The sequence below is a fragment of the Bubalus kerabau genome, chromosome 3 (genome assembly GCF_029407905.1).
Source record: "Bubalus kerabau isolate K-KA32 ecotype Philippines breed swamp buffalo chromosome 3, PCC_UOA_SB_1v2, whole genome shotgun sequence".
Lineage (NCBI taxonomy): Eukaryota > Metazoa > Chordata > Mammalia > Artiodactyla > Bovidae > Bubalus > Bubalus kerabau.
In genome coordinates, this window is record NC_073626.1 from 10344762 (window position 1) to 10416850 (window position 72089).

Below are 72089 nucleotides of genomic sequence, written 5' to 3' on the forward strand. Positions count from 1 at the left end.
AAAACAGAACTAACAGGATATACATATATATCGGTATATACAGGCATATACAAGCATATTCAGGCATACCACATTTTATTATGCTTTACTTTACTGCAGTTCGCAGATAGTGTATTTTTTTTTAACCAAACTGAAGGCAGCCTTACATAGTCAGATGACAGTTGGCAATAAAGTATTTTTTAATTAAGGTATGTACATTTTTAGATATAATGCTATTGACAGTTAACAGACTACAGTGCAATGTGAATGTAACTTTTGTATGCATGGGGAAACCAAAAAATCTGTGTAACTTGATTTATTGCAATACTTGCTCCGGTGCAGTGGTCTGGAACAAAACCCACAATATCTCCAAGGTATGCCTGTGTGCATATGGAGAGAGACAGACAGATAGACAAAGACACAGAGAGACAGACAGAAAGGAAGAGAGAGATGATGAGATGGAGACAGAGAGAAGCAGCTGACGTGTCTGAAATCTGTAGGACAGGCCAGCAGGCCAGGTGGGATTTGAGGCTGCAGCCTTGAGGCAGAATTTCTTCTCCGGAAAGCCTGTTTTCACTCTTACGGCTGTCAGCTGATTAGATGAGCCCGCTCACATTATCAAGGGAAATCTCCTTTCCCTAAAGTCAACTGAGAGTAGATGTGAGCCTACAGAACGCCGCACAGCAACACCCAGAGGAGTTTTTGATTGGGTAACTGAAACTAAGGACAGCCTAACCAAGGTGACATATGAGACTAACCAGTGGGCGTGGAGGCAGTAGGAAAGGGGGTCATTCAGGGGGTTGGCGGTGGCTGCTGTTCACCGCCCCACAGAGGAGTGTGTTACTGTTTTAAATAGAAGCCCTGGTGTCCTCTCTAAACGAAGCTTCTATAAAAGCTCCTCACCCCTGTGTAGTTGTAGCTACAACTTTTTCTCCTGGTTCTGGACATGCAACCTCACAAGGGTTGCTGGTGAGGAAAGCAGAAAGAAATGGGGCCGCCCCATAGGGGCTCTAGGAGCAGTGAAAGATGGAATGTCAAAACATCTGGTCTTCATGACAAAACTCAGTCCCCAAATTCATACTCATCCCAGGCCATTTGCCAAAAATGGCCACCATCACCCTAAGAGGAAAAGCAAATAACTATCATCATAACAACAACTCCTATTCATTGAGAACCTGCTGAACAATGTGTCATGAAACTTTTCAATAATAGCATGTAAAAAGTGGGACTTCCTTGTGGTTTAGTGGCTAAGACTCTGAGCTTCCAATGCAGGGGGCCCGGGTTCAATCCCTGATCAGGTAACTAGATCCCACATGCCACAACTGAGGCCACACGCCACAACTAAGATCCGGAGCAGCCAAATAAATAAATAAGAAATATAAAACATGTAAAAGGTAAGAGCAAGTATCCCCCTTCTACAGATGAAAAAACTGAGGTTTGGAAAGATCAAGTAGCTTGTCTAAAAGGATCCAAGTAGTAAGTGGGAGAGCTAGGGTTTAAAACCGGCTCTGTTGGGTTCAGAGTCCATGATCTTGGCACAAAGTTATGGAAAGCAAATAGAAGTGCTAACCAGAGGTTGGTGGCAGGATTTGGGTTACCCTAGCTTTGATAGTCTGGTAAAGGATGCCTAAGACTAAAAGATCAGAGGTTTTAACCAGAGTGGAAAAGTAGTTTTCACTGTTGTTGCTTCATCTCCGGTAATTAAAACTCAGACACTATGGGTAATGCTAATTTTACAGAAGATCCATGAATCTATGGTTTTGCTTTGGTCCTGCTCAATTCTTACATTTCCTTCCAGTTCCATGAGTCTAAAGCTGAAGTTTCTAACAGAATGCTAACTACGGTTGATACTCTAACACACATAAGTTTCTATTAACAGTGAGGTAAGTATCTAAAAATTTATCAGCATGCTTTGCTGCTATATTATTCTGAATGACATCTTCCTTGCCCCCAAAGCAATAATACTTGGATTGCAAACTATTTCCCTAACCAAATATATACTCCTTCCCACAGAGAACCGCTACCATGGAAATCTATGCAATAGATTTATTTTGTGGCATTGCATATCAAATCTGACCATGTAATTTTGACATTTGGTAAAACTGCATCTTTGTCTATTCCTTATAAGAAGACTCTGCTTAATAGGAGTTTTCCCAAATGTTCCTACCATTCATATTTTATGCTGACATCAAAAAATGAGGGGGGGGTAGTTATTTTAGGTCTTGCTTTTAGATTTATACCTTTTAGACACCTGAACAAGTAGTTTTCACAAAGTTAAAAAAAAACCTGCAAATCGAGTTGTAATGAAAATGACTTGCAACTCCTCTATATCCACTGTCATGAAGTCAGTACTAATGACCGATCCCCCCTTTACATACCCCCAGCCTCATGTGTTCCACAACCTTCTCCCTAATGCCAAACTCCTTTGGAAAGATAACTCTGAATGGATTTATGGGAAACAAGATGGGCTTATTTCAGTCCAAGAAATTGGAACCGCATATAATAAAATAATGCCAAATTATGTTTGGAACTAGGATATGCTTGGTTCTGATTCTTTGTGACAAGAGTTCCAGATTACAACCAAAGCATACAATGTGGAATAAATCTTTTCTTATTTTTGGACATTATAAATATCCCTAGAATTGTGTTATTTGCAAGAGAAATTCTTAACTTTACTCAATCTTCACTATATTACTGTTCCTGAAAGGGCAGGATTTTCTCTAAGAGGGTATCTTGCACATCATCCAAAGGTGTTTACTTATTAAGGTTGCAAAAAGGGCTTTTTATGAAATGATCTCTGGGTTGATTCTATGAAACTCACGTAGTATCTCATAGAGAGACTCTAGTGAATTCCTTTTAAATATCTACTGAACTCAATGTTAACAGCTCACTACTGACAAAATAATCTGTCATTTTACTCTCTGCCCAAATGAAAATTGTTTCAAGGTTAGTCCTGTTTTAACCTCATATATAAAAATAAGAGAGAGGGGATACCTACTTTCTGGTCTATAGATGAACTCAATGCCTCAAAAAGCATATTTCCATTAATGATTTTTAAAAATATGTATAAATAAAGCTATTGATATGTTCAGTTTCTATATCCCAATTCATTTGCTAGTATTCTGTGTCATTATTTGGAGCTTAGACAAAAGGCCAAATAGAAATGATATCCTCCCTTTCTTCCTGCCAAAATACTGGCAGAGAAGTTTTTGACCTATACGTGTAGTAGGAACAATAAGAGATAGAGATAAGCATTACAATGGTCCAACACTCCAGAAGCTTAAATATCATATAAGATGACATGCATTTGCTTAACGATTATTAACAATGCAGGCCAAAAAAAAAAAAGGGCAAGTACTCTAGTTGATCACATGTCTATCCATCTATCAGTCTCTTGATCCTTCTATCAATTCATCTTATTTTTTTTTATGGATTTCAATGCAAGTTTCAGACTTATCCCTAAACACATCAGCATGTAGAACATCAGGCTAGAGTTCAATACCACAAAAAATGTTCAACATGATCAAATTTGGGGGTGAGAAAAACACCCAAGAAAAACACTCAGAGGCTGGGGACAGTCAGGGGAGCCATTGCCAAATTTCCAGAGAGATGATGAGGGAAGGGCTTGAACCAGGGCAGGGATGGAAGGAGCAGAGAGGAGACAGCAGAATTGGCAGCTTTTGACAACAGGTTAGACGTGGCGGGGGTAGGGGGATGATACAGAAATGGAAGGAATTTCCTCCCCAGTTTCTACCTTGAGCCATAGTTAGGAACTGGCTTTAGGTGTCTGAAATATACCTGAGGCGGGGAAAGTTGTAGGTTGAATTTCAGATGTAATTTGTTTTGTTTTGGTTTGTTGCCATGTCTTTTGACTTGTGGAATCTTAGTTCCCCGACCAAGGATGGAACCCAGGCCCCCTGACCACTGGACTGCCAGGGAAAGCCCAGGCAGTAATTTTTAAATACCTGTGTGCGCTCAGTCACTCAGTTTTTTCAACTCTTTGCCACCCCATGAACTGTAGCCCGCCAGGCTCCTCTGTCCATGGGATTTTCCAGGCAAGAATACTGGAGTAGGTTGCCATTTCCTTTGCCAAAATACTAAGAGACGCCCAGATAAATTTGCTGGTGGACAGGTTAGAGGTCTCAGAGAGACAGATTGGAGAGGCAGTAGTGTCTGTGGGGTGTGACAAGAAGACTATGCAGCCAGGGCCAAGAACAGACCTTAAAGTAACATGCGGATTGAAAGGGCAGGCAGGGGAGGGATGCCCATAAAAGAAGCAGAGAAGTGGCTGGAGAGGAACGAGGAGAACCAGGGAGAATGAGGTCTTGAAAATAAGGGAAGGAGACAGTTTCAAGGAGATGAACTTGCCAACGGCATAGAAGCTGAAAAGTCGAGAAAGATGAGGGCATTGCAGAGTCTATTGGATTAGCGGTTCATAGTGATCTTGTAGAAAAGAGTTTTCATGAAATGGGAAATGAAAGCCAAACGGGTGGAGAATGGAATCAAAGTACATGAAGACTCACTGTTCTGGATATTTGGCCACGAGAGGAAGGAAAGCTAAGGCACACACATTTACAGGACAGGATGGAGGTCACAGGAAGGTCGACCTTACACAGTGCACCCTGGACCACACGTAACTATGAATGCCACTAGTATTTAGCTGGAGGCTTCCCTGGTGACTCAGTGGTAAAGAATTCGCCTGCCAATGCAGGAGACATGGGTTCCATTCCTGGGTCAGGAAGATACCCTAGAGAAAGAAATGGCAACCCACTCTAGTATTCCTGCCTGGAAAAATCCCATAGACAGAGGAGCCTGGCGGGCTACAGTCCCCGGAGTCGCAGAAGAGTTGGACACGACTGAGCGACTAAACAATAACAACAAAAGTATTTAGTTGACGCTTAAAATATGTGACCTTGTGTTGACAACTTTTTTTGTGCAGACGCATTACCATCTGGGTGAGTCAGAGACTTGCGTGAACAAGCAGACCATGCGCTGTAGTCTACTAAAAGGTAAAAGCTTGAACACGCCAGGATTATTTACTCCAGCCCCTTATCTGTGGTTGAAGGCTCTGAGACCAGAAGACAGTGGGTCACGGAAGGTCATGCACTCAGTAGAGAACCACCCAGGCCCTTCACATGGTGTTTTGCAGTAAGAAGAAAGGTTTTGTTTTCCAGCACAGTTGTGTGAAAATTCCAGTCTAGGAATCATCTCAAAGGGACAGCCCTGATCACATGGATTTCTTTCACGTGGACATCTCGAGCTGGGTACAACAAAGCCAATTTCCACCGGTGCCCCCAGGTTGGAATTGATTTGTTGGTATAAGATTTCCAGGCAATGTGATTTTTTAATTCCTATCACCTCTTAGCTTTGCTCTCATCTGCCCATGGGAGTATTTCACATTGCTAGGGGGAGACAACTTTTGATTTTCCTGGCCTGTCAGTAGCGGACAGAGAGGAGAGCTGCCGAAAGAACACTTGCCTTCAGAACCTCACATACTTCCAGCAAGAGTGTTCCATGGGAGCATTTCGGATTTCAAGTGATAAATGGATATGGGCCAAACCTTTTCACCTTTTCAATTTTCTACTCCTTCTTCTCTAACTCCCTCTTCAACTTCCTTTAATTAGCTCAGCTTTAAGCCTTTCAGAATCATCTAATGTCAGGCAAATGTAGCTGCCCTGCGCAGAGAAAGAAAAGTATGAGGTAACCCACTTTCAGGGGAACTGATTTATGACATGCAGAGAAACTCTTGTTAGCTTCCCAAAAGTTATCTTTTCTCTTGTTATTTGGAAAGCACAGTAATTTTCCACTTATTCTCTACTGATGTAAAACAGATTTGTTTGACTCTTAGAGGAAGCTCTATTTTGCACTCCTGTGCGTGTGTGTGTGTGTGTGTCTCTCTCTCTTCCTGGTAGACTGCTACACTCTTTTGGCCATACACAGCTGCATTGGACTTGGTTACTGAACTGTACAACACTTGCAAAAACGTCCTTTTTTAGAAGAAGCCTCCACAAGCTAAACTAATAGCATCTGCCTCTCCCAAATGCCTTAATTGTATTGGCGAAAGAGCATCCCTTATGTTTTAAAGCCTACTTTCGCGGGATTGTTGGAGCAGCACCATTAAAAGGATAATGACAATGTTACCCTCAAATAGTTTTTCTTCAAATAATTGCTTTCCCCCACTGAGTGCTGGCATGGTGCTAGTGAAATTCTGACAGGGTCAGCAGGTTCTTTGATGCTGCCCACCAGAAGACGGTCTCTTTCTGACCCCCTTTCTTTTCTTTTTCATCCACACTTACCCCAGTTTTATTTCACTATTGCAACTTGTTTTTGTGCTTGCATCTCAGCCCATTCTTCTTTTTTTTTTTTCATGGTAAACATGTAGCTTTCTCAATGAGCCAGCACTTACGGCTGGTTTATGTTGTCTTTGCGGAAAGCGTTTTATTCTGGGAGGCAAACAAACTGATTTTGAGAGCATCAGTGTCCCAGAAACGGATGGGTTGGCCACGAAATCATAGATCTGCATATTCTGATGCTTATCTTGGTTGAACCTGAGAAGCGTGGGGCTGATCTGTTGTGAGCAGGGAGCATCCCGCCCTTGCTGGCAGCGAGCTGGAGTCAGGACAGGCCTGCCCTACCTGGGCTGTTCTTCTGGGGCCGGAAGAGGAGGGGAGTCTGGCTTGTGGATGGGCGTGGGTGAGGCTGGCACAAGACTGCCGAGAGGAAGCAATAGGGAACTGAAGCCTATGTCTCTGAAAAAGGAAGGCTCTAGAACCAAGGCTAAAATGTTAAGCCACAGATGTATGGCAGGAACTGAGGAGAGGCAGGACAGAGAAAGGTGGGGATTCAGTGGAGACAAATGCATGCAGGTGGAGGGGGCATTTTATACTTGCCCTTTGCCCTTACTCTGGGCAAGGAGGAACTTGTTACAAGAAGCAATTTAGGGACTTCCCTGGTGGTCCAGTTAAGAATCCACCTGCCAATGCAGGGGACAGAGGTTCAGTTCCTGCCGGGGGAATTAAGACCCCCATGTGCCTTGGAGCAACTAAGCCTGTGAGCTACAGCTAAGACCCGACGCAGTCAAATAGATATAATATATATACATTATCTGTTTGTATATTTATATATATATTGCATTTTTAGGTTAAATATATAGAGAATCAATTTATACAGGAGAAAAATTGGACCACAGATTCATCGCTTTATTTTATGTCCAACTCAAATGGAGGCAGCCCATCAGCTAATGCAGAATATACTTAACATCTGTAGGACTGCAGTGACTCCATATCCCTACACACACGGAATGCAAGGCATCGACTTACAATGTTGATGTTGGACTTCAGCTGGTGTCATTGCATAGACAGACCACCTCATCGGACGGATCCAGTTATTGAACTAACGGTTTATATCCTATAATGTGAAATTCCTCACTCCTTCCCTCTGTTTATAATGGTATTTGCAATACACAATCAAGCCTGTGAGCACTTGGTTTCTCCCTAAGTGAGGCAGGGACGAGGGATGAAGGAAAATTGAAATACTTTTCTGCTATGTTACCTTTTCAACCCGTTTGTTTACAATTTATCAGCCACTTACTGGTTTCAAAGAAAATTCACCACCATGTATTGCTTAGAAAGATGGTGCCAGGGAGTTTGAGAGAGAATCACTAATAAATTGATGGTGAAGTGTTTTGTTAATATGGAGTGCTATTGAGATGCATAATGAGGAGTGGCCCCTTCAAGGTCACACAGTGAAGAAGCAGCTAGAACTCTGGATGCCTCACTCTTCATCTAACAGATGCTAGTGCACAAAGCCTGAATGGAGGATATTTTTAACCCCAGTTAGGTAATACCCAGGAGGAGTGGCTACTTATTTCTACTGATAGCCTGGGCAAGGTCAACAAAATAAACAAGAAATTGAGTAGTGCTTCTCAAGCCTTAATGGACAAACAGATCACCTGGAATCTTATTAAAATGAATAAGCTGTGATGCAGGAAGTCAAAGGTGGGGCCTGAGATTCCACATTTTCAAAAAGTGCCCAGGTGATGCTGATGTCGCTTGAAAAAAAACCCTGCTCCAGTCTGGAGCATTTGGAGAGGTACCTCGGTTCTTTTAGGAATTCAACATGTTGGAAAAGACCATCTCTGAAGGATGATAAAAGGTTTTCTTACGTGTTCAAGATATAAAACTTAAAGCATACAGGTAGGGGTAACTTGAAGGCCACTGCACATGTAGAATTGGAGTCCAGGAAGAGAGCAGGTCAGTGGATAATGTTCTGAGAACCATCCATGTCAATTGATGCCATAATAATTCCATGGATAGATAGACTGATAGATAAACTGATGAAATATATGGAAGGACCTCAAACTTCCCAGTTCATAGCACACTGTCATCATTGGCTCATGAAAAGCCCTGTTTTCACTTGATCTTTTAACTAATTCATTCATTCATTCCCTTTATCCCCATCCTCCCCACCAAAAGCAGTGTTCTAATGTGTCTGATGTGACCTTCATCTTGATAAGTCTTCTCACATAATGTATCTCCTTTTGTGTGCATTTTTAAAATTGAGGTATAACTGCATACAGTAGAGTGAAATGACCTTAATTATACAGCTTGTGGAAGTGACACACACGTACACACCTGCATAACCAGCACCCAGATCAAGACAGAATGTTTTCTCCAGCTCTGTACATGTATTTTTCATTTTCACAAGTGACATTGTCTAACAAATATCATTGTGTTTCGTACCTCATTCCACAACACAACAGTTTCAAGGTTGATGTATGCTTCTGTTTACATATTTGCTTCCAACTATTTCGGAGCATCCTCTTTGTGCATCTGCACATTTTATTTAACATTCCCCAGTGAAGGACGTCCAGATTTACCACAATACATAGAAATTCCTAGTTTAACTAAAAGTTGCCAAATTGCCTCCCAGAATGGTTCCACCAATCTGCACGTACAAATACATTTTTCTAGAGTCAAATGTACATTTCTTGTGAATGTTCATTCTGTTTAACAATGAGCAGGGGCTCTAGGGCGCGCTGGCTCCCGTAGCTCTGGCTCACGGACGCTAGACCACAGGCTCGGGAGTTGCGGCCCACAGGCTCAGCTGCTCCGTGGCATGTGGGATCCGCTCAGACCAGGGATCGAACCCATGTCGCCTCCATTGGCAGGAGGATTCCTTATCACTGAGCCACCAGGGAAGCCTTTTTATTTTTATTTTTTTTGGCTTTGACATGCAGTTTGTGGGATATTAGGTCCCCGAACAGGGATTGAACCTGCATCCTCAGCAGTGAAACCAGAGTCCTAACCATGAGACTCCCAAGGAATTCCCAGCCAGGTTTTATTAAAGTTACATTTACATTTTGCCTATGACTGGCAATAGATTCATTCACTGATGAACTATTTATGGAGCACCCATGATATGCCAGCTACTCTTTCAGCAAAATAAAGCTGTGATAGAGATAAATTCCAACCTACATGGACTTTATGTTATAGTAATTAAAAGGAAAGTGGGTGAAATCACTTAAGAAGAGAATATAGAGCAAGAAAGAAGGAAAACCAAGAGTAGAATTCCAAGAAACATCAAAAGATTAAAGGGTAAAGAGAAGAGAAACCCTAGAGGAAGATCAAAAAAATTCTGAGAGGTTGCAAGGGAACCAAGGAAAAGTAATGACACAGAAACCGAGAGAGAAGAGTTTCAAGAAATGTCCAGTCTTCAAGAAGAAATATAATTAGGTGATTAGTCACCAAGAAGTCTTTGGCACAAATCACTGGTGGAGAATTGGAGAACATGGAATAGTGCGCACCTAAAAGAATGCTCAAACTACCACACAATTGCACTCATCTCACATGCTAGTAAAGTAATGTTCAAAATTCTCCAAGCCAGGCTTCAGCAATATGTGAACCATGAACTTTCAGATGTTTAAGCTGGTTTTAGAATAGGCAGAGGAACCAGAGATCAAATTGCCAGCATCCACTGGATCATCAAAAAAGCAAGAGAGTTCCAGAAAAACATCTACTTCTGCTTTATTGACTATCCCAAAGCCTTTGACTGTGTGGATCACAATAAATTGTAGGAAATTCTGAAAGAGATGGGAATACCAGACCACCTGACCTGCCTCTTGAGAAACCTATATGCAGGTCAGGAAGCAACAGTTAGAACTGGACATGGAGCAACAGACTGGTTCCAAATAGGAAAAGGAGTATGTCAAGGCTGTATATTGTCACCCTACTTATTTGACTTATATGCAGAGTACATCATGAGAAACGCTGGGCTGGAAGAAGCACAAGCTGGAATCAAGATTGCCAGAAGAAATATCAATAACCTCAGATATGCAGATGACACCACCCTTATGGCAGAAAGTGAAGAGGAACTCAAAAGCCTCTTGATGAAAGTCAAAGTGGAGAGCAAAAAAGTTGGCTTAAGCTCAACATTCAGAAAATGAAGATCATGGCATCTGGTCCCATCACTTCATGGCAAATAGATGGGGAAACAGTGAAAACAGTGTCAGACTTTATTTTTCTGGGCTCCAAAATCACTGCAGATGGTGACTGCAGCCATGAAATTAAAAGACGCTTACTCCTTGGAAGAAAGTTATGACCAACCTAGATAGCATATTGAAAAGCAGAGACATTACTTTGCCAACAAAGGCCCGTCTAGTCAAGGCTATGGTTTTTCCTGTGGTCATGTATGGATGTGAGAGTTGGACTGTCAAGAAAGCTGAGTGCCAAAGAGTTGATGTTTTTGAACTGTGGTGCTGGAGAAGACTCTTGAGAGTCCCTTGGACTACAAGGAGATCCAACCAGTCCATTCTAAAGGAGATCAGTCCTGGTTGTTCATTGGAAGGACTGATGCTGAGGCTGAAACTCCAATACTTTGGCCACCTCATGAGAAGAGTTGACTCATTGGAAAAGACTCTGATGCTGGGAGGGATTGGGGGCAGGAGGAGAAGGGGATGACAGAGGATGAGATGGCTGGATGGCATCACCAACTCGATGGACATGAGTTTGAGTGAACTCTGGGAGCTGGTGATGGACAGAGAGGCCTGTGTGCTGCGATTCATGGGGTCGCAAAGAGTCGGACACGACTGAGCGACTGAACTGATTGAACTGACTGAGTGGTACTCAGTCATGACCCCTCAGACACGTCACCGTGACCCTCACCCAAGCCCATGACCTCCACTATTCTGAATTCTTCCCTTGGTGTGCATTCTTTATTAAGAAACTCTTTCCCTCAGTAAACACATCCGTCTTTTCTATCCATCTGAACAAGAGCACAAGTTTTGAATTCTGGTGTACATGCTGCTTATTAATATTTTGCTGGCTATTTCAAAGAGTAAGATTCTCATCCTATTTGAGAATTGTGCAAATTGGTGTTCATTTTTGAAAATCAATCTGTAGAATTAAAGAAGATGGAAGAATGAGGAATAAATGGAAACTTTTTTCTAGTCTGAGAATTGAAAAGAGAGCCTCTGGTTATTATTGGTTTGATGTAGGACATAACTATGATTTTGTCTCATTGCTCTTATTCATCCCCATAATCATTATATATCATGTACGTTTGATTTTTTTTTTTTTTTCTGTAACATATCCCATGTGTTCAGTCCTCTGTATTCTCACGGGTCTCCCGCATGACTTGGGTGTGTTCCTCATCGTCTCAGGCCTGAATCACACAAAAGCTTCAGGACAGTCTGCCTCCCCTCCCCCATCTTGAGCTTCACAACCAGGTGGGACACTCCCACTCCCAGAATCATCAGTGCGCTTTCCCACGCATCAGGGTGAATCCCACAGTCCTGAAACTTGGATTTCCCACTGCATCACAACTTTAATTCTCTGCTCCTGCCGCCCTAGACTGCCTTGACCTTCCGCAAATGTACTCTGCTCTTTCCATCCCTCATTCTTTGTTCCCACCATTTGACATGTTTGGAATTCCCACCCCATCCCAAAAGCCCATCAAGCCCCATATCCTTAACCTCCCACTGCTCTGTCCAAACTCCCAGAATGGCAGCTCTCAGACTTGCTGGTTTCAGGACACTTTTACACATTTAAAAAATACGAAGGACCTCAAAGAGTTTTTACTGCTGGATTATCAATTTACTGTTACATAAATTAAACTGAGAATGCAATAGTTTCTAAAAAGCCATTACATATTATCATAAAAAATATATTTTATGAAAAATAACTATTTTCCCAAGTGAAAAAAAAGTGAGAATGGTGTTGATGCTTTAAATGTTTGTAAATCTCTTCAATGTCAGGCTTTACTGGAAAGAAGACAACTAGTTTCTCATATTTGCTTTCCCGTTCAATTTTTTTATGATATGTTGTTTTGGGTGAAGTATGTGAAGAAAATCCAGCCTCACAGAGATTAAGGGAGGGGAATTTTAGTAGCCTTTTCAGATAGTTATAGACATTCTTTTTTCGTACTAATCAAAAATGGAAAAGTCACAGTTTCTTAAAAGTTAACTTACAGTGTAGAGTCTGAAACCTTACCAGTAAAGTTCTTTTTACTCTTTTATATTAAAATATATTTGTTTATCTTGCAGTTTGAATGGATCTTTTATCTACTTATAATTAATAGTATCAAACATTGACCATTTGGAAAATATTGGTTCTGGGAGTTATGCAGAACTTCCAAATATTGACACATTTTATTAAAGAATATAAGATTTTAAAAATCCCATGCAGTCACATCATCACTGATCTCATCAGAAAAGCCTCAAGTATTTAGAAGCTGTCAAACTCATGATGGTGAATACAAGGTTTCCAGAATTCTACTTTTTACTTGAAAGCTCAGCTGTTCTAATTGGTAACAAAACTGTCCTTTGCTTTCCTTGACACCATACATCCACGCTGTTCATTTGTAAGAAAATGTCCAGCAAATATCCAAGTCTGAAAACCATAGTCATTGCTCTAGGGCTTCCCAGGTAGCTCAGTGGTAAAGAACCCATCTGCCGATGCAGGAGACACAGGGGATGTAGGTTAGATCCCGGGGTCGGGAAGATCCCCTGGAGGAGGAAATGGCAACCCACTCCAGTATTCCTGCCTGGAGAATCCCTTGGACAGAGGAGCCTGGCAGGCTACAGTCCAGGAGGGTCACAGAATCAGATACGACTGAGCAACTGCCTATGCATTGCCGTAGGCAGGAAAATCGCCCTCCATGCACCAAAGTTACATTCACTTGCCAATCTCTGGAACCTGTGATCATTACCTTCTACAAGCAAAAGATGTGAATAAGTTAAGGGTCCTTGGGAAGAGGGGCTCATCCTGGGTTATCTGGGGAGAGGGAGAGACGAGAGAGAAGAAGGCACAAAGAGGAGAATGCAGAGTGAAGATGGTGGCAGGGTTTGGAGTGATCCTGCCACCAGCCAAGAAATTTCAAGACATTGATCAAGGCATGTCACCAGAAGCTAGAAGAAATAGGGAACAGATTCTCCTCCAAAGCTTCCAGAAAGTACATGACCCTGCCAACATATCTTTGGACTTCTGGCCTCCAGAACTGTGAAAGAATACATTTCTGGGGCTTCCCCGCTGGCAGAGTGGATAAGAATCAGACTGCCAATGCAGGGGACACAAGTTTGATCCCTGGTCCGGGAAGATCCCACATGCCCTGCAGCCACTAAGCCCATGCCCACAACTACTGAGCCCAAGCTCTGCTCTAGAGCCCGGGAGCTGCAACTCCTGAGCCCACATGCCCAGAGCCTGTGCTCCACAACAAGAGAAGCCACTGCAATGAAGACTGCGCACTGCAATGGAGAGTAACCCCCTCTCGCCGCAACTAGAGAAAGCCCACACGCAGCAACAAAGACCCAACACAGCCAAAACAAAGTAAATAAAAAGAATGCATTTCTGTCATTTTTAAGCTGCCAAGGCTACAGTACTTTGTTTTGGCAACCCTAGCACACTATTATGGTCATTCTTGCAAGTAAAAATTGGTGTTCCATGAACAAGACTGCTAGTTCAGATGGCAACTTAAACAATCATACAACCGCCTTTCCTCCAGACGGTCATGATGCTTCATCATGGACAAGTGTGCTTTCCTCGCGCTTCTCATTTCGCCACTCTGAATAATAAAAAGAATTGGGATTTAACAAAACTAGCATTTTGTAATGCTTCATCAAGGATGATCTTAGCTGAAGCTGGCATTTTTTTAATACTACAAGTGTGTGGCAGTGGAGAATACCCTGATTGCAGGTATAGTGGGCGTCTCTGCCTTAGTTCATGCCAAGGCACCGGAGTTTTACCTGCTGTCATTTTTGCCTGATCAGTGCAAAATCAACACAGGGGAAAAAAAAAAAAAAAGGAAAAGACAAATAACATTTTAGTATCATTATGAAAATTGTTTTTGACTGCCAGCATGCCCTGAAAGTGGCCCCTCCTGGTCTGTGGGCAATATTTGCAAACTGCTGAAGCAAATATAGCAAGAGACTAACTATGAAAATAGGTGGTAGGAGCAGTCACATTTCTTTTTCCTAAAAAAAAAAAAAAAACAAAAAAAAAAAACAAAAAAAAATACACCTTATAATAAAAGGTTGGGGGGAGTTTTGTGTGTGTGTAAAAAAAAAAATACAATAGTTAACTCACTTTCCATAGACAAAACTGAAGGGTGAGGCGACTACCTCGGCCTGCTGTGCTCTGGCTCAGGCTCCCTGTCTGGCCTCATCACATCCTCCGACCCTCCGGCCACCTGATGACCTGCAAACCCTGGCCGACCCGGGAGTCAGCTGTACACCGCAGTCTTTCCCGTCCTCACACATGTCTTCACATGCGACTCCCTTAGCCAGAATGCAGTTTTCTCCCCTTCCATGCCTCCTCCTGCTCCAGGAAAAATTTAATTTAGCCTCTGAGTGTTGGCTCCAGTCCTTCCTCCTCTTGGAGCTTCCCTCCCCAGGGAAGAATGGCTTCAGGGCTTCTTTTTTCTCCCAAAGTCACATTAAACAGCAGAGCAGCTGGGCACCTGCCCAAGACACTCACAAACGTGGTCGGTTAAAACATCACTGGAGGAAATCAGATGAATAATGCCAGTTAACTCGGGTTTCCATAGGCAACCCTTTACAGAACAGGTGAAATATACGTCAGTCATGACTGCTGAAGCCCCAGGGATCCAAAGTGGAATCCCTCTGGCTCCGCTCTGGCCTGCCTCTCCTCAGAGTGCTTGCCCTGGACTTGAGACATCACCCTACACAAACACAGGCCATTTCTGAGACACTTGCCAGAAGTAATAGGTGGAACTTGCAAAGACTCTGAAACAAAATAAGGCAAGGTATGACAGCATTTACTGGGAATAGGTGGATCATATCATCATAGAAAGCTTCAACACTTTAATATGCCTTCCCCAAAGCTGCCTGGTTTCAAAAACTGTAGTGCTAAAAAGGTTAACTCTTCTGGCACATTCAGAGTCTGTCTTAAATCCCATATTTTGAACAAGAACAAAAAAGTAAATGGTTTTTATTTCTAGAGACTCCTCCTCTCCACATCCATACTGATTACTGGTTGAACATACATTAAAGAAATGTCAGTGTGAAGAATGTCAAATTATTAGCATGTCTGGGACACCCACGTGTTTTCAGCCAATCCATCCTTCTGGTTCCCTCTTACTTTACCCATTCATCCATCATTGCATGATGTCATTACAACTGAATCATCTGGACTTCTATTTTCCCTTTTGATAACAAGTTTCTTGAAGGCAGGGACTATCTTCATTATACCAGGGTTTCACCCAATGGCTGGTACCTGAGATATGCTCAATAATGGTTTGTTAATTAGGTGAATACATGATGTTGGGAGAGGCTTGGCACACGTAAAACTTCAGATCTCTATTATACAGATGCCAAATATAGAACCTGCACTGATCACAGAAGCAGAAACCCAAGGAGAACACCCAGGTCCTTTGGTGATCCACTTAATCAATCAAGTATTTGTTGAATGACAAATACCAGCAACTTGCCAGCCTCAGAGCTGAATGCTTGGAACAAAGCAAGGTTCCTGCCCTTCTGGAGTGAATAATGCCAACTCTATAGACAGCCAAGAAACAATTCAAGAAAGAGTAAGTGTGTGGAGTTCCATAAAACAAAAGCTGGCAGACAGAGGCCCCTCAGGGGACGCAGAGTTTGAATGTAGGATGCTGCAGAAATCTGCTCCTTCCTCCATTGTGCGACACGAATGCAGACAATGAAATAGGAAATCCGAGGCCCAGATTTCCAAGTAAGCTAATAGACCATACATTATGTGACCAAAAACAGGAAAAAAATAATAAGATCAAGTTAACAAGAGAGGAGAGAATTCTAATATTTGTGTATCCAAATGCCTACTCAAGAAAAAACACACTTTAAAAAATCTTTCTTCTGGGCCAATGGATTGTTTTCCACATTTGAAGGTAAATGTACTGTTTCCCACACCCAGGAGAGATTCACAATAATAACAGCCAACCTTCATCAAGTCATTTTAAGTGTCATTAAAGTCACCCTGCTCAATCCTCCTAATACCTCTAAGGATTACAGTCCTTAGACCTGGCAACTGGGGTCCCTGTTCTGGACCCCAAACTCTAGGCACCCACTTCCCACTCTCCTCCAGCCATGCCCTTCCTGTGGGGCTAGAGGCCAAAGCAAGGGGCCACCCAGAGCCCTTACCCCCATCTGTCTCCCACATGGTGGCCAGAGGCAGTGCACACAGGATGCCCAGTTAAATTGGAATTTCAGATAAACAGGAAATCCTTTCTAATAGTGGCTGGTACTTAGTATCTGCAGGTCTCAGAATAGTGGATTTGCACAGACCTGATTAGCTGAGCCAGAGGCCCTTATCACCGCTCATCCCTGACCACAGGTGGAAGCCATCACCTGCTCCTCCGAGCATCCATTGCAATTAGCTGTACTTTTCTATCCCACAGCACAGGACTGACCCTCCTGTCCACGTCTCACCTGCTCTGCTAGACAACAGCTCTTCACTGACAGACCCTGCCCTAGGAGGGTGCCTGGCATCACACATTGGTCCCCTGAGGTGTCTGAGCCTTGCCTGCTGAAGCCTCCATCTTCCTCATGTGCTGGGGTTCATGGCAAGCCAGGGTGAGGTCCGTGCATGGGATCCCATGCCCGCTGCTGCAGGAGCCCCTCTCCTCAGTGTCAGGGAGTCACTGGGAGCCTGGGGGACCTCCTCCCTCTGTCTCTGTCCCAAGAAGGATGGCTTTCCAAAGAATTGCTGAGCAAAGTGGACACCACAGAGCTGTCTGCCTTCCCCTCGTTCTGAAGGATCTTTAACTCTCATCCAGAAACATCTGTCCTGTGCAGATCTATCTCATTTTTCTTCCTGAAATGGGATAAAAAACCAAACTATTTAAATCAACAAGAATCCTAAGAATTCAGAAGTTGGAGTGCAAGTTACAAGTCAATAAGAAAAAGACAAAAGATCTCTAGTAGGTCAGGCCATGCTTTGTATCACTCACAGGACATACAAAGAGGTCAAAGGGCATTTAAAAGAGGTTCAAACTCATTACTCGAACAAATAGCAATTATTTTGCCTTTAAAATAGCTGAAAAAAATTATTTCATTGTTTAAGACGTGACTTCGGCAAGAGGACATTGAAAGGAGCACTCCCATGTGCTGCCAGAGGAGATGTAAACTTGAAAAACATCTCGGGAGAGAAGTTTGTCCATTGGTATCCAGAGTTTTGAAAGTATTCATATTTTCTGACCCAACTCCATTTATAAAAAAAACTTCCCGTGAGAACATATCAGATAAGCACTTGAGAGCTTTCACAGCTGTGCCATTTAAAAAGGAGAAAAAAGAAAAAAGTGTGAAATAAATAAGTGCCTAACAATAAGGAGAGGACTGCATACAGCCTAGAATATGTTTTTAATGAAAAATTACTGTCATCATTAGAAAACAAGTTCTCAAGCGTGTTCCTGACATCAGAAAGTATTGCGTTAATTGGAATAGGCCAGATTACGCTGCAGTAACAACTTCAAATTCTCAGTAGCTAAACACAAGGGGAAATGTTCTTCTTGCTCACACTTCACATCCAAATGGGAATAGGCAGGTAGGGGTGGGGGCAGGATTTGTTCTCAGCACGGTCCACCAACCCTCTCTGCAAGGAAGGAGACCCTACTTGGTCCTACACGGGCCATATATGTTCAGTCCAGAAGCCACACCCTCATGTTTGCTGACATCCCATCTTCCTGCAAAGTAGGTGGGAAAAAAAAAATGTAATCCTACTATGTGCCCAGGAAAAGTGAGCCAGCTATGAGGCAGTACTGAAAGTTTCTATTATTACACTAAGGATATAATAGTAAGAAAAATGGAATACAAAACTGCATATTTAACACAATCTAATTTTAGAGAAATATTTATGATACTTTCATATTTGTATGTATAAATAAATAAAATTCTTATAATAAAACAGGGACTTGGGTTGTGAAATTATAGATGGTTCTGATTTTCTTCTTTAAACATGTTTGCATTTTTCAGATTTTCTATAAAGAACACACTAACTACAAGGAGAAAAAAAGTTTTATGCTTCGGTATTACTCAGGCTGTCCTGTATTTTCTTGTCTTTAGAAAACAAATTTTTCTTTTCCCTCATCTAGCAAATTCCTTCAAAGGCTCGGCTCCATCTGTAAAATGGAAATAATATGACTTGCTCCTCTTCTATGAGAAGTGAGCAAAACAAAAAGTATAAAAGTTAATTTAAAGGCATTTGCATTGGAGGAGAAAATATGTTCATAAGACACAAAACATTATGATGCTTCCTGAGAACTGGAAATTCAATTGTGTACATAAGAGATTAAATACTCTCTCTCTGCCATTTAGTCAAAAGATATGCCTAATTCACTTGCCTTCAGTTCAGTTCAGTTCAGTTGTTCAGTCGTGTCCAACTCTTTGCAACCCCATGAATTGCAGCACGCCAGGGCTCCCTGTCCATCACCAACTCCCGGAGTTCACTCAGACTCATGTCCATCGAGTCGGTGATGCCATCCTGCCATCTCATCCTCTGTTGTCCCCTTCTCCTCCTGCCCCCAATCCCTCCCAGCATCAGGGTCTTTTCCAATGAGTCAACTCTTCTCATGAGGTGGCCAAAGTATTGGAGTTTCAGCCTCAGCATCAGTCCTTCCAATGAACACCCAGGACTGGTCTCCTTTACAATGGACTGGTTGGATTTCCTTGCAGTCCAGGGGACTCGCAAGAGTCTTCTCCAGTACCACAGTTCAAAAGCATCAATTCTTCGGCGCTCAGCTTTCTTCACAGTCCAACTCTTACATCCATACATGACCACTGGAAAAACCATAGCCTTGACTAGACGGGTCTTTGTTGGCAAAGTAATGTCTCTGCTTTTTAATATGCTGTCTAGGTTGGTCATAACTTTCCTTCCAAGGAGTAAGTGTCTTTTAATTTCATGCCTACAGTCACCATCTGCAGTGATTTTGGAGCCCCCCAAAATAAAGTCTGACACTGTTTCCACTGTTTCCCCATCTATTTCCCATGAAGTGATGGGACCAGATGCCATGATCTTCGTTTTCTGAATGTTGAGCTTTAAGCCAACTTTTTCACTCTCCTCTTTCACTTTCATCAAGAGGCTCTTTAGTTCCTCTTCACTTTCTGCCAAAAGGGTGGTGTCATCTACATATCTGAGGTTATTGATATTTCTCCTGGCAATCTTGATTCCAGATTAATAAGATCACTTGTCTTATTCCCTAAGAAAACATAAACCTTACAAAATAGTTCAGACCTAGGGTGAAAAAATAGGTTAGAATATCCATTCTCATGAGTGAATTCAAATGCATGGATTTTATTACGCAGTTACCAGGTTCATTGTTAATTATCCATACACCTTCACGGCTAACATGGGTTCCAAGAGTGTTTCCTCTCTCTGTATCTTCGTTGTTCACATAATCTATCAGACAAACCAACCCAAAATTACTTAACACCCTATTTCAAGTAACAATTTCCAGGGTTCTTAGAAAACAGTGACCCTCTCCTTCTGGCTCCTCTCTTTGTACCCGCATTTCAACCAAGCCTAGCGCCAGCATAGCTCAGCACCAATTGATAAAGACTGCCCATCTGACCTTATCCCTTAGGGGGAAAAGTCAGTTGTGAGTGTCAATCTGGTCCCTTCCTCACAAGCATCTAATGCAGTGTCTTTGGGCTCCTGCCGGCCACTGTCCATCAACTGACAGACTAAACCCAACCAGAGAGACACACAGATCAGAAATAAGGGCAGAGTAGAGCATGACCCTCAGGAACCAAACTGAGATTCCATTATTAAAGGAAAAAAAAACCCACATGTTCTATCTATTCAAAGAGAAGAGATGTCATTTTACAAGCCTGTCAGCTCATTTTCCAATGAAGACTGAAAGGAAAATGTGGCTGAAGGAAGTCCCAGAGCATCAGGGGCAGATGGGACGCTTGCTCGTGCTGGAGCCTTTTTCATCTTGAATCTGCCCCACTAGCCAAAGGTCTCCTTCGATGTGAGGAAAAGTCAATTAGTGGCACACACTGTTGTAACACAGTTTTAACTAATGCTGATATGACAGGAACTGGGAAGAAAACAGAAGAGAGGGATGATCAGAAAGCAGGAGAAGTTTTCATTAGCCGTGCTTTGGGATGTCACTTCTTCTGGAACAAAGAATGACCCCTTGACAGGTAACTGATCCAATGCCACATTCACTGCACAACTGCAATACTTGCTTTATCCAGGTGCTTCCCAACTTGAAGGGCAAAAGTGCTCAGGTGACAGGAACATTCTCTGAGCTTCGTCACACACCATCTCTGCAGACCCAGAGACATAGAGCTCAGGTGGAGCCTTGCTGGGTGATACATGGGCACAGCAATTTTACTGACACGTTCACTTTGGGCTCAGGTTGCATAAAACTGTGTGTTTTTGACACAAGAATCACAATCCTACATTAAAGATGATTACCAACTCCTTTTGACTTCCTAGTCGTAAATACGAGAAACAATCACCACGCTTGGCTCTGGGACTGATGGATAGCATAAATCACATTGCGTTTTCAGTCTACTGGTGTCTGCCACAGCTCCAGGAGACCAGAGCACCTGGCATCTTTGGAAGAGATAAAAAACAAGACTGTTTATAAAGATATTTTGGACTGGGGGCTGGAGGAAATGATCTGAGCCACGGAAGTCTTTCAACATTCCCTTTTTCACTGGGGTGTGGGCAGGGGGCTGTTACTGGTCTTCCTCCACCATCCTCTGATCCACCCTGCCCAACCAAACACCAGCACCACTCATCACAGCCTCCCTCGATAGGGACACAGATAGCACTGCTTATAATATCAACACCTCTCTGCTTTAGCCTAGCTTGAATTATTCCTCTCCAAAGAAGCAGGGAAAGTTGTGAAAGGAGGACAGATTTATATTGCCTCCTGGCCCTGTGCTGGTTTGGGGAACTCGTGGAGAAGAAAGTCCAAGTTCACGACGCTAATCAAGTAGATGTATTCGAGCTACCTCAGAGCCCTACGTGGACCGTTATTCAGCACGCCAAGCCTCTCTCTCCTACCACGTTGCTCCCTTTGTTTCTGATCTACATCACACCAAGAACTCACTCCTGGGCCTCTGCAACTGTAGACTTCCTCCTAATATTTAATAATCCAGACGAGGTTTCTTCACTCTGTTTGCTAGCATGCCATGATGAAACATCACTGACTGGGTGGTTTACACAACAGAAAGTATTGTCTTATTATTTTATTTCCAGCTCTGGAGGCTGGAAGTCCAAAGTGACGATGTCGGCAGAGTTGGTTCCTCCTGAATCCTTTCTCCTTGGCTTGCAGACAACTGTCTTCTTCCTGTGTCACCCCTGGGGTGTGTCATCTCTGACCTCATCTCTTCTTATAAGGGCTCCAGTTGTACTGGATAAGGATCTATGCACATGACTTCATTTTATCTTAATCACCTCTTTAAAGACCCTGTTTCCAAGAAAACTCACACCCTGAGGAACCGGAGAGGTAAGACCTCAACATATAAATTTAGGGGCAGACACAATGCAGCACATAACACTCGTTTTCCCCCCAACATCACCAAGGCCAGCATTTACATGTGTGTACGCAAGAGAGTTCCAGAAAAACATCTACTTCTGCTTTGTTGACTATGTCAAACCTTTTGACTGTGTGGATCACAACAAACTGTGAAAATTCAGAAAGAGATGGGAATACCAAACCACCTGACCTGCCTCCTAAGAAATCTGTATGCAGGTCAAGAAACAACAACTAGAACTGGACATGGAACAACAGCCTGGTTCCAAATTGGGAAAGGAGTACGTCGAGGCTGTATACTGTCACCCTGCTTATTTAACTTATATGCAGAGTACATCAGGTGAAATGCCGGGCTGGATAAAGCACAAGCTGGAATCAAGATTGCCAGGAGAAATATCAATAACCTCAGATATGCAGATGACACCACCTTTATGGCAGAAAGTGAAGAGGAACTAAAGAGCCTCTTGATGAAAGTGAAAGAGGAGAGTGAAAAAGTTGGCTTAAAGCTCAACATTCAGAAAACGAAGATCATGGCATCCGGTCCCATCACTTCATGGCAAATAGATGGAGAAACAAATGTTTCAAACAGATGTTGAAACTGAAAGTCCAATACTGTGGCCACCTGATGTGAAGAACTGACTCATTTGAAAAGGCCCTGATGTTGGGAAAGACTGAGGGTGAGAGGAGAAGGGGACAACAGAGGATGAGATGGTTGGATGGCATCACTCACGCGATGGACATGAGTTTGAGTAAACTCCAGGATTTGATGATGGACAGGGAAGCCTGGCGTGCTGCAGTCCATGGGGTCGCAAAGAGTCAGAGATGACTGAGGAACTGAACTGAACTGAGCTTCCCAGATGGCTCAGTGGTAAAGAATCCGCCTGCCAATGTAGAAGACAGAGGAGATGTGGGTTCCATCCCTGGGTCAGGAAGATCCCCTGGAGTAGGAAATGGCAACCCACTCCAGTATTCTTGCCTGGAGAATTCCATGGTCTGAGGAGCCTGGCGAGCTACAGTCCATGGCATCGGAAAGAGTCGGACATGACTGAGCACACACACACACACACACACACTCTACATTTTTCTGTATCTTGCTCACAAATTCCTATTCCAACAGTATGTGGGAGCTGGAGGAGTAAGGGAAGAACTCAGTTTCTTGTGGCTCAGAGCAGTCTCCCTGGAGCAAACCAGTCTCTTCCAGTAACTGTGCAGCTCTCCGGTATCTCCCCTTCCTCATGGACTCACCCGCCCCCTTTCCCAGGCCCGGGGGGAAGCCTGGGGTCCCGTCCATGGGGCGATGGAAGAGGGGGCCTGGGGTCCCGCTCTCCCCTGGTTGGGCCACCGTTATCGCTGCTGCTGCTGCTAAAGTGCCCCAGGCCAGTGGGACTCGAAGTCTGTTCTCCCAGCTGGGGTACCACCTGGCGACTGCCCCCAGGGCCCTCGGCCTTGCCCCTCTGCCGACCAGGCCTGGCTCAGCTCTCCCTGCACCGAGGTCCAGCCCCAGCTCCCGTCAGGAGCTCAGCTCCGTCGGTCGTTTCCCCAGCCCTCTCCTGCCCATGGTGCAGCACTCAGCCAGCTCACCGAGCCAGTCCTTCCGCCATCGTCCACACCTCCTGCCAAAAGGCCCCGTGACTGCAGCCCGGGTCCGGGGTCTAGGCCCCCTGGAGTAACTCCCCACCGCCCTTTTCTTCTCTGCCCGGTGGCACCACCCAAGGGGCTCTTTCGAGCTCTGAACGTGGAGTGGGAGTCCAGACCCTCTTCACCGACTCCCCTCAGCTTCTCTGAGATGTGTTTACTATCTGCCCCTCCTTACCTGACATAGACCCCTTCACCAAGAGGCAAGAACTCAAAGGAAGAAACAAGAACACCCCTGATATTACTCCCTTTCTGGCTCCCTCTCTCCTCAGCTCGCCCTCCCCCCTTCCCCTCCCACCAACCCCCCTACTGCCAAACTGCAAGGACTTTCCATTTCCAGCTGAATGGGAACTTTCCTTAGGTCACAATCTCTCTTCTCAACATCATGGTTCAAAATAATCACTCTCTATCTCAGACCTCCAAGGTTCACTCTTGACATACAGATGGAAGCTTTTTAGAATTTGGAAAACACTCCTCTCTCACTCAGCAAAGCATGGATTTAAGACTCTGACTTTTCACATAACAGTTCTAACACGAAACCCAAAGTGGAGCAGAGCCTCTTTATTCTGGGTGGTCTGCCCCCACCTTCCCCTGAATTGACAGATTCACCCCCCAAGGACATGCCAATAGCCGGAAAGGAAAATACATTGATAATGTTGGGAGTATGGTTTCTGTGGCATTAGCAGCTCTGAAACAAATATTCTAGTGCATGCGTGCATGCTAAGTCACTTCAGTCATGTCCGACTCTGTGACCCCCATGAGCTGTAGCCCACCAGGTGCGTGTGTCCATGGGATTCTCCAGGCAAGAATACTGGAGTGGGTTGCCGTGCCCTCCTCAAATATTCTAGTCTAAACCCCAGACTAAGCTGATGTGTTCAGGGCATCTATTGATCTGGCGAGCACAGGCATTATTTTCTTTAGCAGAGAGGCAACTAGGGAGGTAATGCAAAGATCCGTAGGATTTGTTTGTTAAGAATTCACCAGCTGGGGCTTTCTCTGGTCCATAGCCAGAAAACTTTGGCATCCAAAGAGCCAAAGCAACAACGGTTACAGCAGTTGCCTTCCCAGGAGCATGAAGGTGACCGCTATCCTTCCTGTTTATTCTCATCTCTTTTGGGACCACTGAGGGCCATGGAAACTGGCAGAAGAAAAGCCTCGGAAAACTTCCAGTACAAACACAGGGAATATGGCCATTATTTGTAACTATACATGGACTGACTGGCTTGATCTCCTTGCTGTCCAAGGAGATCAAGCCAGTCAATCCTAAAGGAAATCATCCCTGAATATTTTTTGGAAGGACTGATGCTGAAACTTGAAGCTCCAATACTTTGGCCACTGATGGGAAGAACCCACTCACTGGAAAAGACCCGGATGATGGGAAAGATTGAGGGCAGGAGGAGAAGGGGGCAACTGAGAATGAGATGGTTGGATGGCATCACTGACTCAGTGGACATGAGTTTGAGCGAGCTCCAAGAGATGGTGGAGGACAGGAAAGCCTGGTGTGCTGCAGTCTATGGGGTCACAAAGAGTCAGACGTGACTTAGCGAATGAACAACAGTAACAATAAATGGATTATCACGTTTAAAAATCGTGAATCACTATATTGTACATCTGCAACATATACATTATAAAACAACTATAAAATTAAAATATATTAAGAATATTTTTCAATAAAATAGAAAAGGTATAATAAGAACACGTTTAGGGGGAAAAAAAAAAAACCTGAGAGAATTTTTGGTCATCAGAACTCACCAAAGAAAATCTTAAAGGAAGTTCTTAAAATTGAAATGAGATGACAAACGAGTGAAAACTTGGATCTACTTGAAGTGATGCAGAGTTCTGGAAGTGGTAAACATTTCAATAAATATAAAAAAATAAATATAATATTTTTAAGGCTAGCCAAATACTTAAAGAATGAAATTAAATACAAAATAACAATGTTATGGGATTTATAATATTTAGATGTACAGTATATAACAAAATAGCAAAAAAAAGAAACTCAATAGGGGGCAATGAATGTATAAGGTTGTAGAAGTTACATTATAAATAAAGTGTTAAACAATATTAAAAAAAAGACTAACAGTACAGAAGGATCCGATTGACCGGATCCTTGACCATGACATTAAGACACAAAATCTGACTTAGAGGCAATACGAGATGGTGGGCAACGTGGGAACTAGAGTTAAACTGCTTGGCTTTCTTTGTCATACCAAGCAAGTTACTGAATCTCTATCAGTTTCCTGGTCCGGTGCTGCCGCGAAGCTTACAGGAGGTGAAGTAAGTAAAACGCTAGAACAGCCCTGACACATGATGGATTCTCAGTAAATGCTCTTTGTGGGAAACTATCAGATTGTGAGAAAGTGGTTATTATGAACAATATTAATAGCTGGAATTTATTGAGTGCTTATAATATGCCAGGCAATGTTATAAATTCCACACATGTGTAACAGGGGCTAAAACATTATTATTCTAAGAATATTTTTAAATGTCTTTTTCCATCCCTTCCAACGTCTGTCCACTCCCACTTCCACTAGTAAAATTCTCATTTGGTTCACTTGGCACTTCCCCATATCCTCAGCTTGTGGGCTTTAATCCACAGACTGGGGGAAATACTGGAAGCCTGAAAGGCAAGGAGATTTATATTTGAAATGAAGAGAAACTCTGGCAAAAAAAAAAAAAAAAAAAAGACTAGCTCTCAGAAAACATGGCAGGGAAAACAGGAGAAATTTTCGTTGGCAGTTGAGAGTGGAATAAAGAGAGATTTTCAAGTACAGCTACTCTCTGTTGAAAGTGAGAAGTGGACAAGTTGAAGGCAGAGATTTTTTTTTAAGTTTAGCTATTTCTTAGGCGTATACTACCCTCTTGGAATTTTCTTGAGAAACTGCAGTAAACACTTGAATTGCTTTTGATTAAGCTTCTCTGCTAACTTGTTTTTATAATGTGATTCTATGCAAAGACAGGGCCACTTGAGAAGCCATCTTTACGCATGTTATACACACAGTTTTCATTTTATCCTCAAGCAGCTCTGAGTCGGATACTATCATCATGCCTTATATGAAGAGAAAACCAAAGTGTAAAGAGCTAATTCACACACAGTCACACTAGAGCTTGAATTTGAACCTACGTAGTTTGACCTCACAGTCTGCACACTGACCGCTGTGCTACACTAACTAATCCGTTATCCCTTTTAGCATTCATTAATTCATGCTTCCTCAATTGTTCTCCTGAGCTTGTTGTCAAAGAAAACTAACTCCAGGTTTCTTCCCAGTACATGTTTCCTTTCAGTTAAAAACAAAAGTCAGTATGTGGTCATGTGTGTGCATGTGCCTTTGATTTAATTATATATTCAGATTGTTTAAAATTCAAAAGGTACAAATGAGATAACACAAAGTCTCCCTTCTAACCTTGTTCCCCCGGTCATCCAGTTCCCCTTTCCAGAGGCAAACAATACTGTCAGGTTCTACTGTGTATTTTCAGATAAAAGCATTACAAGCAAATACATTTCTCTCTCTCTTTTTAAAATGATACCACAACATATGCAGTGTTGGGTTCTTTGTTTCTGTTTATCAATATATCTTGGAGATAATTCCATATTGGCCTAGAAAGAGTGTCCTCATTTTTCTTTACAGGTGGGTTGCCATTTCCTTCTCCAATGCATGAAAGTGAAAATTGAAAGTGAAGTCACTCAGTCGTGTCTGACTCTTAGCGACCCCGTGGACTGCAGCCCACCAGGCTCCTCCATCCATGGGATTTTCCAGGCAAGAGTACTGGAGTGGGGTGCCATTGCCTTCTCCGGATAATAATCTGTTAGGATGCACCATCATTTGTTTAACAAGTCTCACTGTTGGCCATTAGAATGTTTCTAAATGTGTACTATTGTAAATGACGTGATAATGAATACCCCTGGACATAATGCCATTTTGTATGATAGTACAGCCATAGTACAAATTCCCAGAAACAGAATCATTGGATCAAAACACATGTGCATATGTATTTTTAACAGATATTCCCCAATTGCCCTACACAGATCATTTTTAACGAAGTACATGCCTACTAGCAATGTGTGAGGTTGCTTATAGTCCCTTGCCCTCTCCAACACAGTGGATTATTAAACTTTTTAGTCTTTGCCCATCTGATAGATGAAAATGGAAAATCCGTTTCTTCTCTTGTCTCAGGTTACTTGAGTTTAAACTATAACTTTCTGCCCACAAACCACTCCATTCGTTCATTTAAATATAACAGTATAAGGTATTTACTGCATATTGATAGAAGGCTCTATTCTAGTCATCCCTTTGCCCTACAAACCAGAATCTTTCTCCAAAATCATATGTGGCTTAAGATCCTTCCAAATGGCTGGGATCTGAGTAACTCCTGACATCTTAAACATAGAAGAGTAGAATGATTATTGGGGTTTTGGAGGAGCAAATAAATTATATTCCTGCCCCAATTCTCTTCCCTCCCCATCCCACCCAGCTTCAAGCTGGGACCAATCAAGAGACAGTCCCTGTAGTCTGGCAGATGGAGATGAAAATATCTGCTTTATGTCTGATAAAGCCGATTGGAGTCTAAAGCTTAGACTCTGAAACAGATGGGTTTTCTAATATCTTCCCTGAACCAAAAATAATAATAATAATTAAACCCATACATCCAGTGACAGGCAGGCCAAGACAAGGGCAGGCTCTCGTGCAGTAATGGCCACTTATTCCAAGGCCTGGAAGAGAGTGGGTTTCTGAGGACAGCCTATAGAAGGCTGGGCTATGTGGGCCACCCAACCAGAGCAGCCACACATGTTACCTGTAGACACAGAAGTGTCCCTCCCCTTCTCTCTCCTCCTGAGATAAGAAACTTCTCACACCCATGCAAATGCAAGGAGAGGGGGATAAGAATTCTCCACCAACTATTTAAACTTCAGAGATGAATTATAAAGAAAATGGAGTCTTTCTGGGGGAAAAGGTTTTTGAAGGTGAGATTAAGGCATTCATTACTTCATTCAACACACGTTGAGAATTCACCATGCATCAGGATCTGCACTAGAATCTGGGACTATGAAGGTGAATGCAACTCAGATCCTACTTTCTATAGAACTGATATTGTACAAGAGAGAGAACCACATAAATAAATCCTCCATATACAAACGCTGGTGAAAGGACCAGACAAGGTTTCGCAGAGAAGGTGCCTTGAGCTGTGCCAGGAAGGATGAGTATCGAGTCTTGTATGGAGTGGTATTCTGCATCAAGTGTCTGTGGGTCAGCACAAAGGAAGGATGTATCGGGGCAAAAAGGCAGTAGAAAAAAGCAGAGAATGGAATCAGGTTGTGTTTGGGGCCTGGAAAATATTTCTGTGTGGATGGAGATCTGGGCAAGGTGGGAAGACAGACGTAGAGCACGTATGAACAGGCTGAGAAGGTACCCTGGGTCAGACTGAGATCTTTTTGCCAGACACACTCAGGAGCTCATGCTCAATTCTTAGGCCATGGGAAGGCTTTAGTGCTTTTTGAGCAAAATGGACATGATCCAGTTTGTTTCAGAAAGATCACTCTGGCCGAAGATGAGGATAGATTGGGAGGAGAGAGCAAGAGAGCACAAGAGACTGAGGGCAAGAGGGCCAGTTAGGAGTTAACAAACTCTTGACAGAGGTTAAGGAACAAAATTAGCACGTGGGTGATAGAGACAGTTTAAAGAGATCCAGCAGACATTTCACAGGTAGAATGATCAAGACATGGTAATTGACCAGACACGGGAGGTGGGTGGGAAGGAGTCCAGGATAAATAGGTGTCCTATTGAATGGTGACACCATAACTGAGACTGGAAGCCAAAGAGGAACAGGTCTGGAGGGAGAAGGAAATGAGTTTAGTTTGGGATACATGTTGCTAGAGTTGCCTGAAAGACACCTAGAATGAGTCCAGCAAGTGCCCTGGAAATAGAAGCCTGAGCTCAGGAGAGAAGGCAAGTCTGCCAGGTCTATCGGTACAAGGGCTATAGGGGAAGCTGTGAAAATACTTAATAAGAGCAGTCAGCAGAGAAAACAGTGAGCCATACGAGAGAAAAGGGATGGTATAGGAGGTCCAAACAGGCAACGGGCATCTGAAACAGAGAAGAGGCCAACGAAGGACATGTCAGTGGGGAGTGAGGGGGTCGGGAGATGTGGAAAAGGGAGACCCTTTTACTGAGTCGTGGAGGGGGTCACATTCCTCCTCCTCCTAGAGGCTCAAGGCCACACTGAATCTTTAGAAGGGGCAGTTTTCTCATCCATGCTTGTCCTATAACATTTACTATTCTCAGGCTGCCTGGAAAACGGGAAGAGAAAGAGAAGGATGAGGGTGACGGTTCAGCAGCGAGGACCAGCTTCCTCCTCCTGCAGCCCTCTCTGCAGGAAGCATCTCCTCCTCTGCCCTAGAACGAAGGACCAAAGACCAGGGTGTGTATGCAGGAACCCCTTCCGACAAAAGCCTGCAGCGGCTCTGTGTTTACAAATGTCAGAAGGAAATCGAATATCCTTGTTTACGATTTCTCACCAGCTAAGCCCGTTCGATCTCACAGTGATCCCTGCCAGCCTCCTTCCTGCCCACACCATCTGCTCCAGTCAACAACCTGGCCCCTCTATGCTCACCTTTCTCCAGCCATCAGATCTGGGCACAAGCTCATCCACCTGCCTGGAATATCCCTGTTCTTTCTATAAAATTTTCGCTGATTTCTTCAAAACCATGTTCAATCCTACCCAGTCTGTGAAGCTTCCCTTCCTATTCTGAGTGTGACCTCAACATATATCCTTTGGCTAGAAACTTGGCCTGTTAATTTTGTTGTTGTTGTTACAGAAATCATTTCATTTGTCATAATTATTTAGGAGAAATAAACAGACTTTTCTGGACAACCAAAGCTCTGCCTCTCAGTGTCAATATTTTATCCATTCATTCAACTGAACCAATATTTATTGAGCTCCCACCTTTTATGTGCCAAGCCCTGTGTTCTATGACAGAGATTTTAAATAAAGAAAAGTAAACAAAGAAAAAGTAATCATTTCACAAGCTAAGAAACAAACCTGGGCCTTGCTTAGGTGGGGGAAAATTTATATCCTAACTACCCCCACTGCCTTGTTTGGTAGATCTTGCTGAAGCTGATGATCCTCTTGCCTGCCTTTTTACACAGAAAGGAATGAATAAAATCTGAAGTATTTCTGTTGTTTCTGGTGCATCACATTGGGCATCCTGTTTTAAAAGAATAGTGTTTCTTTTTTCATTAGAAAAACAATGTGTTCCTTGTGAAAGTTGAAAAAGATTTTTCCAATCACCCATGGTCAAACCTCCAAAAAGCAACTGCTGCTAACATTTTTGTATATCTCTTTCTAGGCTACTGTCCAACCCATTTTTCGGGAGTTTTGCCTTAATAACAATGCAGTACATGGAACATAAAAGTTCACAGCTTGGGGACTTCTCTGGCCCTCAAGTAGTTAAGACTTTGCCTTTCAATGCAAGGGGTGAAGGTTCAATCCCTGGTCGGGAAGCTAAGATCTCACATGACTCTCAGCCAAAAAAACCAAAACATAAAACAGAAACAATATTGTAACAAATTCGAAAAAGACTTTAAAAAGTTCATAGCTTGCTGTCTTGCAAGTTCACATTACGGTGTAGACAGTAAGATCCTTTCTTGAGCAGTGCCTTGCGGCAGAGTAAACTGAGACCCCTTCCTCTCCTTTTAGCCTTCTTCATCCTTCCCACACAGTCCGGCCCCCAGGTGAGAAATCTCAGCCCTCACGGTTTCCCAACTTCTCTGCACCCTCCCACCTCTGTGTAAAGGACAGAGCTCACTCCACCCTCTGCTATGACCGCAGAAGCTTTAAAAAGTGGAGAAGTGGTAGACACTTAACAAATGCCCAAAGCCGTGAAATATCTAGGACCCAAGAATGAAACATGAGACATAGTCCTCACTTCCATAGAGGAGAGTTCCAAGTCCCAGAGAGCAGGGTTTGACACCAGGAAGTCCTAGACACTGAGACAGGGAGAAATAAAAGGGAGAAGTTACGGAAGGTGGGAAAAGATGTCCAAAGAAGATGGGGAGCATCCACGTGGGGTGCCCTTTGACTAGTGGCGGTGTCCACTGTCCTCCAGAGTCATTGGTGGAAAGTGACGAGAGCCTTCTGGAGACAAGGCTGTACTAGCTGAGAGGGACCATCTCTGAAGGCCATCACTCTAGTGGTGACGACAATATATGCCTTGAAGACCCACAAGTTCCCATTTTTTCTACTTCCAGACCATCTTTGAAGACAAATTTTGCAAGACATAAAAGCCACCTTTCATGTGGGTTATATCTGCAATACAGTGACATTTCCCAGGACTAGCACCGACGAGGAAGCAAAAGCATATCCGTGCTTCCTGTTCAGGACACTGTCTCACCTTCATGCACCCCGAGGAAGACACGGACTGCTTACAGAATTGTGAAGGATAATTGCTCCTACATGAAACAGCCCCAGAATGGTACACAATTAAACTTGCATTGCTCTTCCTTAACCATCAAGGCAGTGACTCCTAGCCTTGTCTGCACACTGGAATCACCTAAGAAGTTTCCAAAACTATCAATGCCTGTGTACCCACCTCTGAAGAATGTCATTTATCCATTGTAGGTGTGGCCTGGGTTTGGAAATTACTGAAGATGCCCAGGTGATGCTGATGTGTGTCAGACAAGCTTGAGAACTACAGCTTTAACATCAGCTTCTAGAAAATTACTTCTCCTTGTTGGTGGTCTATAGCCATGGCTTGGGGCAGCCCATCTCCACAACTCAATTCCTGCATGTTCTGGAAATGCTATCTAGAATATATCCAAGATAAGGAGAAATGAATTTGGAACAAATAACATGCATGAACTGTAGAATTGTAACCTTTCCAGTATCCGTGTTTCTACTCAGAGAAGCTCAGGAGAGCTGAGCTGGCTGAAGAAGTGGCCACCAGATAAGCAAAGTTTTATGGCATCCCTTTATGAGTGATGGATTATGTGTTTACATATGCATATAAGTGTTAGTCCCTTAATCATGTCTGGCTCTTAGGGACCCCGTCTACTGTAGCCTGCCAGGCTCCTCTGTGCCTCAGATTCTACAGGCAATACTCAAGTGGGTGGCCATTCCCTTCTCCAGGAGATCTTTCCGACCCAGGATCGACCCAGACTCCACCCAGATCTCCTGCATTTCAGGCAGATTCTTAACCATCTGAGCCCCCAGGGAAGCCCATATATGTATATGCTTATAGCTATTTAGCCTAAAATTGATGAGTTCAAACTACAGTGCCTTCCCTGAATGTTTAGGCAATTTGAGGGCAGGTATCATATGGCTATTGTATCATCATGTGGCATTTTGAAGAGAAACTTTACACCCAAGAAGTTCCCAGTAAATGTTCAGAGTGGTCTTTAACACTCAGTTGCTGCTGACTCTCCCAGAGCTCACTAACGAGCCAAGGAAGAGCCACAGCTCTTAAGTAACAAGGCACTCCTTTCTGAAGTGGTGTCTGGGGTCCTTCTTGGGGGAATCAAGTAAGATCTCTATCCAGTTAAAATATTCCAGATGAACACTATTACTTGTTCCTTAGGGATGGCACTATTAGAAAAGCTAAAGGCAATGAGTTCACCTCACAACTGCCCTTTAAAGGTAAAAACAATTATTTTGATCATTCTGAACAGAACGCTTGCACAAGTTCTCTAAGCAATCTTGAGAGACCTGGACTATGGAGAGAGCCAGTCCTCAGAGCTCCTGGCTGATGCAATCTGAGGACATTCCCCAGAAGACATACTCCTCACTTCTAAGTTCAAGAAAATTAATTAAAAGTTCCAAAAAACAACCCTGTACATGACACTAATTGACTTCAGAGATGAAAGACAGCTCTAGCCCATGATAGCGCAGCTCAACATCCACTAAAGACCACGGAGCCCACGAGAGTCTGGATGCCACCAGTGGAGAATAGATATGTTCTGCTGGTGCCATGGCCACACGTGCAGGGCAATCCAAAGCATTCTTGCACTCTGCCTTGTCTTTCTTTTTTCAGCTTTTTAATTTTTGTTGCACCGGGTCTTCATTGCTGCGTGCAGGCTTTCTCTAGTTGCAGTGAGTGGGATCTGCTCTTTGTGCTCGGACTTCTGATTGAGGTGGCTTCTCTTGTTGCAGAGGACGGGCTTGAGGTGCACAGGCTCAGTAGTTGTGCTGCACAGGCTTTAGCTGATCCATGGCAGGTGGGATCTTCTGGGACCAGGGACTGAACCCGTGTCCCCTGCATTGGCAGGTGGACTCCTATCCACTGTACCACCAGGGAAGTCCTAACCTTTAAACACTTTTCTCCTCTTATAGCAGAGCACTTCCTAGAGACATCCTGGTGATATATTAACAGAGCGCAGGATCCAATCTCAGCTGTATTTCACTTCAGGGTGCTACAGGGGATCCCCCAAAACTTTTTAGAAAGAAATAACTCAAAATGAATATTTGGGATTCACTTTGACCTTAAATAAAATACATCATTTGACACATCTGGGGAGACATATCAATTGGTGAAAGAAGGAATGCTGTTTTGATTTTTTTGTTTGTTTGTTTTAATGAAACAAACAAGGTATTGCAAGACTTCAAAAGAATCACAGATTCTGTGGTGTCATGATAAACATGGCCCCTGGGACCGCTTTCTGTAGAAAGATCATTCTGAGAAGGCTTTTTGGAGAAGGAAGGAATCTTCTGGCCACTTTCCTTTCTGAACCCTCTCCTATTTTCTTTCTTTCTTTTCTATCACCACACGGCTTGCAGGATCTTAGTTCCCCAATCAGAGATTGAACTTGGACCCTAGGCAGTGAAAGCTGAGAGTCCTAACCACTGGATCACCAGGGAATTCCCTCTCTTCTATTTTTCTAAGGACTTTCTGTGTCTTTAGTAACTGCTCTGTCCTCTGAAGATTCTTGATTGTGGGGTTCAAGTGGTACCACTCTCTTCAGGTGCCCCCCTAATTTTCTGGATGCTTCTTCACTGTCTAGCTCATGGGCACTTTAATCTCAAGAGCTGGGCTCCTTGGGCCCTGTCCTTGGCCCTTTTTTCTTATGCTCTCTCTGGGTGACCTAAAGCACTCCCATGATGTCAACAGTTACCTGAAAAGTGATGACTCTCACCTATTTGTCTCTAGCCAAAATCCACATCCCATTATTTACTGGACTTAAACAGTGGCCATTGTAGAGATTCCTCAAACTCAACATGCACAAAGAAAGGCACACTGGGTCCTAAATTCCCCTTCCATTTTTTATCTTTGCAACTAGCAATATCATTGACCCCATCAGCCAGGAACAAATTCGAGTTCATCCTCCAACACCCAGTTTGTCAATATTTGTCGCAGTTAGGAAGTGCTTTTGGCTGCTGGATGGAAATAGATGGAAATCACAGTGATTTCAACAAAGAAAGATTCATCTTTCTCATACAACATGAGATTCTGGCCATCCAAGGCTGGTCCATTGGATCCACCATGTCCTCAGGACTCTGGACTCCTGTCTTTCTTCTCTGCCATGCTTTTCACAAGGTTCCCATCTTTACGAGCACATTAGGGTTACAAGATGGTTATCCCCAAGTTCCAGGCAAATGGAAAGAATGAGGAGAATTAAGGCACTTCTTTTGGTTCTTGTTTCATTAGCCATAAAGAGAAGGGTGGAGTGGCTGTTCGTAGGGCAAGACAGAAATCCCTGCTACCCATTCTACTTTCTTGGCATATTTCAAATTCATCTCCTAATATCTTGGTTCAGACCCTCAGAACTTCTCCTGTAAATTTCTTCAATAGCCTCCTGACTGGACTCTGCCTGCCATTTGTGCCCCTTATGGCCACCCTTCACACTGCTGCCACAACTCTCCTTAAATGTGAACCCAGTCCCTGCTGAAAATCTACTGGGGGTTCTCCTTGATCCTTCAGGAAAAAGCCCATGCTCTTTGCTGGCTTGAAGCCCTTCCAGATCCGGCTCAGAACCACTTCTGAGCCTTCACTCTCTTCTCCCTTCCCCCAAGCGCTCAGCACACAAACCATTTTTTCCTCCCAGAACGTCTCGGTTTTCTCTTGCCATCCCATCTTACAAGTACTGCCACTCTGTCTGCCTCTATTACGCTTGAAAACGAAGACATTTTCAAGTGTAATCAACAACTAAAGATTTGAGGAAGTGCCTGCACAGCAAGACCACCTGTTCATATGGTGAAAAATAGTCAGCAAAATATGTTTTCTTACACACGTATAAAGATACCAATTAAAACACAACAGACCTGCCTCCTCTAAAGATACCTCTCCGGGAAGAAAGATGTGGGAGACTCTCACTCTTCAGTTCCTCAATACAGTAAGTCCCCTACCTATGAACCTTTCAGTTGCAAAATTTCAAAGATGTAAACATGTCCCTGTATGCCAGCTATTGTACTGTGCTACTGTACTTTTCAAGGTCCTGTTCTGTAAGATTACACAGTTTTATTTATCTTTTGTGTTTGTTACGTATTATTTGCATGGAAAGTATTATAAACCTATTCCCGTACAGTACTGTAGAGCCGATTGTGTCAGTTGGGTGCCCAAGCTAACTTTACTGGACTTTTGAACAAATTGGACTTAATGAACGCCCTCTCGAAACAGAACTCATTCGTATGTAGGGGACGTACTGTGATCTACTTTGTCCAGACTTCCACACATCTAAGAGGAGAAGGGAGAAATGCAACTTCTTACTTCAGGAGTCCAACCTTGTCAGCTGAGACACTCTCATGGATGTGAAGCAGGCCGAAGAGAAAGCGAATAATGATGAAAGGAAAGGTGAAGAAGGATGAAAGAAGGGCTGTACCCTAGATACACAGAAACTCCTGCAAAATACATTCACCACCCTGGATTCAGACCCGAGACGTGTGACTTGTGGGCAAGAACAGAGAGAATCGAGAAAAAGCAAAAGTCTAGTTGAAGCCCAGTGTATGGTGATTTTCCTGTTTTTTTCTAAAACCTGAACTGCTTCCTGCAAAAGCCAGGGGGAAAGAAAAGTCACAATCAAAAGTTACCGCCAGGCAAACAGACATGAAGGTTAACACAAGGTGACGTGTGCAACGCCCTGGGCACGGCGCTTCGGGCTATTTGGAGACCCCTGTGGAAAGTGGGGCCCTGAGTCTATTTTACCATCTGTCAGCTGGCCCCTTCCTGGGATGCTTCCATGGACCTTGTTCATGTTAGTTCAGTGGTGTCCCTTGTACTGTCAATAACCGCCACCTGAGGGGACCTGGCCCACCACCCCAGCTGGGACTAATACTTGACCGCTTTTTCCAGCACGCACGTCACCAGGAATGAGACTGGCAAATGAGTCAAGCATTCTGGAGAAAGAAATATGATGACCACCAAGTTTGGCCAATGACGGAAACCACTAAGGACACTTAGGTGCCCTCTGTCGATTTATGATACTGTAGCTCTGTGGGGAAATTCTTAGAGCACACAGGACTTCCCCTGTAGTTAAGAGTCTGCCTGCCAATGCAGGGGACACCAGTTCAATCCCTGGTCCGGGAAGATCCTACACACTTCAGAGCGACTAAGCCCCTGTGCCATAGCTGCTGAAGCCCTCTGGCCTAGAGCTTGTGTTCCGCAACAAGAGAAGCCCAAGTGCCACAACCAGAGAATAGCCCCCCTCACTGCAGCTAGAGAAAGCCCGTGCACAGCGATGAAGATCCAGCACAGCCAAAAAAACAAATAAATAAAAATAATTTGTTTCTTAAAAGTAGTTTTAAAAAAGAAAAAACTATTGGGGATCTTTATGTTTCCATGATATTTCTTCTTGACCAGTTATTGCTTCTTCACTCTGTATTCTTCAAAGAAAAAAATACCCAAAAAATCTTTTAGGCAGAAATGACTAAACAGAAATATAGGGCAGAGCAGGAAAATTCCAAAGTAGTCCTCTCCTGCAAACCAAAGCAATGTTTGTGAGAGAGATTGGATATGAAAGGAAAATGAAATAAGTATGGAAAAGGGAGGTTGAGTCAGTATTTTTTAAAAAGCGCACCACCCAGCCTTAAACTTCCCTGCTATTCACATAGCCTTTGTAGTCATGGATCGCAACCATCTTTGTGGATACCACCTAGAAAATGGGCCATCAGGACTAGAACATTTTGGTGTGATCTGCAGTTAGGGTCATCCCCAAAGAACCACCCAGCAGAGCCCCCATGAGTGGGTGCAGTTGTGGAATTGCCCATTCTTTATATCATTCTCGAGTCCTGGGGTAGCTGGGGGTGGGCTGGCTCCAACTGGCCAAATGCACTGGTCATGAGTGGAGAAGGAAATGGCAACCCACTCCAGTATTCTTGCCTGGAAAAATCTACGAACAAAGGAGCCTGGTAGGCTACAGTCCATGGGGTCACAAAGAGTCAGACTCTATGATCGACTTTCACTCGCTCACTCACACCAGCCGTGTGATTGGCTTCACATTCATTTTTTTCTCTTGTCATGTCTATTTCCCCAATATTCATCAATAAATAACACAGCAAGGAAGTCTAACTCCTTTGGACAGCATTAGTGATCTTCTCTAGTTAGCACACAACTGCCTCATTTGACATCAGCTTGTAATGGACTTCTATGGTTATGAAGATAACACTCCAGTCCACGGTCCTTGCTTGGAGGCTCTTTGCTTATTAGTAAGAACTTGGATTCATTTTCACTCATCTTTGGCTAGGCCAAGGTCATCAGTGAAATTGCAGTAAAAAAAAGATTTAGAGTAAGTAACACAGCAGTCAGTTGCACAGTTACTCAAATGTGCATCTAACAACAATTTTGGAACAAGACCAGGTACAAAGCAATAAAATACGGTAGATCTTGGAGGGTTTTTTTTTTCCCCTGCAAGCTGAAAAATTTCAGATGAGATTCTATAGAGATGGCACGTGTTTGGGAGAAGAATATGAAGGCAAAGACAAAATTTGATACCCTTAGGTGTTCCTAAACTTTTATTTTACTTACTTATTTACATTAATGTAGAGGATAGACTTTATTACCCAGATTTATTTATTTATCTGGACTCACGGCTTGTGGGATCTTAGTTCCAACACATGCCCTCTGCAATGAAAGCTCAGAGTCTGCACTGCTGGACTGCCAGGCAAGTCCCAGATGTTGCTAAACTTTTAAGTTTCATTTTTGTCTCTCACAGGCTTTTAGCCCAATTAGGTGAACCAGACAAATGTTACCATCCCAACTAGCCAAACAGCCAAAATAGCCCTGTGTCTGTTGAGGTGCCCATGGAAGGTCACCTTCTCTTAATTCCCAGCTCAGAGGTGACAGTGGTGGGTGAAAGGCAGCTGCCTACACCCAGAGGCAATGGTCAGAGTAACAACCGTTCTTTCCTTTCCGCATCCTCTTAATTTCTTTGTGTCCCCTGAAAAGATCATAATCTACTCACTAATGAAACTGTGGTTTGGGTTGCTATTTTAAAGCAAAGAGTTCATGAGTGAAGGAAAAATGGGGATGTCAGGCACACATTTTTCTTGATTTTCTTCTGAAATTGTTGGTATACCTCCAGTGACTATGGTATCGCACCTACACCGTTCCAAGATTTTACATTTCAATTTGTTTTCTAGTATGGGTTGCCCAAACTTCCTCCAGGGAGCCCCTTATTAATACTTAATTCTCCAGAGAGAATAGGAACAAAGAAGGCAGAATTGCCACGCCTGATGCAACTTCTTTTAGGATTGAACCAAGCACTGATGTAAAACCCTGGGGAGCCTCACAGTTAAGTCCACCTAGGAAAATGAATAAGGGGAGAAGCTCTTCCTTTTTGCCACCACTTCAGTTCAGTTCAGTTCAGTCGCTCAGTTGTGTCCGACTCTTTGCGACCCCATGAATCACAGCACGCCAGGCCTCCCTGTCCATCACCAACTCCTGGAGTTCACTCAGACTCATGTCCATCGAGTCAGTGATGCCATCCAGCCATCTCATCCTCTGTCGTCCCCTTCTCCTCCCGCCCTCAACCCCTCCCAGCATCAGGGTCTTTTCCAATGAGTCAGCTCTTCTCATGAGGTGGCCAAAGTATTAGAGTTTCAGCCTCAGCATCAGTCCTTCCAATGAACACCCACGACTGGTCTCCTTTACAATGGACTGGTTGGATCTCCTTGCAGTCCAAGGGACTCTCAAGAGTCTTCTCCAACACCACAGTTCAAAAGCATCAATTCTTCGGTGCTCAGCTTTCTTCACAGTCCAACTCTCACATCCATACATGACCACTGGAAAAACCATAGCCTTGATTAGACGGACCTTTGTTGGCAAAGTAATATCTCTGCTTTTTAATATGCCACTTAGCACACTTAAATTAGAAAAACAAAGGACTTCTGGTACTGCAAGGCCCGGAACACTTTGGGGACAGATGGATACCTGAAGGAAGTAATCACGTGCTCGTCTCTGAAGCATCCATCGCTGAGATTCGTGGTGACATCTCTGCATCATTCCGTGTGCATATCTGAGAGTTAGTTCTAATGTGACACAGAAGGCACTTTCTTTGGGAGGATGCAGTAAACGATGGGGAAAGGAGACGCAGGGACCATACTCAGGGATATGAACCTAAACCCCTTGCCCTGTCCAAAGTTAGCTGCAGGTCCATCCCCACGCCCTCTGGCGTGACTGCGGGAAGTTACATAAAGACTTCTGAGATGACTGGATGCCAATTATGACGCTGCCAATGTTTTCCACAAAAGCATGTACAGTCACAGTCCTTCTCATGAAAAGGCTGAGACACAGAGAAACATCACCACTGCGTAAAAACGTCATTTGATCCTTGACGTCCCCAGCCTTCCTGGTGAGAAAGAACAGCAGTAACCATTCATAATGAGTATTGTTTTCACTCAGCTACATCTTCTAGGCTTTCTTGAAAGTGCTATGGACTCTAAACATGGAAAGTTCCAGACTTAGGACTTGTTTTCAAAAGAAATCAGATCTGCAGCCTAAGTAATGAAGTGTTGGACCACAAAATACATCATCTCCCAGGAAAGCCCCTTAAACACAGGCAAAATTCTCTCTGTATTCACCTGTGTTATTTCACCAGAACTTGTCATCATTAAACATTTCTAACCATTAGACAAATTTCAGGTGCAAAGAAAAGAGAAAACATATAAACCTACATGCCAGGCCAGGTGAATAACAGGATTTTTCATGGGTTTTTTTCCGATAAATTTAACCAACAGATTATACTTTCCTTTTGTTTTCCTTTTAAAAGTCAATTCCAAGTTTTATCTCCAGAGCATCCTGTCACCTAAGGAGTGATAAAGATTTAAGGGGGAAAAAAATCAAGTTCAGATTGATTTTTTTAAAATTGGTTTTCTAAATGCAAGTGATAATGACTGAAGACTTTTTTTAAAAAAGAACTCATTTCTAAATGATCTCATCTTTCAACCTTGCACACATATCACTTAATTCAATACTCTCAAACAGGACCATACATTCGTTATCTTCCCTGCACTTCCTTTATTGATTATCATAGATCATCCTATTAAAAGGAAATGGAAGAACCAGGATATATCACTTTAATTTTTAAATCATAATAGTTAGTGGTAAGAGTGAAGCGGAGGCCCATCTAAGAAAGGAATAACCCCAGTAAGTGGCAGTTAGGAGAGAAAAAAGAAGAAAGCAAAGTAGAACTTCCCTTGCTAGTCTTATCCCTATTTTGTTGGGAGATCTCTCTCTCTCTCTGTCTCTTTCTCCACCCTGCCTTAAGATATAACAAGGCTGCTAGATGGGAAAACTAAAGAAACTTAAACTGCTCTTGAATATTCAGCTGTGGATGTACGTGTTAAGTTGCTTCAGTCGTGTCCAACTCTTTGCGACCCCATGGACTGTAGCCTGCCAGGCACTTCTGTCCATGGTATTTTCCAGGCAAGTATACTGGAGTGGAATGTCATGCCCTCCTCCAGGGTATCTTCCTGACCCAGGGATCAAACCTACGTCTCTTATGTCTCTTGCACTGGCAGGCAGGTTCTTTACCACTAGCGCCACCTGGGAAGCCCTCAGCTGAGGACATTTTCTTTCAATAAGTGATGCATGGCAAGACTTGGAGGTCAAGACTTGCCACCTCCCATCCCATCCAGGTTTTCCCAGGGAGACATGAAGAAGCCTTTCAAAGGTCAAGGTCACCCTGGGTGCCCTTCCACCACATGGCACCAGACTCCGAGGCCAGACCACTCTGGGGTGACCCCGTCCACTTTAGATATTGAGATGTTAAACCATTTTATGCTTTTGAAAACTGTTAATATGAAAAACAGGCCACAGCCATTCTTTGACCAATTGTGTGATTCTGTACATAAATCAGAGCTGTAGAACCCTGGAAAGGGATAAATGGGAGCATGGAGCAAGGGTGACTGGACGCTGTGAGTCATCTCGACTTCCTGCTAATCACAGGAACTGACAAAAGCTTCATGTGTCTCAGATTTGGCCGGGGGTTTCCTTTTCAGTTCAGTCTCCGCTTTCTATGGCTTGCCCCTTCCTTCTTTGCATTTTTCCCTACGCATCACTTTTGTCTGAGATCCTTGTCGCTCTATAAATAAAATCATTATGTTACGCTGGACTTGGGGTTTTCTAAAGGTCAGCATCCTGTACGGAGCCTTCCACGATGAGGTAATATCCAGTTCTTCTAAATGCATCCCCATGACCCTGAACTAACTGAGCTGTTCAGCTGCTAAAAATTGGTCTTTACAGCACTTTTTTTTTTAGCACTTTCCCCATTGTTTATCTGAAATTCAAACATAACTGGCCATCCTATATTTTTTATTTGCTAGATCTGGCAACCCTAAATACAGAGTCCTCCTCTAATCACTGGCTTAGGCAATTGATAATATGGACAATGAGCCTGACTGAGAGCCCCATGTATAATCAGGCCTTGAACTAGACACCCAAATGGGTGAGTCAAATAATGCAGCGAATCACCTTCGTCTCTTTGGCTTCCGGTCCTGCATTACCTGTCTCCAAGGCAAGCTGGGGTTGCCACTGTGCTGTAGGTAGGATACCGTGTTTCTCTCTCCTCCCTAAGCCCCTCACCCCCACCACCCGACCCTTCTACCCGGCAGCAGGCAGCAAGCCATCACGCAGGATGAGTGTCTGCTGGAAACATTGGTTTCCTTCGTAGGCTCCTCTTCTATGTCCAGGCTCTGTCCCTGACTTGGACTCCTGCTCTTTTTTCCTCACTCTCTCTAACAGGACATTTTCCCAAGCTCACAGGTTCAGTTATCACCTGCAAGCAGACATGTCTCCAGGACTTCAGGAGACAGCCTGCTGTTAAGTTCTACTTAGGTTTCTCATCATTTTCTTAAACTCAAACAGCCAAAGCAAAACTCATAAGCGTCCCTCTGGCCCAGGTCCTCCTCACATTTTTGGTACCCAGGGCTCCAGGGGCCCCGACACCGCTATCATGCTTACCATCACTTCCCTTCCCTTCCCATAACCGTCTGTCTCCAAGACTCAGCACTTTTTCTCTGTAAATTGTCCTTTGTCTAGTCCTTCCCACCAAGACCATATTCACCTAACCCTCAAATTATGACACCCCCGAACCTGGGGTTTCCTCTCCAAGTCTATCTCATTACTGTTTCCATGGCATCCATCTTCCTGCAGGGTTAAATCTAAGCTTCATTCCCTGGTTCTCACAGCCCTAGTAATAAAGCCCTACCCTCCTAGAAACATCTCCTATTCCGAACACATCCCTTCTCCAAGACACAGGGCCTGGACTGCACCATGTCATGTCTACCCCACTTCACTCGTTTCCACCGAGAACTGCTTGCTGTCTAACACCTGCCTATCCTTCAGACACGAGGGCAATGTGTTTTCCCTTGGTGGAGATTTCCCTGCCTGGGTCTCTTTCTACAATCAGCCTTGACCTTACAACAAATACTGTAGGGATAAAATGATGACATTTTCTTTGTCTGATGATAAAGATGGGGGTGCCTTCCTCCCTTACCCAGATCCTGACTTACTTCTTTGAGTAATCTCCTCAGTGATGGAGGTCAGGTCATGTGTGTGTGCTAAGCCCCTTCAGCTGTGTCTGACTCTGTGACCCTATGGACCGTAGCCCACCAGGCTCCTCTGTCCGTGAGATTCTCCAGGCAGGAATACTGGAGTAGGGTGCCATTTCCTATTCCAGCGGATCTTCCTAACCCAGGGATCAAACCTGTGTCTTTGTGTCTCCTGCATTGCCTGGTGGATTCTTTACCACTAGCGCCACCAGGAAAGCCATATCTTGTGGAACGCATACTAAAAAAGAGCTTCCTGAAGTTCATTCTTCCCTTCAAAATGAACACAGCAAGAAAAATCTAAACTGTAGGCATTGTGATAGAATCTTCCTAAGTGATAATTTAATGCATAAGCATAATGTGTAAGTCCTTATGGCTCTTTTCTGGTCTTAGCAAAACATTTTTCAAATGTTCTGATCGTAGTTTTTCGCTCTGGTCAATGTTAAGAGCCAGCTCTTTGAGGAAGTCTCAGTGTCCCGATTTCTCATATTGTGATCTGATTCATATGGTGCCTAAATAATACCCTGACGTTCTGTTTCCACCACTCTGTTCATCCAGTGGTTTTCATCAATATGTATACATGATACTTCAGAGCAGGGTAGCATTCTCTAGAAAATCCATTTCAGATAGAGGCCTCCCCACAGTGAATAAAGTTATGGTTGGCCTAATTCCAGTCTTTCTTTTTGAAATTTGGTAAGGCTCAACTTCTCCATAAGCGTTCTAATCCTTGCCAGTTTCATAGATGTCCAGGTGGAATAAATAAAGATGTTGATTCTAAATGGCCATTCCCCTCGATACGGATGGGCTGGGACTAACTAGAAAGATGAATGGAACTTTTCAAATTCTGTTTGAAAATGGGTAAAATAAAAACTGTATTTGTAAAAATATTTAATAGACCAATAACCAGCAATGTGATTTTAATGATACCCTGGGACCTTGCTCTCACTGGCAAGAGGATTCTTGTAGAAGAAAGCTGATTCTGTCAGGACCCCATCCAAGCAGGGCCATTTATTGAAGTAACTCTGGGTTCAGGATGGGGAGGGTAGAGACTGGAGGCAGTGAATCCAGGTAGGAATCTCTGACAGCTGTTTCAGAGTTTCATTGACCTCTGAGAAGTCACAAGGGACCCAAATAAAGAGGAGGACAGGACATACTCAAGAGGAATTTGGCCTGGCCATGTCTGGGAACTGAGGCCCAGTGGCCAGTCTGTTTAAGGAGGTGATTCTTACAGACAGGGGAGTTAATTTCTGCAGTTATGCAATGGTGATGATGTCAGCAAGGAGGTACTCCTTGTCTTTATCAGAGGCTTTGGCCATGGACCAGGCCCCATAGATTTATACCCAAGTTCTTCAGGAAGAGATGCGGTGGGCAGAAGCCAAAGGACCGTGTGAGACACAGAAGCACAGTCATGCTGCTTCCTGCCCAGGTAACAAAATGGAACCCCAAAATAGAGAGTGATGCTCTCTGCTTCCGAGCCTTGGACACCAAGTGGCGGGGAAGGTGGCACCCATTCTCTGGAGCCTGGGGAGGGTTGGCAGGCAGACCCTTCAGCAGAATGCTGGTGGCAGAAAAGGCCAGGTCCAAAAGCAGGGTGGGAACAGAGACCGCCCCAGGGGCCGAGCCACAGAGCCTGAGAGAGACGCCAGGGATTCACGGACACAACTGGCTGAGGGTCAGTGCTCTGGGAGAGCAGGCAGAGGCCAGGGAAATTCGAGTTCTGACAGTGAATTTGACCTCATCTGTGCCCACAGGCCAGCAAAGCCTGGAAACATTCACATTACAAATAGACACAGACCCGCCTGCCCCTATCACCTTACAGGACAAGCCCAGTTTATATAACTTCCTCCCTCCCTGCGAGTCTCTCAACCACAGATGTCATTCATCTTTCTGTTCTCGGTACAGAGTGCTGAGCATAGTAGGCACTTGATCTATTAGGCTATAAACCAGCCGAAATGCCAAGAAGGTACTCTTCATATAACCGTGGAACCCAGTCCCCTGATCTGAAACCAGCATGACTACAAAACTCCAGATGAGAGATAATCCACATGCCGGCAGTGGGAACCGAAGAGTCCAGGATGACACTGGGGGAGCCCATGAAAGGAGCTGATCTCTTCAGTTACTACCAGCAAATTGCCTCTATGTCTCTATTCCTCACAAAACAGATGCATTTAAACTTGGTTAAATGGGCTGCTTGGCCAAGAAGAGGGAGCAAACTTAAAAGAAGAAAATTATTTTCCTTTTGGGGAGGAGTGTAGACAGCATGTTAATTAACTATTCTGGAGTCCAAAAATTTAAACAACCACCATGCTTACACATATATCCACCCCAGTAGCAGTGCTAGTTGCTCAGTTGTGTCCGACTGTGACCCCACGAACTGTAGCCGGCCAGGCTCCTCTATCCATGGGATTCTCCAGGCAAGAACACTGGAGTGAATTGCCTTTCCCTTCTCCAGAGGACCTTCCTGACCCAAGGATCGAACACAGGTCTCCTGCATTGCAGGCAGATGCGTTACCATGTGAGCTACAGGGAAGATCAGGATATATCCACCCCAGAAAAGGAAAATCTAGCAAAAACCCACACTGGGAGACGTGGCAACTGGTTCAGCTGATCCAAGAGGTAGTTCTACCCAGAGACACTTGGACCGCAGGCAGAGGACTAGAGACTCATTTACAGTGAGGGTCAGGGAGCTTCCCTAGTAGTCCAGTGGATGGGAATCCACCTTGAAAAGCAGGGGACATGGGTTCAATCCCTGGTCCGGGAAGATCCCACATGCTGTGGAGCAACTGAGTCCGCGCTCCACAACAAGAGAAACCACGGCAACCAGAAGCCTGTACACTGCAACTACGGAGTAGCCCTAACTCGCCGCAACCAGAGAAAGCCCGTGTGAGCAATGACGATCCAGCACAGCCAAACTATTTTTTTTTTTGAGTTCACTATTACTATCTATTTAAAAAAAGAAAAATGAGAGCCTGAGAGGCACTGGGGGAAGACCAAGGAAGGAAGCACTGTGACAGAAAGGCCACTTGGGAGCAGCCACCAGGCCAATCTGCTGCCTACACCCCACCCGGAGAAGCAAAGTTGGCCAGGATGGGGAGGCACTGGGGGCTGGGAAAAGCCACTCTTTTCCCCAGAAGGTCAGTCAGCTGTCCTGAGTTAGGGGCTCCGGGCATCACCAAGACAACATGGAAACCGTGATGCGATATGAACCCTTTGCAGCTGACAGATCTCAGGACAACATCAGTGTCCCCGGCAGAGGTTGCAGAGATGGCTCCCCAGTCGGTCTGCCTGGCAGGGTCACATCACAGGGTAATCTCACTACGTTCCAGGGCTGCACCCTCAGCCTCATGATTTACGGTCACACCAGAGCTGGGGTCTTAGCAGTTAAAGCAAATTCCGACCTACCCCTGGTGATGATGCTGTGTGGGACGCTGGCCTTAGGGGTGGGGTGGAGGGGTGCAGAGATGGAGGAGGAAGCAGTGAGCTAAAGAGATGCTGCGTTTCTGGTCCATACTGTCCTCCCTCCCCAATCTCCTTTGCTTTTCTGCCAATCATCGATGCTTTTTCTCACTGCCCTGAAAGAGGCCCATACTTCCAGCCCCCGGCCCCCTCTCCCCCCTGCTGCCAACGACCAGGACCAGAGCAGCTCCCAGACTCACCACATTCAAAGGCCACAGGAGCCTGAGTCCGCTGACAGGATCAGAGGAGGTGCTTAGCTCTGCAGAGGATTGTTTCCAAAGTCAGAAAAATAAAAAGTATTCATTATAATGTTTAAAGGATTTTAACACAAGCGTTTGGCATTTCAGCTTACTTTTCTAGTCTCGGCATTTGCCAAAAAAATCTTATGCTTCCAAATATGATACTGTTTGGCTTTCGACTTTAAAACGGCCTAGTGATGTTCTTCTTAGGATCTATGTGGTAGAGCAAGTGGGGTATATCTGCTCATCACAACTGCGGAAAAAGACTCAAGAGCCCATACTAGCTGAGACAGGACACAGAAGCACAAGAGTATCAGTTCCAGACAGAAGTGAAATGGGCTTAATAGACGCGTGTGTGCTTAGTTGCTCAGTTGTGTCCGGCTCTTTCTGACCCCATGGACTGTAGCCTTCCAGGCTCCTCTGTCCATGGGATTCTCCAGGAAAGCATACTGGAGTGGGTTGCCATTTCCTCCTCCAGGGCATCTTCCCTACCCAAGGATCGAACACGTGTCTCCTGCTTCTCCTGCATTGGCAGGTGGATTCTTTACCACTACCAATTTTCCAGTCACCTACTGAGTCTGTATTTTCAAACACCATTGATCAAAATGACATAAAGATAGATCAGCCATGGCTCTTGCCCCCGTGGACAATCCGTCCTAGTCTTCAAAATCATGCATCTATATGAATGCATTAAAAAGCAAAGACATCCCTTTGCTGACAAAGGTCCCTATAGTCGAGGCTATGGTCTTTCCAGTAGTCATGTTCGAATGTCAGACTATAAAGAAGGCAGAACATCAAAGAATTGATGCTTTCAAACTGCGGTGCTGGAAAAGACTCTTGAGAGTCCCTTGGACAGCAAGGAGATCAAACCACTCAACCCTAAAAGAATCAACCCTGACCACTCATTAGAAGAACTGATGCTGAAGCGGAAGCTCCAATACTTTGGCCACCTGACGCGAGAGCCGACTCATTGGAAAAGACCCTGATGCTGGGAAAGATTGAAGGCAGAAGGAAAAGAGGGTATCAGAGGATGAGATGGTTGGATGACATTACCAATTCAATGGACCTGAATTTAGGCGAACTCTGAGAGATGGTGATGGACAGGGAGGCCTGGCGTGCTGCAGTCCCTGGGGTTACAAAGAGTCAAACATGACTGAGCGACTGAACAACAACAACATGTAGCAGGAGGCGAGAAAGCAGAGGGGAGTCGTGCTAACAGGCGTTCAGGAGACGAGACTGACGCGCTTCAGGATGTGGAGCGGGAGGAAGCTGCCGTAACCGAGGGAGTTTCCAACAGGCAGAGCTAGGCTGAGGGCAGGAGAGCCGCCCGGCCAGTAAGAGCCACTGAGACACCTCAGGAGAAGGACAAACTGTCCTTATGGATGCCAACCATCCATCCTTGGATGAAGGCTGTCTCAGGGCAAAAGAGGCTCACACAGAGAACTAGAAATAAACTCTCCCAGTGCAGCTCCCCTTGGACCACTGCCAGCAACCAGAAAAGGAGAAGATGAACTGAAAATCAGTCAAAAAGCTCTGTAACCGCTGCTGCCCTGCAAATAAATTCTTCAGTACCATTTTTCTAGATTCCGTATATATGCATTAGTATACGATGAGGAGTGGGATGGGGAGGCAGATGGGAGGGAGGTTCCAAAGGGGATATATGTATACCTATGGCTGATTCATGTTGAGGTTTGACAGAAAACAACAAAACTCTGTAAAGCAATTGTCCTTCAATTAAAAAAAAAAAAAAAAGAAGTTCTGTTACTGTCCTGGCAAGGTGTGACCCTGGAGTGGGGAGATACAGGGGAAAATGTTAGTTGCTCAGTCATGTCTGGCTCTTTGTGACCCAATGGACTCTAGCCTGCCAGGCTCCTCCATCCATGGGATTCTCCAGGCAAGAATACTAGAATGGGTTGCCATGCCCTCCTCCAGGGGATCTTCCAGACCCAGGAGTTGAATCCGGATCTCCTACACTGAAGGTAGATTCTTTACCGTCTGAGCTACCAGGGAAGTGTGGGGAGATGGGAGACGCATAATCCCCCATCCTCTGTCCCGCCACCTCTAAGCCAGAGCCTCAGGGAGGCTGAATGGAGAGGAAATCACAGAGGCTCTTCATTCATGAGGCTTCCTTCAAGGAGACAGAACCCACCTAGGGTGACCAGGTCAGCTGTGGAGGTGTGTGGGTTTTGGTAGCCGAGTCACTGTCACAGAAAAGCCTGGCAGCACTGGAGTCCCAGGTGTGAGCTGGTGGGTGAGCCAGGCAGCCACTGCCAGTCCTCCGCCGGGACAGGGCCTCACACCCTGGCTGGACGGTGGGGAGAAACCCCGGGGACCCAGGAATCAGTGGGCTAACTCCAGCCTACGTGGAGGATGTGCGATGTGAGCTGGGCCTTGGGGAAGGAGGGGGATTTTGGTCTGGATCAAGGAGGCGCACGTGTCCAAATGTCTCACACAAAAGTGCTCAGCAAGGGGGAAAAAATAAAGGAGAAGAAAAGGGGCATTTCTCGGAATAAAAACCAATTAGATCACAAATCCGCACACGCATCCTCATTGTTTTTTGCCTTCCTTCCTGCGAATTTCCTTACTTTATGTCAGCTCAGGGACAGAGCCTTGACCTCCCTGCAATTTTTTTTTCCCCACCACCCAGCTCTCTAGGGCTCATTCATCATAAATTTAAAAAAAACTGTTATAAGACATTCTAAATAGATGTAGCGGCCCTTACACATGTACTTCTGCAAAATACCTGTCTTCATGTCTGTCCCCTTCATTGTCCCCATTTCATTTTTTATTTTTATAATTTAATTTAATCAGTTGTTTTTGGCTGTCCTGGGTCTTCATTGCTGCGAGAGGGCTTTCTCTAGTTGCAGTGAGCGGGGACTACTCTCTAGATGTGGTGTGAGAGCTTCTCACTGCAGTGACTTCTCTTGCCCGGGCTCAGACAGTCAAGAATCTGCCTGCAATGCTGGAGACCTGGGTTTGATCCCTAGGTCGGGAAGATCCCCTGGAGTAGGGCATGGCAACTCACTCCGGTATTCTTGCCTGGAGAATTCCCATGGACAGAGGAGTCTGGTAGGCTACAGTCCATGGGGTTGCAAAGAGTCAGACACGACTGAGCAACTGACACTTTCACTTTCTTCATTTTTTCTTGCTGGGGATCACAGGCTCTGGGGGAGCAGGGAGTGGGGTGCTTCAGTAGTTGTGGTTCCCGGGCTCTAGAGCACAGGCTCAGTAGTTGTGGGGCACGGGCTTAGTTGCTCTGCGGCATGTGGGATCTTCCTGGACCAGGCATCAAACCCTTGTCTCCTGCAGGCAGATTCTTTACCCGAGAATCTAGGAGGCCCTTCCCTTGCACTGAGCCACCAGGGAAGCCCCAATTCCCCTCTTTTAAATTCACCACCAAACAGCCACGTTTCTTTTCTTCCTCTGCAAAGAGTTCCTCCCTGTTGCTGGTCCCCTGGGTTATGAAAGGTGGAAACAGACCTGTCAGGGCAGGACGGAGAGGTGGGAGGGCAGACCAGGGGTCTCTGGCCTGAAGAGAGGGCCTCCTTCTGGGATATGGCAGGTGTTAGAGGCTGCCAATACTCAGAAGAGAGTCAAGGTCATGTCCAGCAATTCAAAGGGTGGTCTGGGACCCAGCCGTGTCAGCACCAGCTGGGAGAAGCTCAGAAACTCAGACAGAGGCTCAGCCCCAGCCCCAGAGAGACTGAGTCAGAATCTGCATTTGAATGACCTCTGGATGGGTGGATCTGAAATTGTTGTTGTCGTTCAGTCGCTCAGTCAAGTCCAACTATTTGCAGCCCCACGGGTTGCAGCACACCATTCTTTCCTGTCCCTTATCAACTCTCAGAGTTTGCCCAAGTTTATGTCCATTAAATGACAGACTCTCCACCTACATTCTCTGTATTATTCCTAAGAACAAATTGCTGTCTTATCTCCTTTGTACAGATTAAGAAACTGTGGCTCAGAGAGGTTAAATAATTCACCCAAGACCACACAGCTACTTTGTGACAAATTGTCTGAGCCTCAGTCTGGTGGGTTTCAGTTACTGTCTTTTCCACTGCATTGTTTTTGTCATTGCCAGCATGCTCAGTCATGTCCCACTCTCTGCGACCCCATGGACTGTAGCCTGCCAGGCTCTTTTGTTCTTGGAATTTTCCAGGCAAGGATACTGGAGTAGGTTGCCATTTCCTTCTCCAGGGGATCTTCCCCACCCAGGGACTGAACTCTCATCTCTTGGGTCTCCTGCATTGGCAGGCAGGTTTTTTTTACCAATGAGCCCACTGCCTACTTGAAGCCCCACTCAGAGGGGAGAGAGGGGCAATCTAGCAACAGGACACACTGGGAGATGTGGGAAGACATGCAGCTAGGCTACTGTCTGACCATCTGTCAGCAGGTGACGGAGGCCGGGGGCTAGTGACCAGGACAGGAATCCATTTCTGCAGGCGCAGGGAGACTGGTGAGAACAAACCCAAAGCCTAGTTCTTAGGGGTCTAGAGCACTGGGCAGGGCCATGGGGGAGAGACTGATCCCATCTTGCTTCAGGAGAGAGGCACAAGCCCAGCCAGGACTGAACCCCACTCAGCAGGCTGGAAGCAAACTGGTCTGGGGGCTTCATGCCAGAGCATTAAACCGTATCTCCTTAAATCCTTCCTGCCTTCTGTCAACCGGGGCTCAGAAGGAAGAGGCAGGGGACACATGCTCCAGACGGGGAAGGGGGCTCTGAGAAGATGCTGGTTGAAGCCACTGCCGGGTCAGGGTGAGGGGGTGGTGACAGGTTCCCAAAGGCACAGGCAGCTACTGGGTCTCTGCTACACTGTGGGGACAACCTCTGCATCTGCCCTCACAGGTCAGGGAGCGCCGGGCAAGAGGGTACAGGGCTCTGAGAGGGGTGAATCCCAGATGTGATAGGAACCCCCTCAGATAGTCTCCATGGAGCCCCCCAGTCTTCCCAATTTCCTGCAAAGGCACAGTATCTGTTTTAAAATGAGATCCTCCATGCATGTCTGTGGTGAAGAAAATGTTACTGAAAAACTACTTCTTCCTTTCTACTAAATATCAAGAAAGCAACAGAGGGATGGGAGAAAGGCATGTGCCAGTCATTTGGCAAAGCTTTTCAGACTGCTTTTCTATTTTTCTGTTTTGCAAGCTCTGGGGGTCCACTGAGACTTCCACAATCAAACAAGGATCCCGTTTCTTAACATTCTGCAAGTCTTCTTTCCAAATGCCAGAACACAGGCCTCGAGCCGAGCCATCATGCTCCAAGGCTTTTTCTAAGGCAAAGACTGCAGTAGTCTCTGGCTAGTCTTCTGTCATCCCTCACATCGTCCCCTGACCTGTCTTGTGGAGTTAGCTCTTTCACCGTCATTCCCTTGCAGAGGGACTTCTTCTGCTGCTGGAGGTGCGTCCGAACTTGGAGATGCTTCTGAGGCCCTCCGTCAGCAGGCCCACTTCACCCCAGAACTCTTGGCACTTGCTGGTCCCTCTCCCAGAGCAGATTTTAGCCAAGCCGAACTCCTTGGTGCCCCTGAGCTTTTCTACCACAATTGTTCCCACCAGCAGTGCTCTCCTCGACAAGCCAAACCTACACAGGAGTGAAACCTAGCCAAGGCCAAAGTCATATGGTAACAGACCCACGAGCTGGGTGGCCTCTGCTCAACTGTGAGTACTGCACAGAGATGGGGGGCATGGTGAGCTGGAAGCTGTTCAACCACAGGCTCTCCAGGGGACACAGGTATGTGCTTGTGTATACATGCATTGTGCATACATATAAGTTGGCAAAGAATCCGCCAGCAATGCAGAAGACCCCAGTTCAATCCCTGGGTTGCGAAGATCCACTGGAGAAGGGATAGGCTACCCACTCCATATTCTTGGGTTTCGCTTGTGGCTCAGCTGGTAAAGAATCCGCCTGCAATGTGGGAAACCTGGGTTTGATTCCTGGGTTGGGAAGATCCCCTGGAGAAGGGAAAGGCTACCCACTCCAGTATTCTGGCCTGGAAAATTCCATGGACTGCAATCCATGGGGTTGCAAAGAGTTGGACACGACTGAGCAACTTTTACTTCATACATGCATTGGTTTATTATAAATACACATAAATAAATGCCCTATCGTCGACTGATTCTCACAGATGCTTCCACTGATTTTCCACAAACGCTCATGTCTATTGCCAACCCTACGGTGGCAACTGACAAACAAGGATGTTTCTGACACATATGACACATTTTTATTTATATGAACAAGAGGACAATGAAACTACCAAGATCTATGTCAGATCTTCACTCATTTGTCCCTGACAAACAAGAGCAACCACTCTGTGGAATCAGATCATAGTTTTCAAATACTGCAAGTATATTTTCTCATTTTTGGTGCTATAACAATGTAACAGCTACCCATGGGCACGCTTTTAAGTTTTATCTGTGTTTTTAACATTGCCCGCATTGCTTTCTCAAGTGCAGGCCAAAGGTCAACAGACGGCTCCTCTAAAGGGACAGATGATAAATTTTGCCAGCTTTGTGAGCCGTGCTTGCCCCTCCAGTGTGACAGCAGCCACAGAAAACAGGTCAACGAATGAGCACAGCCCTGTTCCAGAAAAACTTTTACAAAAACAGGAGGGGGCCAGGGTTTGGCCCACAGGCTGCTTTTTGCCAACCCTCTGTCTAAACAAACACGGAAACGATGAATCAAACCGTAATTTGTGGTGTTTGTTTACAAATCAGCATACTCTGGTGGATTTCAGGATCTCAAAGAAGGAGGAGCTGCAAGAGTCCGCCAGGGTGCCGGGGGCGGGGCGGGGGGGAGTTGGGGAGCGATGAACAGCAACACATCATTACACAATATAGTGTTTCCACCTGGATTCGCTTATTGGGGCTGCCTCCCAGGACACCAGAGTTGGGGTACCTTCAACCACAGAGTTGTGGGGACTTGGAAGCCTCAGATCAAGGTGTCAACAGAGTGGTTCTTTTCCAGGGCTGTGATGGGTAACCAGTTCCAGACCTGCCTCCCACCTTCCGGGGATTGCCTGGCCATCTCTGGCATTCCTTGGCTTCTGCAGCCTCGCCCTGATCTTTCTCTGCTTGTTCACATAGTGTTCTCTCCATATGTACGTCTGTGTCCAAACTTCCATTTTTTATAAGGACATCAGGCATATCGGATGAATGGACCACCCTAATGACCTCATCTTCACTAGTTACGTCTGCAAAAACCCTGTTTCCATATAAGGTCACATTCTGAGCCTGGTAGATTAGCACTTCACATATGAACGTAGGGAGTTAATTCAACCCGTGAGATCACCAAACAGTTATAATAGTTGTAAGAACCTCTAGAGCAGAGATAATAGAAAAACACAGCCAATACTAGGCAGTTGATGCCTTTGAGCTTTCACTTTGTTTTCATATAATTTGTTAAATTGTAAATTTGTATAAGACTTACACAGTTTAATTCATAATCATAATACATGCGCTTAGCAACTGGCAAGAAAATTTGTGAAAAGGTGTCCATCGACCCTCTCAAACCCATTTGAATTGACTTCAGCACACGCTGGATGACAGGAGTGTGGCCTATGGACCGGGTCCCCTCGAGCAGTTATGTCCCCTCAAGGCCTAGAACAAGGGAAACCAACCCAAGGCTCTTCCAACTCTATCTTGTGATCCTCTACCAGGAGGAACCCAGGAAGAACCGAATGTAAACACCATTTTTCCCACCCCTCCAGCCTTCTCCAGTCACCTCAGATCCTCAGCTTTGCTCAGCCAAACCTTATTCTCTTCCTCCACAGAGAAGAGAACGGGTTCTCTTTGTTTTCAGCAGGGCACATGTGACTTCACGTCGAGCCCATTCTCACTCATTATACCCTAGTGCCCAGACTCTCTTCTAGACCAAGTAGAATCCTTAGCTCTGCGGGTTGCTTCTCCAACCAAGTACAGTCCACACAAATCTTTCCCTTTGCCGAATTCCTATAGACTCTGTTTACATATGGCAGCATGTTATCTTCTGGTTGATTTCTATATGAATATCTTGCTTCTCTACTTAACTGATACAATTTGAGAAGAAAAACTATATTCTTTACTATTTTTCTCAGTCCCAGCCCAGAGCTAGACAAATGTATGTTATGTATGTTGGTCGCTCAGTCGTGTCCAATTCTTTGTGACTCAGTGGACTGTAGGCAGATTCTTTACTGTCTGAGTATTTCTCTAGACAGATAACAGGGGCTTAATTAATGTTTGTCAATAACACAGAGAATAGCAATCATCATCACAGATCAGTTTCATCTTAGGCCTGGGTTGCTAAGAACCAGCCCTCAGTTCCAGGGAAGCAGAAGTGAAACGCAAGGATAATTAAGCATTTCTATCCACAAGCTTTGGCAAGCTTGAGAAGAAATGAAGACCTGAGACCAGGGAGAGGTCTCCTGACTTTTCATCATGGGTGTGCCCAACGTGGAAGTGGTGGCCAGCAGCCCACGAAAAATAAGAAATTCCCTGAGTATGAGTTCAGCTAATACACTCTGTCATAACCAATGTGTTACAAATCCTCAGAGGCTTAACAAAAAGCATTGCTGAATTTTTCTTACATAAGCCAAGTGGTAGACTAGTGGTGGGGGCGGGGCATGTGGCAGGGAACAGAGCAGTCAGACCTCGGTTCACACAGCCACTGTGGACCCAGTTGGCAGAGGCTCTTGCACACATGGCTCCCATCCCCTTGGCCCTGGGAGCTGACATCAGCATGCACCCCGGGAGGGAATGCACATACGGGACCACTCAGGAGAGGCTGGGGGCCAGATCTGGAAGTGGTTTCATCACTTCTGCCCATAGTCCATTGGCCAGAATCTGGATGGTCAATCTGATGATTCCACCTAAATCTATATGGGCTGGGAAGACAACAACTCTACACTGTAAGAGGGGCACACAGATCACTGAGGGGCTGGTATAAAATTCTCCATGAAAATGGGCCTGCCCAGGCCCTCCCACAAGCCCTAACAGGGAAAGACCAAGATGGAGGCTTAATCAACTCTAATACATAGGATTTGGCTTACATTTCAAAAAGGCAACGAAAGTCAGAAATCATCCATGAAAATTGTCCTAAGCCAGGAAACAGCCTTATTTAGTTGGAAAGGATCATTTAATAAATGACAATAGATGATATCTCAGATTTCTTTCAGCCCTGGGAGAACCCATATCTGACCTTCCATGTGGCCGGAACACCCTTAAGTTTAAGAGAAGTGGCACGAAAACCCTAAGTAATCTCACAGCATGTGATCTTCTCCCTTCTGATGGTTCTCAGTTGCACTGAGCCAGACACCAGCAACCGACTGAGGCTGACAGCAGTATATAGGCTCAGGCTTTACCGATTGCTCAGGTAATCCATCTGTACAACCAGAGATTCCAAAAGCTGTAGGTATTCTAACGGCATTCTTTAAGCTTCAGCATCTCAAAAAGGGAAACTGATACCCAATTTTGATTTTCCAGACTAGGATGGAAATTCGACTCACTATTTGCAAATGGTCTGGAAATTCACTGGACGGAGCCATCATCTGACTTCAAAACATTTTACCACTGAGAGTCCCCAGGAATGTGACACTCTCAAATTGTTTCTTCTTTATGAGCCATGAAACCAGAGTTAGAGAAACAGCTAAAGTGGGGTGGGCACATCAATAGAAAAAGTTCCTCCAAAAAATGCCAAGCTAGGAGATAAAAGAGCAAAATTCAGATATTTGAAATGAGAGGAGATAATAAAATACTAAGCTTTAAACAGCATCCATATGTGGAAAGAAGTGGAGTTGAATTAAGAAAACTGTTGTGCCATGTCCCTTGAGGGAAAACAGAAAATAAACATTCTCACCCTCAAAAAATGGACTTGATAAGAATATAGGACTTGACAAATCCTAACCCTGCAATTTAGCAACCTGAATATATTCAAACTGGTTTTACATTAGAAGGGGAGAAGGAAAGAAATAGAATCAGGAAGATAAGCTTTATAGGAAAAGCATGTCAATTTTAAAGCCAGGCTCCTCTGTCCATGGGATTCTCCAGGCAAAAATACTGGAGTGGGTTGCCATTCCCTTCTCCAGGGGATCTTCTGGACCCCGGGACTGAACCCAGGCCTCCCACATTGCAGACAGATTCTTTACTGTCTGAGCCACAGGGAAGCCCTTATAGGAAAAATATACCAATTTTCAAGCTGCTTCACTCACCAACAGAAGAAATGGAATGCCCACAACCAGTACAAAGCAGACAAATTCAGGTCCTTGGGAAAGCAGAGATTAGACATTTATTAGCTGAACAACACACAAGAACCTTATAGGAGGCCACTGGGTGGGTGAGAAATGGCCTCCCTGTCTCTGCTTTTTGTCCCAGCGGAATGCCAAAAGTAAGACATATGCTTTGGGTGTCTGGAAAAGATGATGAACGCTATGGCATCCTCCCGTGGCTTTAGACATATGAAGCTCTCAAAACAAAACCTAAGGGGGCGGGGGAAGAAAAAAAGAAAACAAAGTCCAACAACTCAAAGTTCAGCCCATGTTTAAAAAATAAAACCAAATAAAAATAAAACTCCATACTCCAAAGTGCACATCTGGGAAAATTTACACTGTGAAAGCCAGGATGCAATGGAAACTGCAAATGCCATTAGCTTCGGAGTTGCCAGCAGACCCTGCTGCAGGACCGCAGCACAGCTGCACCTTGCAATGGTCCTCGGACAACCCACTGACCGGGCCTCCAAGGGGAGGCTGTGTTTTTGATTGGATTGATTGCGGATGGTAATTTCCTTCAAAGAATAGAGACGTTTAAAAAAGAGGCTTCTGCCCCTTATCTTGGGACAGAATAGTTTCTGCCTCGGTAGAACAGACAGAAGTACCCCACTGTGGTCCTTACACTGGGTGGCCTCCAATAACCTAAGCCTTTGGATATTCACAGCCGTTGTGTAGGTTCCTCCCATAATGATGCTGGGTTGGGCCAGGTGACTCGTTTTGTGCTGTGAAAACTGGCAAGGATGATGTAAGCAGAGGCTTATGCTTTGGGGAAGGAATGCATATTCTTGGAGGCCTGGGCCACCATATGAAGGAGTCTGTTTAGCCTACTGTTGAGGCCCTGATGGAGATAGAAATGCCTAATAGCACCCAGCTCTTCCAGCCACCCCAGAGGAGGCACCAGACCTGGATGATCACGCTTCCTGGAACAAAATCAACACCCAAATGAGCTCAGCTCAGACGGCAGAATAGAATGAGAAATCCTACCTTGTCACTATTTTAAGCTACTGGTTGAGGCAGTGTGTAATGAGGCAACAGACAACAGAAACAGCATCCTGTGAGAATCCCAATCAAATACATATGGTCTCGGGGGATTACATGGACTTCAGCTCAAATCTTATAACTAACACTTACTAGATGTGTGATCTGGGGTAATTTCTTTAACCTATCTTTGTTTTTTTAGTAATAAACTGGGCCCCTGTTCCTTGCTTCCCCTACCCTACCATCTACACTTCTCCCTGCTAGGGAAGACAATTCTAACATAGCTCCAGAGATGGACCAAGGACCTAGGAAAAACCAGCTAGTGTGTTCCATCAACGAAATAAGTCAGGGCTAGACTGCTGATGACCTAACCCAGTCCAGTCAGAATGACTCTCAGGATTTCAGTAGGTAACATGAATATCTTTTGTCCTGGAAGCTAGCCAGAGGATGCAACCAACACTCACCGCAGGAAATAGCCAACAAAATGAAATAACAGAGAAAAGGAGCTTGAATCTAATCAAAATGTTCCTGAAGCTAGGATCTATCTTTTTAAGTCATGTGAACCAACAAATTGCCCTAACTGTTAGGATTTATTACTTGCAACCCAAAGCATCTTACCTGAAACCATGGATACCTAGCATTTTTACTGCCTGGACCCCTTGCTTCTTCAGGAAATGCTTCTTCTCTTTCTCTGGGGGAACTTTTCCTCCCCAGAAAACCACATATTTCTAAAGGAGGCTGACAATTCAAACATACCCCAGCACTCCTCCCCCAGCTACAAGAGGAAGTGTAACCCCCAATCAGACCAATCAGAACCAAGAGAGATGTCCCCTTTCTGGTAGTAACGCTGCAATGCGTAGTTCCAGCTTTGGGAAGAAAGTCTTCTGAGAGGAAAAACTCAACTAAGAGATGAGTGGAGAGTCTTGGAACATTCCAGACACTGTCTCCAAATGATACTGAGGCCATCCACCACCTAACCTTCAACAAATCGACTTTGTAGACCAGCAGATTCCCCCACCCTCAACTGAGCATCTTTGGGTGACAGGTGCATCTTCTTGCCTTTGACCAGGTCTCCTGGTTCTGACCACTGAAGCAGTCACTCAGAGACTACCAGGGACAAGTCACAGAACTCTCTAGGCCTTCTGTGTGCTAAATGAAGGGGTTGGATGGAACTTTCTAGAGTTCCTTTGGCTGCATTCCATGCCTGAAGCCTTTCTGGTTGTTGTAGGCCACTGTGGCCTCCATGAAAGATGAAGATGGTCAGGCTCCTCTATCCATGAGGTTGTCCAAGCAAGAATACTGGAGTGGGACCTTGATCTTGAACTCCCAAGCTCCAGAATCATGAGAAATAAAGTTTGGCTGTCTAAATTTTTTAAAAAAAGAATATTGGAGTGGGTTGCCAATTCCTTCTCCAGGGATCTTCCCAACCCAGGGGTTGAACACCCATCTCCTGCATCTCCTGCATTGGCAGGAGGATTCTTTACACCTGGGAAGCCACTTGTACACCTTAAATTTACATAATATCTCAAAGCTAGAGAGTCCATTGAAATGGAGAATCATTAAAAATATACACATTAACATTTTATATTAAAATTTAAAATTAAAATTTATATTAAAATTTTAAAATGTACATACATACTCCAATATTTTAATGTTGGGCTAAGGCCTTATATTATTCTGATGGGTGGGGCCAAGCTCAGTAAATCTTTAATCCAACTTTCTGGTGATGGGCAGGGCTGTGTTCCCTCCGTATTGTTTGACCTGAGACCAAACTATGATGGAGGTAAGGAAGATAATGGCGACCTCCTTCAAAAGGTCCCGTGCACGCATTGCCGCACTCAGTGCCCTGACCCTGAGGTGGGCTATCTCTGACCCACGCCTCTGCAGGAGACTCCTGGTCATTTACAGGCAAGTCTGGGTCAGTTTCTTGTGGGGTCACTGCTCCTTTCTCCTGGGTCCTGGTGTGCACAAGATTTTGTTTGTGCCTTCCAAGAGTCTGTTTCCCCAGTCCTGTGTAAGTTCTGTAATCAAATTCCACTGGCCTCCAAAGTCAAATTCTCTGGGAGTTCTCAGTCCCTTTGTCAGATCCCCAGGTTAGGAAATCTGTTGTGGGCACCAGAACTTTCTTAACAGTGTGAGAATTCCTTTGGTATAATTGTTCTGCAGTTTGTGGGTCATCTGCTCCGCAGCTCTATGGTGGGGTTAATGGCGACCTCCTCCAAGAGGGCTTATGTCACAGGCTGTGTTACGAGGTAGCTGCACCCAGACCCCTGCCCCTGCGGCAGGCCACTGCTGTCTCATCCCTCCACAGGAGACTCAAACACAGGTCTGGCTCAGTCTCTGTGGGGTCTCTGGGTCTTGGAGTGTACAAGGTTTTGTTTGAGCCCTCCGAGCATCTCTGGTGGGTATGGGGTTTCATTCTAAACATGATTTTGCCCCTCCTACCATCTTACTGGGGCTTTTCCTTTGTCCTTGGACATGGGGTATCCTTTTTTGGTGGAGAATGCCAGCTGCAGCAAGCCAGGGACCACCACAAGGGGAAGCAGCCACAGCCGCATGGTGCCGGTCAAGTGGGCTTTAGGAATGTGAAGTCAAGTGGGCTTTAGGAAGCATCACTACAAACAAAACTAGTGGAGGTGATGGAATTCCAGTTGAGCTTTTTCAAATTCTAAAAGATGATGCTGTGAAAGTGCTGCACTCAATGTGCCAGCAAATTTGGAAAACTCAGCAGTGGCCACAGGACTGGAAAAGATCCGTTTTCATTCCAATCCCAAAGAAGGCCAATGCCAAATAAAGTTCAAACTACCACACGATTGCACTCATCTCCAACGCTGGCAAAGTAACACTCAAAATTCTCCAAGCCAAGCTTCAACAGTACATGAACTGTGAACTTCCAGATGTTCAAGCTGGATTTAGAAAAAGCAGAGGAACCAGAGATCAAATTGCCAATATACGCTGGGTCATAGAAAAAGTAAGAGGGTTCCAGAAAAACATCTACTTCTGCTTTATTGATTATGCCAAAGGCTTTGATTGTGTAGATCACAACAAACTGTGGAAAATTCTTCAAGAGATGGAAATACCAGACCACCTTACTTGCCTCCGGAGAAGTCTGTATGCAGGTCAAAAAGCTACAGTTAGAACTGGACATGGAACAACAGACTCATTCCTAATTGGGAAAGAAGTAAATCAAGGCTGTATATTGCCACCCTGCTTATTTAACTTATATGCAGAGTACATCATGCAAAATGCCAGGCTGGATGAAGCACAAGTTGAAATTAAGATTGCTGGGAGAAATATCAATAATCTCAGATATGCAGATGACACCACCCTTATGGCAGAAAATGAAGAACTGAAGAGCTTCTTGATGAGGATGAAAGAGGAGAGTGAAAAAGATGACTTAAAATGCAACATTCAAAAAACTAAGATCATGGCATCTGGTCCCATTACTCCATGGCAAATAGATGGAGAAACAATGCAAGCATTGACAGACTTTGTTTTTTGGGGCTCCAAAATCACTGCAGATGGTGACTGTAGCCATGAAATTAAAACACACTTGCTTTTTGGAAAAAAAGTTATGACCGACATAGACAGCATATTAAAAAGTAGAGACATTACTTTGCCAACAAAGGTCCATCTAGTCAAAACTATGGTTTTTCCAGTAGTCATGTATGGATGTGAGAGTCAGACTATAAAGAAAGCTGAGCACTGAAGAATTGAGGCTTTTGAACTCTGGTGGTGAAGAAGACTCTTGAGAGTCCCTTGGACTGCAAGGAGATCAAACCAGTCAATCCTAAAGGAAATCTGTCCTGAATATTCATTGGACAGACTGATGCTGAAGCTGAAACTCCAATACTTTGGCCACCTGATGCTAAGAACTGACCCATTGGAAAAGATCCTGATGCGGGGAAAGATTGAAGACAGAAGGAGAAGGGGACGACAGAGGATGAGATAGTTGAATGGCATCACCAACTCGATGGATATGAATTTGAGCAAGCTCTGGGAGTTGGTGATGGACAGGGAAGCCGGGCATGCTGCAGTTCATGGGGTGTCAAAGAGTCGGACATGACTGAGCGACTGAACTGAACTGAACTAAGGCCTTATTTTATTTTTTTAAAATGTAGATCCATTCACTGGTGTTCTAAGTTGTTTTTTTTTGTTTGTTTGTGTTTTTTTGCTTCAATTGTAAGCATGATGCATTAACTATGATTTCCAGATTTGATTTCTTGAAAGCCAAACAAGTTTAAGGCACTTGCAAAGCAATCTCACCATGGTATCCCCTGAGATTTTTATTCTTTTTCCCAGTCTTTTATTCTTGTCTCATCCCCTGATGCTTCAGCTGGTAAAGAATCCACCTGCAATGTGGGAGACCTGGGTTCAAACCCTGGGTTGGGAAGATCCCTTGGAGAAGGGAATGGCTACCTACTCCATTATTCTGGCCTGGAGAATTCCATGCAGTCGGACATGACAGAACGACTTTCACTTTCACTTTTTTATTTTCACCCACACTAACTTTAACAGCAATTTTTTTTTTTTTTTTTTTTTTTTTTTTTGCAACTGCTTTTGTTTAGCCTTTACCAAAGCATTCGGCTTAAATTTCATTAAAAAAAAAACTACATCTCTCTCTTTTCTCACATATATTTCATCAGTGTACAAAATTTTTAACTCAATAAAGCAATTAGAATAAAGGAGGTGGGGGAGGATAAAAATCAGGCAAAATGAAACAAAGATTTTAAAAGTCAGGATAGTGGCATCCCTGAGGAGGGATTACAGGGGACAAAAGTGGTACTTCTGGGTGCTGGTTACATTTTGATTCTTGATCCTGGTCACAGGTTGGGTAAGTCTATAAATATTCATTGAACTAGACACATGGCATGTATATTTCCTGTACCTTTGATATACTCCAATAAAAAGTCTTAAAAAGAAGAAAAGGGAATGAGTTGTTCTGGTGTCTGGCTGGGACTTCCCTGGTGGCACAGTGGATAAGAATCCACCTGCCAATGCAGGGGACATGGGTTCAATTCCTGGTCTGGGAAGATTCCATATGTCATGGAGCAACTAAGCCTGTGTGCAACAAGTACTGACCCCGAGCTCATGAGCTGCAACTCACATGCTACAGCTACTGAAGCCCACGTGCCCAGAGCCCATGCTCGGCAACAAGAGAAGCCACCACAATGAGAAGCCCGTGCAGCACAGCAAAGAGTAGCACCTGATCACCACAACCAGAGAAGGCCCACGAGTAGCAACGAAGACCCAGCACAACCAAAAATAATTTTGTTATTCAGTCACTCAGTCATGTCTGACTCTTTGCAACCCCATGGACTGCAGCACGCCAGGCTTCCCTGTCCTTCACCATCTCTTGGAGCTTGCTCAAACTCATGTCCATTGAGTCTGTAATGCCATCCAACCATCTCGCCCTCTGTCGAGATGGTTGGATGGATTATATGTAAAAATAATTATATATATATATATATATATATATATATAACTTTTTTAAAAAAAAAGAAACTTCAGGGGCCCATGCAATCTGAGGATAGAGCTGAACCTCTATCTAAGTGTCCCCTGACATTCCATGCCAGTTAGAGACATTTATCTACACAAAGTACACAAACAACCTTCCTGAGTGGGCCACTTAACTCTACATGCTGGCATTGCTGTGTCTTAGGTCTGAGCCAGTGAGGACACCATCAAATTTCCAGAAACTCTCTGGGATAGGTAATGTGATCCTATTGTGCAAATGTATTAAGCTCAGAGAGGCTGAGCAATTTACCCCAGCCAACATGGCAGGCAAAGAGCTGAGCTGCATTCAAGCCCAACTTTTTCTGACTCTAAAACCCAGCCTTCCCAGGACGTCCCCGGTGGTCCAGTGGTTAAGACTCCATGCTTCCAGTGCAGAGGGCTCCAGTTCAATACCTGGTGTGGGGCTTGGTCAAAATAATTTTAAATAAAAATGTAAAATTTTAAAACCCAGCCTTCCCATTAGGCCATGCTGTCACCTCGGGCACCAGGCACTAGGTACACACAGCAAGCAAATAAGAAGCACTATTGACTTCACATGAAATAATCTAGTAGGGGAAGTAAGATAGAGACCCACATCAGAAGTTAAACATCGGAGCTACCCTGGTGGCTCAGTGGTAAAGAATCCCCTTGCCAAAACCAGGGATACAGGTTCGATCCCTGGTCCAGGAAGATCCCACATACCAGGGAGCAACTAAGCCTGTGTGCCTTAACTATTGAGCCTGCGCCCTAGAGCATGGGCTCCACCACAAGAGAAGCCACTGCAATGAAAAGCCCAAGCATTGCAACTAGAGAGTAGCCCCCTTGCTGCAACTTGAGAAAAGCCAGCGCAGCAGCGAAGACCTAGCACAGCTAAAAATAAATAAAAGAAGTTAAATATCAGTACAGGCCACAGATAATTAGGTCTAAAGAAACAGGAACCCTTAGGAATTCTGTTATCAGTCAACCATCCGAGGTTAGATATTTTCTTCGCAAGAACAAAGTCCCCAGAGAACACTTTTTAGATCAAGCAGACAAAGTAACTGCAGTCAGTGGATTCAAGGGTCATAACAGGGCTGGAAAGGATGGACAAGCCAAGAATCAGAAGTAGGGTAAAGATGGAACCAAAGCCCCGAGCAAAGCACTGAATATTCCTTATCCCTGCTTTGGGGGTCCCCACAAATCACTGAATCGCCTAAGATTCACTGATTTGCCAGAAGGACTCATACAATTTGGAAAAGCTGTTTTGCTCACAGTTACCATTTATTCTAGAAAACAGATACAAATTAAAATCAGCAACAGTAAATGCATGTAGGGCAGAGTGCAGGACGGAGCAGGCTTAAGCTTCAATTGTCCTCCCCCACTGAAGCTGCACAGATAATGCTTAATCATCCCAACAACAATGTATGACTTGTACAGAGTGTCATCAACCAGGGACGTCACCAAGCCTTGGTGTCCAGGGTTTTACTGGTGGTCGATCGCGCAGGCACGAAGAGCCAGCATGCCTCAACCTAACTTCTCTGTCTTCATCCCCGCCAGCATTCAGACTGGAACAGTGTGACCCAAGGCCTCCATCATAAATCACACTGTTAGCCTGAACTATCTGGCGTGGCCCAAGGCCCCAAATAAACAGACACTCTCAATTGATAGGATATTCCAAGTGTTTAGGGGTCATCTCCCAGGAGCCGGTCAAGGGCCAGCTACTTTGGAACAAGGTTTGAACACTCCAAACCTGCTGAGTCAACCCTTTACTACAAGCCTCACTTCATTTTCACAGTAATCCTATATATCAGTGCTATTATCCTCACTTGATAGATGAGAAAACTGAGGCTTAGACAGTTGAACCAAATGGCAAGGTCACCCACTAGTAAACAGAGGAGCCAGGGTTACGTGCCAAGTGTGTCTGGCTTCAGAGCCCTCACTCACGTGCTTTATTCTGCTGCTGCCCTGTTCGTGTCTACTGGCCTCAAGAGGAACGAAGTAAAGCTTGTGAGTAATTCTGTGCTCTCTGTTCCAGTGAAGAAAGAACTTCAAGCCAGGCTGGGTTCCACAGGCCTGGACTGTCCACCTGGAACAAATCTCTGTCCTAGGACTCAGTACATGGCCTTGCTTATATGTCCCTCCCATCAAACTGTGGGGGCTCCAGAGGAAGGCTGCGGCATGAGTCACTTGCCTGTGTCCCCTATACTTGGCACATGTACTATGAACACAACTATTTTCTTAAAAAAAAAAAAAGCATTTATATTTATTTGGCTGCGTTGAGTCTTAGCTGCAGCACATGAGATCTTCATTGCATCATGTAGGATCTTTCATTGCAGTGCACAGAGTCTCTAGCTGTGGCCTGAGGGCTTAGCTGCTCCTAGGCAGGTGGAATCTTAGTTCCCCAAGCAGAGACCAAACCCGTGTCGCCTGCTTTGCAAGGCAGATTGTTAACCACTGGACCACCAGGGAAATCCCAACAATTATTTTCTAGCTAAACTAAATGTCTTCCCGATTGTCACTTTGACGATCTTCACAGGTTAAAGACAGAATATTTAATTCACATGATTGTCTGCAATTAGAAAACAGCAGTACTTAGGACCAAAAGTCATAGATATACAAAAACAACATGGCAAACTTAGGGTCATTAAAGAAAAAAAAAGATAATTTTCAAAAAAGTGAAAGACATCAAACGTTGACATATGTAAAACATGTATCAAAAACTTATGTAATCCACCAATGAGGGATCATTAGGATAGGAGAACTAATTCAGAGAATTCAAGGGACAGAGGTTTATATGGTCAGTTTCATAAAGTCTGCCAAAATTACTTTTCTGAGTTAGAGGCCAAACTGATTAATGACCTGCTGCTGCTGCTGCTGCTAAGTCACTTCAGTCGTGTCCGACTCTGTGCGACCCCATAGACGGCAGCCCACCAGGCTCCCCCGTCCCTGGGATTCTCCAGGCAAGAACACTGGAGTGGGTTGCCGGTTAATGACCTACAGGACGATAAAACTGTATCAGGGTTATTTTCTCTGCTGTTCAGAAGCCTTTTGTACTCTAATGAACAAAAGTCTCTAGGTTAACATGTAACTTCACAGTGTCTTGAGCCCTAAGCAAGAGTAAATAATAATTCAAGTGAAAGTACATTCTCTACTGAATTAAATAACACTTGGATGAGTTTATTGGACAATGTCCCAGGATGACATTGAAAGTTTTAGGTAATTTTTCTTAATAACTGATATAATTTTTAACATAAACATAGCTTAGAGTCTCACGTCAACAAATCACAATTAGATTGATATCTTCAGAATCTCTATATAAGGTCTAAAGCAATTTGCAAACAACTATTTTGTCATTTCCCAAGCTTACCTGATATGCTTTTGCATAGCAAACAGAATTTCATATTCTGTATTGCAGGAATAATGTCAAAATGCAGCATATTAAAAACTATTGCCAGAGCAAACAGAGGCAGCAACTGCCAGGGAAAAACAGGGATTATCAAAAGAATATCAGCTAAAGCTCTATCAAAACTAGAGCCCTCCAAAAATACTAATCCTCCAGTATTACAGTTAACTATTTGTTTAAACACATTTAATCCATCAAAGATACTGTTTTGATTGAGTCACTTGTCCTCATGAATAAACGGTAATGGGCTTGAATTTCCACTACAGTTTTTAGACTCTTTAGAGTCCAATAATTGCTAATTTTTTTTTTTTTCTGAAACTCCAGCAGAGGCTGTTCTGAAGTTTGTTTTTCACTATGCATGAAAAAATAGTTTGATAAGAAGCTCAGCAGTGGCAATCAAGTTTAGAGAGCAGGCTTAGGAAAGAGTAATTTAACTACTTATTAACTTTTAAAATATTGCAAACCCTTTACAAGGATCTGTTTACATAAAATCAATGCAGTAATTAGAGATTATTCTCATCTTTTCATTAAGATAAGTCCCTAAGAATCTCAATTCTTCACTTTGTGCTAGTCCTTCATCTGAAACACCTGGAAAATGCTTTAAAACTAGAACTCAACCCATCCCCGAGATTCTGCTAAAGCAGAAGAGCCCAGGAACACACACAGGGAAACTTCACCAATGAGTGTGATGCACACCCAAGTATGGGGATAGCTAAGAAGAAAGGACATGGTCCTCTGGTGGCCTTTTTCATATGAAAGGGCATCCTCGGAAATACTGACTCCCAGATACTAAAAATAACTTAGGAAACTTGAACCTGATACACTTGTAGAAATTCTCTCTATATATTCTACAATTCTAACCTAAATGAAGTGGCCTGGATGTAGTCCCCAGATAGTTATAGTTAATGAGCTTTTACTCTGTATCCTTAAATCTTACATCTCACAGAAGTCGTTCAGTTTCAATCCACCCTATCAAATGCTATACACTGAAGCCTAGGTCAAGTGTGGAAATGAAGGTCCATGGACCACATTCATCCCTTTGTTTTGGTAAATAAAATTTTATTGGAACACAGCCATGCTCATTTATTTATATATCATCATATACTGTCAAGTTAGTCACTCAGTCATGTCCAACTTTTTGTGACCCTGTGGACTGTAGCCTCACCAGGCTCTTCTGTCCACGGAATTTTCCAGGCAAGAATACTGGAGTGGGTTGCCATTTCCTTCTCTAATATAGTGCCAATGTAAAATACTAAAAAGGACATAATCTCACTCCTGTGGTTTTCCTACCAGATATGCAAAATCCAAATGGAAGCATGAGAAAACACCAAATAAAAATTAAGAACATTCTATGAAATAATTGGCCTGTGCTCTTTGAAGATGTCAGAGTAGCAGAAAAAAAAAAAGTTTTTTTTTTTAATGGAAAACTATTCCAGATTAAAGGATATAAAATGACATGAGAACTTAATGCAATGGATGATTCTGGATTACTTCCTGAGCAAAAAAGAACATTACTGGGACAATTAGTAAATCTTGAATAAGATCAGTAGGTTACATAGCAGTATTATTCATGTTAAGTTTCTAGTTTTAATGACTTACTGCAGTTGTATATGGCCATGTCCTTATTTTTTAGGAAATTCATTCTGAAGTATTAAGTGATAATGGGGCAATATATTTGCACCTTATTCTCAGAAAATAACAAAAACATGTGTATGCAGTAGTATGTTGGTATTTACTAACCAGGCTTCCAACATATATGCATATATATGTATACACAAAAGTTTAGTATAAGTTTTACTGATAAAAAAGTGTAGAGTACAATTTACCAAAAAAAAATTAAATATGCACTATACTTTGTTGTAGATTCTATATAGCCAATTGATTCTCACAAAATGCTTTTGATGCTTTTTGCCAATCTTTTACACCCATAGACAACTTGAGGCTGCTGCTCACAATCATCTGTAGACACAACACACGCTAATTTGCATTATCATCAGGGTCTCATTTCTTTATTAAATACAGATAAACAAGGGACTCCCTTGGTGATCTAGTAATTACGACTCTGGCTTTTAATTCAGGGGACTCAAGTTTGATGCCTGGTCAGGGAACTAAGATTTCATGTGCCATGTGGCCAAAAAAAAAAAAATAGATAAAGAAACAAAAAAAAGTAACTCAAGCCCTGATTTGTCTCTGTGAGTGCTCACTAGATATGGAACTGGGAAGAGATGAACAGTAACTCCATGATATCATATTTCCACCATAAATAGAAGAAAATCACCTCCAAAGTATAGAGTGTAGTAAAATAATCAGGAGCATTGATCATTTGAGCATTGACTTATAGTGTATTTATTTGTTTGGAATTTGCAGGAGGCCTTGGTCACTGAAACATCTGCCTTTTCACTTTCACTTTTAATATTGAATTGTAAGCTGAAATAATTTAATGTTTAACAATGACCGTGTTAAACAACCGGGGCTTCCCAGGTGGTGGTAATTGTAAAGAACCTGCCTGCCAATGCAAGACACTCAGGAGACGTGGGTTCCATCCTTGGGGGGAAGACCCCCTGGAGGAGGGCATGGCAACCCACTCCAGTATTCATGCCTGGAGAATCCCAAGGACAGAGGAATCTGGCAGGCTATGGTCCATAGGGTTGCCCAGAGTCAGACATGACTGAAGTGACTTAGCACATAGCACACACATACACCCATATTAAACAATTAGCTCACAAAGGTCCAGAAATTTTATCAACAGAGTCTTTTAAGACAGAACCAACTGGCCCCGGGAAACCACTGTGAAAGAGCCATAAAGCAAATGGCGTGAAATTTCAGTATTCAGGAAATCTAAATAGATGGTATACAGGAATTCTACCTACCATTCCTACAACTTTTCTAAAATCTAAAATCACTTCAAAACTCAAAAGCTTAGAAAATCCATCAACAGAACCGATTCACGGATGTATGTCGGTTCTCTCCTTACATAGACATGACGCAAACTAGGCACCTCTTTTGGGCGCTGCTAAAAAAAAAAAAAAAAAAAAAAAAAAGGAAGGAAGGGGGAAAGTGCATTCAGGGGAAGGTGAGCACTAACATTTCAAGGACCATCGTCAAGTCCCTCAGCCACTTCATTAACCGCCCATCATTTCACGGGGAAGTCTGTTCAAATTGTCAATGATTGAGTTCCCCACCATGCAGCAAGTGTGATAAAGCAGTGCATACACAGCACCCCGGGAGCATGCTGACTTTTGATCTTTCCTCCCCTTCTCCTTCACAGACCTTCACCTGTTCATCCCTGTCCTCTATTTACGAAAGAAGCAACACGACAAGAATGCGTGCGTGATATATGACAGTTGGTTAACACACAGCGAGGAAGTCTTTTCTCCCCATGGAGCATCTGTGTTTCATCTGTGAAACTTGAACGATGGTTCTGATCTCTTCCCAACCAAACATTCTAACGTCCTGCTTTAGACATCAGCATCCAGACGGCTTGAGAGTTGGAGACCCAGTGTCTACCCCACCTACCATAGCTGCCCCTGCAGCAGGGTGGCACTCCAGACTCCCCCCCATTCCCAGGCTGGAACGTGGCCACGCCTTGATGTGAAGCAGCTGTCCATGGCGCAACAATGCAGGGAAATTTGGGACAGGAAGTGAAAGATACCACATCCTCTTGAAACTGCAAGGAAAATTTATTAGGGCCTATTATCATGGCTTCACAGTTGTTAAGAAGTAGCAGTTGGGCTCTCCTATTACCAGGCCGTGTGGGGGAGGCCTTGGTTTCTGCAGTGTCTGTCTCTCAACTTTCATCTGGAGAGGAATGTCACCGCCCACCCCCATGCTTGACCAGAACACACTTCTAAGGCAGTCCCTCTGAAAGCCCCCGGAGGGTGGTCCTTGTAAATATGTAGTGAATGCTGACTATGCCATTAGGGGCTTGGGTGCGCATTAAGATGAAGTCACCAAGATTCTGCCAGAGTGCTTCAAATATGCGGAATCAGAGGATTCTAGTAGCCGTAGAGCTCATTTCATCCAATCTGATGATCTGGTTGGAGACAAAATACACACACTGCCAAAGATCCCTTACAGCTCAACGCTACACATTAGAGACGTCAGATGCGTGCTGGGGATAAAGTGCAGGAAGGCAAGAGGAAAGAGTGATTATGGAAATCTTCAGGACGCCCTGCTCTACCCAAAGAGAGGAAGCTGAGGAACCCTGCCTTCAAAACTTTCATTTATTTCCAGAACAAGTCTCCCACCTGATGAAACAGGAATTAACAAGCAACAGAGATAAAAGGAGCAGGGGTCTCAGGGTCTTAGAGCCCGGGAAGGAGACAAACAGGTGGCAAAGTTAAGGGAGGTGGTTTAATAACCTGAGATTCCATTGGTTCAACAAAGAAGGTCCTAATCTTCGAGCTGACTCTCTACACATATGGGTTTATAATCAGAGGCCCCAAAACAGTAATCAATCTTCAGCCTCCAGCAACACAGACTTGGTGCATTAGAAAAAGGAAGGAGGGAAGAAGTGTTTGCCTTTGTTTTTGATTTCTGTGTTTTGTTTCCTTCTGGCTTACCTACCTCTGTTTGCAAGCTCAGCCCAGCACCCATTGCCCGAGGGACTGTTGGCACCTCCTCCTCCTCTGGCTTCCCCGCCCCCAACACACACACACACACACACACACACTCGCCTTCCTTGGGCATCCAGAGCTCTGGATGTGGGGTTCAATAGGTGCATGGCAACCCCCAGCACTTACACTA